At 45.9% G+C, this 67675-nt stretch overlaps 6 protein-coding genes and 1 pseudogene across 16 annotated transcripts; 5 read left to right on the plus strand and 2 right to left on the minus strand.

Moving 5' to 3' along the window:
* Positions 1–3821: 3821 nt before the first annotated feature.
* CA14 (carbonic anhydrase 14) lies at positions 3822–9392 on the plus strand. The gene is made up of 11 exons (XM_023525723.1): positions 3822–3876; positions 6161–6212; positions 6292–6878; positions 7263–7405; positions 7666–7761; positions 7948–8014; positions 8204–8361; positions 8467–8587; positions 8826–8846; positions 8961–9045; positions 9160–9392. The coding sequence occupies exons 1-11, from the start codon at positions 3822–3824 to the stop codon at positions 9221–9223; spliced, it is 1449 nt and encodes a 482-aa protein (XP_023381491.1). The 3' UTR covers positions 9224–9392.
* A 525-nt stretch (positions 9393–9917) lies between these two features.
* Positions 9918–13529, minus strand: APH1A (aph-1 homolog A, gamma-secretase subunit). The gene is made up of 7 exons (XM_011384687.2): positions 13145–13529; positions 12443–12613; positions 12198–12271; positions 11844–11966; positions 11560–11687; positions 11043–11166; positions 9918–10717 (listed from the first exon to the last, which is right to left on the minus strand). Exons 1-7 carry the CDS (start codon positions 13255–13257, stop codon positions 10653–10655), a joined length of 798 nt encoding a protein of 265 aa, XP_011382989.1. The 5' UTR covers positions 13258–13529; the 3' UTR covers positions 9918–10652.
* A 108-nt stretch (positions 13530–13637) lies between these two features.
* CUNH1orf54 (chromosome unknown C1orf54 homolog) lies at positions 13638–21775 on the plus strand. 2 transcript variants are annotated; one of them, XM_011384693.2, is made up of 7 exons: positions 13638–15158; positions 15832–15893; positions 17400–17483; positions 18383–18441; positions 18844–18954; positions 20906–21007; positions 21681–21775. In XM_011384693.2, the coding sequence occupies exons 1-6, from the start codon at positions 15031–15033 to the stop codon at positions 21002–21004; spliced, it is 543 nt and encodes a 180-aa protein (XP_011382995.2). In that variant the 5' UTR covers positions 13638–15030; the 3' UTR covers positions 21005–21007; positions 21681–21775. The 2 variants fall into 2 exon arrangements, with proteins under 2 accessions (XP_011382995.2, XP_023381504.1); XM_023525736.1 differs by having other exon boundaries at positions 20909–21007.
* A 1560-nt stretch (positions 21776–23335) lies between these two features.
* CIART (circadian associated repressor of transcription) lies at positions 23336–27060 on the plus strand. 5 transcript variants are annotated; one of them, XM_011384689.2, is made up of 6 exons: positions 23336–23439; positions 24005–24429; positions 24605–24680; positions 24942–25020; positions 25139–25250; positions 26361–27060. In XM_011384689.2, the coding sequence occupies exons 2-6, from the start codon at positions 24064–24066 to the stop codon at positions 26880–26882; spliced, it is 1155 nt and encodes a 384-aa protein (XP_011382991.1). In that variant the 5' UTR covers positions 23336–23439; positions 24005–24063; the 3' UTR covers positions 26883–27060. The 5 variants fall into 5 exon arrangements, with proteins under 5 accessions (XP_011382991.1, XP_011382994.1, XP_011382993.1 ...); XM_011384692.2 differs by having other exon boundaries at positions 23337–23439; positions 24134–24429; XM_011384691.2 differs by having other exon boundaries at positions 23337–23439; positions 24258–24429.
* A 3843-nt stretch (positions 27061–30903) lies between these two features.
* MRPS21 (mitochondrial ribosomal protein S21) lies at positions 30904–41562 on the plus strand. 2 transcript variants are annotated; one of them, XM_011384694.2, is made up of 3 exons: positions 30904–31010; positions 31426–31540; positions 40779–41562. In XM_011384694.2, the coding sequence occupies exons 2-3, from the start codon at positions 31458–31460 to the stop codon at positions 40957–40959; spliced, it is 264 nt and encodes an 87-aa protein (XP_011382996.1). In that variant the 5' UTR covers positions 30904–31010; positions 31426–31457; the 3' UTR covers positions 40960–41562. The 2 variants fall into 2 exon arrangements, with proteins under 2 accessions (XP_011382996.1, XP_011382998.1); XM_011384696.2 differs by having other exon boundaries at positions 30932–31014.
* Positions 41563–46771: 5209 nt separating this feature from the next.
* PRPF3 (pre-mRNA processing factor 3) lies at positions 46772–64121 on the plus strand. 5 transcript variants are annotated; one of them, XM_011384700.2, is made up of 17 exons: positions 46787–46910; positions 49038–49227; positions 49897–50027; positions 51283–51378; positions 51978–52124; positions 53482–53565; positions 53778–53998; positions 54600–54906; positions 55552–55718; positions 56666–56745; positions 57960–58103; positions 58797–58896; positions 59068–59181; positions 60310–60428; positions 60713–60796; positions 61843–61904; positions 63768–64121. In XM_011384700.2, the coding sequence occupies exons 5-17, from the start codon at positions 52107–52109 to the stop codon at positions 63912–63914; spliced, it is 1647 nt and encodes a 548-aa protein (XP_011383002.1). In that variant the 5' UTR covers positions 46787–46910; positions 49038–49227; positions 49897–50027; positions 51283–51378; positions 51978–52106; the 3' UTR covers positions 63915–64121. The 5 variants fall into 5 exon arrangements, with proteins under 5 accessions (XP_011382999.1, XP_011383001.1, XP_011383002.1 ...); XM_011384697.2 differs by lacking the exon at positions 51283–51378 and having other exon boundaries at positions 46772–46910; XM_011384699.2 differs by lacking the exon at positions 51283–51378 and having other exon boundaries at positions 46782–46910; positions 49082–49227.
* Positions 56032–56150, minus strand: LOC111733681 (annotated as a pseudogene).
* Positions 64122–67675: the final 3554 nt, after the last annotated feature.

Consider the following 67675-nt stretch of genomic DNA (forward strand, 5'->3'; position numbering starts at 1 on the left):
AGGGTGGGGTTTATGTCTTATTAATTTTGTATTTCTAGGACTCGGCCTGGTGTCTAGCACCTCAAAGTACTCAATATATGTTTGTAAACTAGCAAAAGTATGGTTGCTAACCTCTACAAAGAACAATCCCAGATGGCCGGCATCACTACAGAGAATGGCAACCACTTACTACCTCTGCTTCTCCAGCTGGTGCAGGGCACTGATTTCCTTCGTGGTCCCCCAGACCAGTAGCATCGGCATCCCCTAGCGAACTGTGAAAATGCAAACCTCTGGACGGACCCCAGACTTACGCAATCAGACACTGTGGTGGGGAGAGGCCCAGAAATCTGCATTTCACAAGCTTTCCAGGTGATTCTGATGAACGCTGACATTTGAGAAGCAGTGATGCAAGAGGAAGTTCAATGGTCCCTGAGTCCTTGCTCAGCTTCAGCTTAGCGGCTATATGACCACCGGAGAACCCCTACATCCCTCAAAACCCAGTCTGTACAGGATAAACAAGGCAGTTGGAATGGTGCCTGAGAACGCTTCTGGTCTAAAATTCTGCGAAATACCAAAGGTAGAAAGAAAGTAAATAAATGTCCCAATGACTAGGTTCATTCATTCAATCAGCAAATATTTATGTAGCAGGCAGTGTTCTGGGCACAGAATCAGTGCATGACACAAAATTACTCCTTTTTAATTAAATTTGTAACATTTCTGACCGCAGACCCTTACCTGTCCCCTGTCTACAAAGATGCTCACATTGCATGTGTCTGCAAATGTGAACCGGAAAACTGAAAAAAAAAAAAAAAACAACCCAAAGAGCTCTGGCTGCTCCCTCCCTGCAAAGGACTTTGACTTTAACTCTTGGGAGCTTTTGTGTTCGCTTAACAGCTTCGGTACCAACTGCTAGAAGACGATCTGATGATAGTAAATGTGATGATCTATCAAGTTAGAATATCTCTGGGTCTATAGGAAATTCGTGGCACAAAGTTGCTTGCACTCTTAGGCCATTGAATTCCATCTAATTCTCTCCTCGTTGGTTCTTTCCTCGTTGGCGGCATTTAGTTGCCGCCCGCGCTGTTTGAGTGAGCTCCTGTGTTGGCCATTCTCTCCTTTTGATCGGCCTCTCTCCTCCACTGAACTCTCGTATGCCCCCAACACGCACGAACTCAGAGCGCTTAGCGAACTCCTGTAAGGTGGTTTAGACTAATTGGGATATTTAGTGAGTTTAAATATCCTTTTTAAAAAGGACCTTTTAAGAAAAAACAAACCCAAATACCGCGCTTGGACACTTTTGCTTCTGACCTGTCCACATGTCCCTTTGAAAGGCCAGGAGATGGCGCCAGGAGACAGCAGAATGCCTTGGTTTCTGCCGGAGGGGGCGTCTCAGCCAATGGGGAGGGAGGGAGGGGAGGTGTAAGGAATAGACTGGAGAGAAGTAAAATTAAAACAAAGGTGCCAGATTTTGAGTAGCAACTAAGGAGCGGGTAAGAGGGAGTCTTTTGTTCATTTGTTTTTTGTAACATATAAGGGTCCTCTTGACGCCTACTCCGAATACGCCTGGTGACAATAGAAATGTCCACAGTAGAGCCAATGATCAAAATAAAGACAAGTCCCTGGAGGACGGTGCTTGCCGCTTGTCCCTCTCCTAGAAGCCGGGGCCTTTGTCCATCCAGGAAGCGCAAGGGCCTGGAGGGGCTGCTCACCCAGAAGTGGGAAGGTGCCAAGTGGGGCTAAGACATCTTTGTGAAACAATATTCTATTGTATAGACAAAAATCCCAAAGCCCGCCAGCAGCGAAACACTTTCCAGAAGGAATCACACAAAACATTTTCAATTAAAATTTTAAAACTTAAAAATGTCATAGACAACCGAGAGGTGGCGCCTGGCAAGACACCCCACCTGCCTTGGGAGGCTGAGTTTCTGTCCCCAGACGTTCCCCAGGAACTCTGAGGTCATTCTGTCTAGGCCTCTTCTTTCTACCATGAAAGAGATGTCTCTGCCTTTTTTTTTTTTTGGTTCCTCTGTGATAATCATCCTCATTCCTATAAAGTCTAATATACACTTTACCATTTATTCTTCTTAGAAGGAATAGGTGGGGGCTTTGGGAGAACCTCAAAACAGAAAACTTGCCTGTAGGGGAAAAATAATTCGGAGGGTGATGAGAGAATTAAAAAAGGAAATGACATCTGCAAAAAGGCTTTGCTTTGCTCATCAATCAGAGGGGACAGAAAGGCATGGCGGGCTCCCGCCTCTGCAGGCGCTGATGATCCAGCACATGCATTATTCCGTTCATTTGGCCGTTATCCCGCTCCCTTATTTAGCTTCTGCTCCCTTTATTTTGGCTATTTATTGCCACTTGGCGGGAGCAAGGAAGGCAGAGGACGCTCAAACGGGAGCATCCTCCTGGCTGGTGACTGGTGAGGGGTACGGAGAAGAGATTTCAACGTCTAGTTAGAAATCATCGGTGGGCTTCACAGTCTCTAACGAGGGATTTCGGATGTGCATTCCAACTGGGATTTCCAGTCCCGTGGGGGAGCGAGCAGCAGCCCACATTCCTGACACATGCAGCCTCTAGGCGCCACTCGTGGGCTCCCTGGTGGCAGGTTTCACTCAGCCCCACACATCCCGCTCAGCCCTTGGTCGGACAGGACGGACGACCCCGGGCCTCTCTCCCCACCGATCACATGGCCTCTCTCTGCTCCCTCCCCTCCTGCTCTGGAGTCGGCCTTTTTTTGATGGTTGTAGGGATTTTTCCTAAGGTCTCCCCGTCTCTCCCCCTGCCCTGGCCTCCCAGCCAGGGGTTAGTGTCCTCTTCAGTGACAAAAGCCGCCCTAGATCTGGCTCCCCGGGGAGGGAGGTGGCTGGGTCTGGCGGTTGCAGCCGCTGTCTCTCCTTGGTGCTGCTGCAGCCCCTCCCCCACTGGGCACACAAATGGGCTTTATCCAGCAAACAAAACCACCCCCCCACCCAGGCCACACAGGCACGTGGACCCAGGCCTCACCGTGGGAAGGGGGTGGTGACAGACGCTCCAGACAAGTTCTGTTCGCCTCGCTTCTCTTCTTTTTTCCCCACAATCCAGGTTTTGATCCTCGACCCCCTCCCCTTCCACTTGCACCCTGAGTCTCCCAACTCCTCCTCGTCACCTGGCTCCTTACTCTCGACTCTTCCCATTCCAGGGCGGCCCAGATTCTGCAGCAGGTCAGCCCTCGACCACCCAGGAAGTTGCTCCCCAGAGGGGAAGCCAGCTCGGGAATGAGAACCCAGTGTCCCCCTGAGGGGGCTGGGCTGGACCCCGCAGCCCTCCTCCCCTGCCCCCTCCCGCTCCAGGGGACACCCGTCTGAACAGTGTCCGCGTGAAAAGCCGAGGAAGGAAGAGCTCGGCCAGCAGGACTCCTGAGCCAAGGCCAGAGCGCCTGTGAAGCCTGCGGCGCCTCGGGCTGCGAGCGGGGCCATCCTGCGTGCCTAATCAGCTATTTAAGGAACTGCTGGCCAGCAACCTAGGCAGCCCCCCCTCCCCACGTACACCCGGCCAGAGCCACCTTAAAAGCGGGAGGCAACTGTGAAGTCGCTGGGCAGCAAGTGGAGTGAAGACTGCAGAGGGAGATAAAAGAGAGGGCGGCGAGAGATTTGTCCTGGGGACCCCGGACTCCACGGTCCCCTACCACAAACCAACTCCCCTCAAAGGCCGCAGAGACACAGAGACAGCAAGAGAGAAAGAGATACATACACCCAACTTCAGAAAATTCCCCTCTCTCTCTCCCCCCCGTCTCCACCCACTCCCCACCCAGACCTCCAGTCTCCCACCTCCCAGTACCTTGTGCTCCTTCTGAGGATACCATGATGTTCTTCATGCTGCTGCTTGAGGTGATTTGGATCCTGGCTGCAGACGGGGGTAGGTACACCCAGAAGTCTGTGTCCCCGCTGGTATCCACACGTCTCCGTGCATGCTAATTGGGGGAAGGAGGACTGTAAAAGGAAGCCTAGGGGTAGAAAGACGGGCTCCGGGATGGGGGTGGGGGAGAAGAGAGGGGTGGAGACCACTTTCCTTCTCTGCCCTTGGTCTTTCCGACCCTGGTTAGTGGGAATGGGGGCAAACTAGCAGCGGGGCGGGATGCGTGCCCATGCCCGGAATCTCTACGCAGGCTACAGGTTCCCTCCGGGGCCTTCCGCCACTGCCCCAGGTAGCCCTCCTGGCCTTCTTAATTTATGATCACCCCCGTTAGAGAGCCAAGGAAGCCTGGAGTGAGAGGACAGAGGACCAATGGCTGGAGGGGCCACCTCCGCCACCTGCCGACCTCAGACCCTGATCCCCGACTGGGAACCTCACGGCCCAGGTTTCCTCTTGAGCCTACGGGACGGCTCATTTCCCCGTTTTTCCCTGAAAGCAGTGGCAATGACGGTCAATCTTGTTGGGCCCTCCGCAGATTACAAAGGACTTTCAGGAGCTCCCAGGAGATGAGGAGGGGCTCTGGGAAACAGGCTGAGGTGCTCCGGGGCTGTCCCCGGGACCCCAACCCCTCATTTTTGTGGTCCCTGTGCCTAGCACAGAATCCAGCACACAGTAGGTGTGTAATTAATATCTGTTGGATGAACAGGATGAGGGGGTGTCTAGAGAGCAGAAGGGGAATGCAGAGAGGATGATGGGGGTGGGGGATCCAAATGGAGAGTTACAAATTGCATTTGAGGGGGGAAAAAATAGGGACAGAGTCTTGGGGAAGAGATGCAGAATCAGCATGCTGTGGATTGGGTGGGAGGGGCAGGGCAAGACTGTCCCCGCACAGAACCAGGGGATTCGAGGTGTCAGGGTGTCCCATTGAGCCGGGGAGTGAGAGGCTGCCTCCAGCCCTCCCTCGGGCTGCTTTTCAGAGTCGTCTGAACCAAGGGATGGGCCAGCAGAAGAGCCCAAGGTTGCAATCAAAGATATCTTAGAAGTCCGAGGAACTTAGGGAAATAAGAGAGGAAAGAATTTAGGACTTTTCTCCAAAGTTTCTAACAATTTGAATAATGCAGAGAAAACCTGCAAGAAGGCCACCTTTTCCCCTGGGTTTGGCCGTGGATAAGGGCTGGACCACTAGACCCCCTGCCTTTCGGCCCCAGACAGTACTGCACGAGAGCCTGGCATGTGACCCAGCTGGCAGCTCCCTTTTCTACACACAATGCTTCGTTTTCATCCTGTCCCTACCAGCCTGGCTGCCTGTGCCCACCCACCACCCTCAACGTAGAGTGGACCCTGCCCCGACTCCCGCCTTCCCTAGCCATCTGGAAATCTAGGAAGCAGAGACTCTGGTGATGGGGAAATGTCTCTTTAGAGTCACTGGGACCGGAAGGAGGAACTTAAATGTTCATTTCCAGCTCGGTGCCTTGATTTGCAAAATGCTTCAAAGCGAAGGGATAATCGCCCTGCTCCCCTCGGCAGCTCCGCGCCCCCCACCGCTCTGAATGGCTTCCCCCTCCCCGAGTTCTGTCACTTTCCTCCAAACCCTCTGCCCACACCCTCACCTCACCCCAGTCTCCTGAGTGTTAGGTTGGCTTGGCACAAGCTGGAGAAAAGTGAGGGCTGGACGCACTGCACATTTGGATCCAGGTTAATTTTAGTCCCTAGGCTTTAGCTCTTTTCATTTCTCCTCCCCCTTTTACTCAGCAAGCACAGGCCCAGCCTGGCCGGCGATTTTAAATAGGCCCCCCGACCTTTCCACCGAGGTGTCCAGTTTCAGGGCTTCCTTTGAGAAGCTGGGGCGGAGGGAGGAGAAAGCAGGAGAGGGAGGTGGGGCGTGCGCCGAGCCTGGGGGAGGCCTCTGACCCAGGCTGCCTGGCTGCAACTCCAATTACTCTGCCGTGCAGGTCAACACCACTGGACGTACGAGGGTGAGCGCTGAACCCAAGGCCCGCCCACACCCCTTCTACACTGGGGCCTCTTCACCTGACTGGAAGATTTTTCTGTGTGCTTTTCTCTGGCTTCTCGCCCAGCCCCTCCCACCCCATCTCCCCCAGCCCTAGATTTTGCATATGTGACTCCTAGACCCAGTTCTAATGGCCAGATCCCACACCTCCTGATTGAGTAGAAAAGCCAGTGGTGTCCTCAGTCAGTCTGTGCGATGAGGGAGCCGCAGTGGAAAGGGAACTGGGTGGGAAAGGAACCGTGAGCTTAGCTCCCAATCCACCTTCTGGCTCCCCAGCCTACTCGGTCCTGCCCCCCAGCCTGCGTCTGGAATTGGGACACAGCCTGAGGTCAGCTGGCAGGAATAGTTGGTGACCCTGGGGGAAGTGGAATTCATCTCTGAACTGCTGATTGATAACTGAATTCCAGAGTCAGCGAAAGGTCCAGGGCGAGAGCAAAAAGCAAACGAGGGAAGTCAGATCTGAATCCCAAGGCCACTTCGCAAGGGGCCCCACAGAGACCCCGCCCTCCAGGACTATTTTATTTTTCCTGCTCCTCTAATCCTCCCCTCTGGGTGTGCGGGTGTTCTCTCCGTCCCCTCTTCCTCTCACTCAGCTTTCTCCTGCTCCTCACACTACAGGTAAGTAAAAGTCACCACCCCGCATTTATCGGGGTAGGTGGCGGAGACGGCAGTGCCAGGTCCAGAAGGGACTCCTACCTCCCCCAGCCCCGCACACCTGGGTCTTCGCCTGGGTGGAGGGAAGTGCTTTTTTACCTCCACAGAGACGTCTGGGGCTGGAGGGCAGGACAAACGACCACGGCGCCCGCCCCTCCAGGCCCACATGGTCAGCACCACTGGCAAGCCTCTTACCCGGAGTGTGGAAGCCACGCCCAGTCCCCCATCAACATCCAGACAGACAGCGTGACTTTCGATCCAGAGTTGCCCGCTGTGCAGCCCCATGGCTATGACCAGCCTGGCATCAAGCCTTTGGACCTGCACAATAACGGCCACACAGGTAAAGAGCTCAGGCTCCAAGGAAGTGAAAGTTCCAGTCCCGATCTTATGAGTCAGGGCTAAAAAGAATCCTCCTAACTTCTAGATTCTGAGAAGCCTTCCTCTCTAATTTTGGAGATGTGAGAGGGGTTTGAGGCTACTATACGGCTAAAGGTGGGAACCGAATGTCCATGAGCAGGCTCTGTGGGCGGGGCGGGCGGCATCACAGCATCCACTGGATCTTCACCGAGGATGCTGTGCTAGGAAAGCAGCGGCCTATGGGAAGAACTGGGCGCCCCTGGGGAGGAAGATGGAAACGGCTGGCCAAGGCTCCCGCTCAGTGGTGGCACCCGGGGTGGGGATGCGTCCACACTCCTCCACCGGCCCTGGCTTCCTCTTCTCACAGTGCAACTCTCTCTGCCCCCTTCCCTGTACCTGGAGGGGCTTCCCCGGAAGTACGTAGCTGCCCAGCTCCACCTGCACTGGGGCCAGAAAGGATCCCCGGGCGGGTCAGAGCACCAGATCAACAGTGAAGCCACAGCGGCAGAGGTACCGGGGTGAAGCTCGGACGAGGGCAGTGACAGGCACGGTCGGTGCTAGGGAGAGAAAAGATCTGGACACTGGGAAAAGTCGTACTGAAGGGATTAATGCCAACCTGTGGGACAGCTTTAGGGCATGCTGGAGGTGGCGGTGGTGGTGGCCGGGGTCGAAGCCCTTGGGAGGAGGCGGTGGCGGTGGCGGTGGCCGGGGTCGAAGCCCTTGGGAGGAGGGCGTGGAGAAACTAAGTGATCGATTCCCTCTCCCCGCAGCTGCACATCGTACATTACGATTCCGAATCCTATCACGCCTTGAGTGAGGCTGCTCAGAGGCCACAGGGCCTGGCTGTCTTGGGCATCCTCATCGAGGTCAGTGTCCCCCACTCCCTCCCAGCTCCCTCTCCAGCCCCTCCGTCTCCCTCAGTCTTGTTCCGCCCATGTCTGTTGCTGGTCTCCCTCCCAAGGCAAATCAGCAACCACTCTGACCATTTATTCTCGACATGGGTGTCTTACTGCAAGCATGGACTCATGCCAAATTCTCCACTCCCCTGCCAGGTGGGCGAGACTAAGAATCCAGCTTATGAACACATTCTGAGTCACTTGCATAAAATTAGGTATAAAGGTGAGCCCTAAAAATCTATTTTAGAACCAAGTGAAATTCAACTTTGGGGAAGCGCCTACCTCTGCCCCCCCAAAAAGGCCTAAGGGGCCTGGGACGAGGGCGTTAGGGGCCAGGGAGTTTCGCTTCTGGGAGGCCAGGCCTGACAAGCTGGGGTGCAGGGAGGAAGGTGGAAGGTGTCTGTCCCCCCAGGTCAGAATACCTCAGTGCCTCCTTTCGACGTGGGAGGGCTGCTCCCCCCGCTACGGGCACAGTTCTTCCGCTACAATGGCTCCCTCACCACACCCCCCTGCTACCAGAGTGTGCTCTGGACAGTCTTCAGTCGCAGGGCCCAGATTTCAATGGAACAGGTGAGTGGCGGAGAGGCGAGGCAGCAGACACACAGTTGTACCCCCCAGACCTTCTCGCACTCCCGAGTGACATTTCTCCACTAACATCCCTCTTCCACTCCGCAGCTGGAAAAGCTTCAGGAGACCCTGTTCTCCTCGGAGACCGACCCCTCCGAGCTCCTGGTGCAGAACTACCGAGCCCCCCAGCCGCTCAATCAGCGACCGGTCTTTGCCTCTTTCATCCAAGGTGACCACACAGTGATCGGAAAAGGACATGGGAAGCTGAAGGACCCCACGACAGGAACTAGGGAGTCCCTGGGAAGGAAAAGGCTAGGAGGGGAAAGGTTTCCAGCACTTGCTTGAACTGGGAGGTAGTCCCCACCCCCAAGTGGCCGGGTGACTGTCCCAGATACAGAGGCAGTGTGCTGCCCCAGCTGGGGGTGGGGATCCGAAGTCCCACTGACCCAAGTTTTCTTTCCTTACAGCGGAATCCTTGTACACCACAGGTGAGCCAGTCCTACTCAGGAACGGGCAGGGCCGGGGGCTCCTCAGCGAGCGAGGGGAAGGCACCATGTCTATGTCAGCCCTAGGCCGACACCTTCTGTCTTTACCTCTCCCAGGTGAGATGCTGAGCCTAGGAGTGGGAATCTTGGTCGGCTGTCTCTGCCTTCTGCTTGGTGTTTATTTCATCGCTAGGAAGATTCGGTGAGGTCCCACTTTTCACTCTTCGGGTCCGTTTTCTAATGAAAAGCATTCTCCTATTCCACCTCCCACGGCTTGCCTCGGACACGAGTCATGTCCAGGAAACCCCTCCCCCAGGAAGAAGATGCTGGGAAACCAGAAGAGTGTGGTCTTCACCTCATCACAAGCCACCGAGGCATAGACCCCCTCTCAGACCTCATGGACGCCTTCCCCGCATGCCTATCAGGGAGCTTCTAGAGTGGGGTGCAGGAACTGGCCAGAAAACTCTGTAGGAGTAGCAGGCAGACACCCCTCCTTCCTCCACACGGCCCCTACAGAGAGGCATGGACAGACAGGCTCTTGTTCAAGTAACAGCCAAGCCTTCGTGCAGATCAGAGGATGTCCAGGCTGACAGTGCAGGGGGCAAACTGTGCATAGTTGTAGAGGAAGTTAGCACTGTGCCCCACCCCCTCTCCTTTATGTCCCTTTCCCTAGATATGGACAAGATATTCCCTTAGGAAAAAGGGTTGCTGTTTGGGGGAGAGGGGGTTTATTTTTGCTCAATGTATTTGAAGATTAAAGTTTCTGACCCCACCGCTGGCCTTACCTTTGGGGCTCTTAAGAGTGGGAGTGTTCCTTAATCCCTCAGGTGGCGGAGGTGGGCAAGAGATAGGGAAAATGAAGCATTTCCCATAACTCCTTTTATCCGAATCCTAGAAGGGGAAATCCAGTTCTGGAAAATGCTTAACCTAAAGTTTCTGACATGTCAAACCAGCAGCCCAGACTTACTGCCAGGCTTGGAGGGGATCAGGTTAGGAAGAAGAGGGGACCAGAGGCACGACAGGGCAGAAATTTCAACTAACATGTTATCCCTGTCCTTAAAAGCCAAGTTCCCCCACAATTATAAAGTCCTTTTTATTAGTCAAAATCACAATCACCTTGATTAAAAGGATGGGACACACCATCCTCAGCAGAAAATGATACAGTATATAGAAAACCTTCCCACCCCACCCCCAATTAAAAACTAGAAAAAAATCTGCCCTCCTTCCCTGCGATGTCACAGTAGGCTGACTCCTCCAGTGGCACTGCAGCTCTAGAGTGGGCTAGCTCACCGAAGCACCCTCCACTTCACCTTGGGGACAGGAGGGGTGCTGGTGGTCAATAAAACATTAGTTCCAGTAATACCAGTTCCCAAACATGCACTTCCTTCCTTTCTCCCCAAGGCCTGGGGCCATGGGGAAAGGTGGATAGATATGAGCCCAGCCATGAGGAGCTATCTGAGGAGGAAAAATATAGTCCAAGGAAGTTAGGAGAAGAAGTCCAACATACTTCCTCCCTCCCCTGACTCCAAAAAAAAAAAAAAAAAAAAAAGGCAGTTTGGGGTCTTTATCACACCAAAAATGGCTCCCCTCAGACCTGAGTAAAACAACAAGGTGTCCAGTCTGGGGAGGGGGTACTGGGAATCTCAGAGCTCGTCTACCCTTGAGCCGCCATTAATTTCATCTTCATGGCAACGGCTAAGCTAGGCCCCTTTTCTTGGCAACCTGCACTGTCCAGAACTGGAGATGGAGAAATACAGGGCGAGGAGATCAAGAGAGCACCCCAGGCACAGGGGTCCCCCCCAGGTTCCCTCAATCCTCGGGTGGGATGCGCAGGGCAGAATACACCATCACCTGACTGTCCTCCTGCCGGCGGCCTGCAGAGGGGAAGGGAGGTGAGTCGTGGGCAGGGTGAGAGCAGAGCACTGACACAGGAGAAGTCCTGGATAACAAGGGGGTCCCCAGAGGGTGGGGATAAGTGCAGATTCAAACCCGCCAGTCACTGACTGGCTCAACCCAGGCTGCTCCTGGTAAAGCCTAAAGGTCACCAGTGGACAAAGCAAAACCCTGGAGGTGACGGGATAGACCGACGAGGAGACAGAATGGTGAACAGTGGACCCGGGCTGGGGCTGGACTCAGTCATGGGCAGTGGGCAGACGGGTGGGATCTGTCAGGTGAGCAGTCCAGGTAGTCAGTCCTTACACGAGAGGCTGCGCTGGATACTCTGGAGGGACCCTCCGGCTGTGATGAAGGCCCAGAGCCCCATGGAGACAGTGACCGCACAGATAGGCAGCAGGCTGGCCTCGTACCACGGGTTCAGGAATGTCTGCGGATGGCGTTTAGAGTAGAAAAGGGGTTAGATTCTCCCTCTGCCTAATCCCCATAGCCTCTTTGTGCCTCTGACCCAAACGTCCCCCAGGTGTCTCTCTCAAACCCCCCAGTCCTTTCAGAGCCCCAACATCTTGTAGTCAAAGGGACCGGTGACTTTCCACTCCCTCAGAGGTTCTTGATACTCCTGCTCACCTCGGGCCACCTACATACAGTTTGACCAACCCATTCAAACTCCCCCCAGAGCAGGTGCTGAAGTGAGAGACCTCTCAAGACGCACCTTTTATCTCTTCCCAAGATAAGTTTTAAAATAAGTAGTAAGGGTATATTTCCCCTTCATCCCATTCACCGTTAAATTCTTTGCTAACTCAGGCCCCTGTCCCCAACTCACCAGTCCCGATGTCAAAAGGTGACTCCCAACCACCAGGCCCAAAGTCCAGTACCGTCTCCTCTCACAGGCATCAAAGAACACAACTCCCCAAAAGGTGTGAAGCAGGATGATGGCTGCCGTCAAAAAGGCTGCAGAGAGGGAGATGGGGAGGAGATGATGTATCCCTCACCTTCTCCCCGCCTCCTGAGATGCTGAGCCAGAACAGTCTCCCAGGGAGGGCCAATAAATCAGATCAGGGCCAAGGATGGATGGGGCACCAAGGCAAGATAGAAAGTGGATCTTACCTGAAGTCAAGAAGTAATAGGGTGAGTCTCCATGGATCCCAACCACACCTGGCCCAAGTGCATCAGCCAAAATATTGATAACAGAGAAGACACCACTGATGATACCGAAGGAAAGACCAGACACTGGGGGGAGGGAGGGTCTCATCAGTGTCAGAGATCACCACAGCCTGGTTACCAGTGATCTTCCCCGGCCCCATGCACAACTCCCCCACACCTGCTCTCCCTCCAGGCCGCCTCTCCTTGGGAGTCCGGCATGAAGGAAAACAGGTAGCCACTTAGAACATGTGGACCTTTAGAGACTTCCCCGGGAGAGGGGGTGCCAACACCCTCCTCCAGCCCTGTCCCTTAGCTCACCATAAGCCATCTGGCGGATGGAGATGGGCGATCTTCCGTCCTCACTCAGCGATGCTAACCCCTCATCTGCCTTCCTGGGGTGATGTGGGGTGGGGAAACATGAGGAAAGGCAGGAATGCTCCTTTCCCTCGAATGTCCCCCCTCACTGCCCCCTCTTCCAAACAACCCTCTGGAGGCTGCCCCACTTCTCATAGTGCAATCCTCGGCCCTTCTCCCCCACAACCCCAGACCATCCATCCTCTTACTTAAGCAGCTTGTAGTAGGCAAAGCGGAACACCTCCTGTAGAAGGACAGACACGGCAGCACCAAAAATCAGGAGGCCGTACTGGAGCCGGGAATCTGACGGGTCAGTCACATGGACCAAGATGAACCAGACCACAGAGGCCAAGAGCAGAGAGACCAGCCAGAAAAATGCTCTGTGGGAAGAAGAGGGCAATCAGAAAGGCAAGGGGAGAGGCAGCCGGAGAAATCAAGTAGGGGAACCAACCAAGGCTGCAGCATGAAAAGTGGAAGTTAGACTTCCGGAGGGAAGACAGGGAGACAGAGAGCAGGCAGATCGCTGTCTCCACCAATGGAGTCTAGACGCAGGGGGATGGGATAAAATCTGATTAAAGAGTCTTCAGGGCGCTGAGAGTCAGAGCACAGTAGCGCCAGGTATCCACTCCTGGATCCTCCCTTAGGGCCGCCCGAGGTCACCACAGCCCCCTCCCGAGTCTTGGCCTTGAGCCTCCTCTGACGTCGCCGGAAGAAGGATAGGAAGAATCTGTGCGATCCCTGGAAGGCGGAAACCAACTGCGGGAAAGGGCGAGTCACCCAAACCCCTGCCTCGACCCTTCCCAATCTTCGCCTGTCTCCCCCCACTCAGGCGGCCAGGCTCGCCCCAGTATCTCCAGCCCCTTCCGGATCTCTCTTCTGCGCCCGCCTGCGTCTCCCCGACCCTTACTCACCCTGCGACCAGAATGATGACACGAAGCGGGTCCCCGGCCACAGTGATCAAGAAAAGCGCAAAAGCCGGGCCGAAAGCGACAAAAGTGCATCCGAAAAACACTGCGGCCCCCATTGCTTGGCAGCTGGGGGCGGAGCGGAGGCCTGGCCCAGGGAGGCGAATGGGAGGAGCACGCCAGCTAGGGAGTCCGCGTGGGGTGGCGACGCGACCCCGTAAGGGGCGCGGTGCAATGTCACCCCCGAACCCCGGGGATGGGGAAGGGGGGGTCACCTAAAATCCCAAATACAGGTCCGCGCGACTTCCTCTACGGAAGCCGAGAAGGGGACAAACCCCGGCCGCAGCCGGGTGGCCACCTCCCATTTAATCCCCACCTCGAAAGCCAATGGAGAATGGGAGGGGGCGGGGCTGCGGGTGGGGCGGGGCTACAGGGCGGGGCGGGAGCCGCACGGCCTGCTGGGAGTTGTAGTCCTGTGCTTCAAAGCCCGGGACCTTGGCCCTGGGAGTGGCTCAAGCCGGTTAAAGGGAATTGAGCTGGGTTGGGCCGGTTCGGGGTTCGGGTTCCTGGGTTCGGTTGGGCCTTGGATGCGGATTCCCTTCGTTATTTTGTGGAGAAGGGAGGTAGCAATCCTGCCTCTACTCGAAGAGCTGCAGAGGGAGGAAGATCCTGTTGGAACCTAAGGGACAAATACGAAGAAAGCACAGGATAGAGGCTCCGGGGAGATAGGGACGGGTATTGTTCTTACTTGAATGAGAGGAAATGGGCTAGAGCTACTGCCTAAGAGATGAAGGTTAGATTTAAAAGTAGGAGCTCTTTGAACAGGCTAGTATAGGAAACGTGCAGTAGTAGGTATTATCGCTAATGAAACCTTCATCTGTAATGACAAGAGAATCAGCAAGAAGGAAGGGGAGCCTGGAGAGCAATACTGGGAAAGAGGTTAGAGGGGATTCGGAGTTAAAATAGTTTGTTAAAAGCAACAAGAGCGATGGAGTTGAAGGAACACGAGCCTACCCTCCTCCCAGGCCAAAGGACTCAATTCCCTTTATGTCGTATTTCCTCTATTTATTTTCTGAAAATGATCTTCGATGGTGTCTTTTTCTCAGACTAGGGGAGGCGGAGCAAAGCAAGCAAGTTCTGGTAGAAGAGGGTACCCTACCCTCATTTACATAGCAGTGAGGTTAGCCCTTAGGAAAGATGTTTCCGCAAAGATTGGTACCAGGATGGGAGAGTGAGGGAATCAGGAATATTGTTTTTGAGAGAGCAATCAAAGTATGGAAAAACTATAGAAGTTGTTCAAACAGAACCACGCTTCCTTTACTTCTTGGAAGTATTTTACGTCCTAACACATACGTGTATATCCACATAAATATTTTCCATTTTTTTTCCAGGAAATTCTGGAAAGAAGCTGAAGAAGTAGATTGTACAGATTTACACTGAAAGTCACCAAGCAAATCCTCTCCCAATAAGGTGGAGAGGAGCATCTTGGCCTATGCTCAAGACTCTGGGTCTTGCTTCTGAGCCTAAGCTGGCCGAGTTAGGGGATAAGACAACTCATCTCAATTCACCTTGGAGCTGTTACCACAGCATCTTCTGACAGATAAGAGCGGGCGCCAAACCTATCTTGTTCATGGGTGGTGGTTCCACAGGGACTTGCATTGTACCTGACTCACTGTAGATATCAAAAGATATTTATTAACTCCCTTAAAAAAGATAACAATTGTATTCTTTTCTCATTTCCTTGCCTGTGAACCCTGAATTGCCTAACAGACTAGGCCTAGCACACCGTGCCTAGCACGTATGTTACTAAATGTTTTTGAATTGAAGTCAATGAAAATGGGAAACATAAAAACAGAGAAAAGGATAAGACAAACTCTACCCCATAGGCTGGAATGAAAGGAACACGCCAAGTGACTGAAAGCGAGAGAAGAGATGTGGCATCTACAGGAGGGAAAGAGACCATCTGCTTTTTCCTTTCTTCCATCCGGTGCCTAGAAAGTGGAGAAAGAGGTGAGGTGAGGTCAGTACTTACTAGAGAGGAAATAACTGGCCTTAGCTGAGAGATTTTTATCAGAAGCAATGTAGCAGGTGCTTCGAGAGCCAGACAATGGTGTTGATATTGTTCCTATACTTCACAGTCCAGACAGGCAGAGAAGAGGGACTGTTTTCAGTCTAGAAAATGCTCGTCCCTTCTCAGAACATTTCAACTGTGAAGAAAGAGATTGTGATTAGGCCTCAGAGAGAAGGGCAACTCTGGATGGTGATAGTAAATTAGGGACAGTGAGAGGGAAGGTGAGCTTTTTGTGAGGACTGGAAGAGAAGGAAGGCGTGGAGGAGAGGAGGAGAGAGGCTTACTATAAGAACCTCCTTAGTAGTCCAGGGAGATTGGGGGTGTGTTTTTGTTTGTTGTTGTTTCCGTAGTGGCAGCAGGAATCCTGAATGGATCAAATCCAGGGTTCAACAAACACGTTCCCATCAAAACCCACTTTGCCTCCACTTTGCCTCTTAATCCGAGCAGCTCGGGCCAAAGGACCAGACCGGTAGTGACTGATGATCTAGTCAGTCAGCGAATGGGAGGGGAATTCCACTCCCTGAGAGAAAAGCAAAGCTCCCTCCTTGCTTTGGAGGAGGGCCAGAGGCGGGGTGCTTTCGGTGGGAAACGCTGCAGTTCCTTCTTCTTCTTCCTTGCACAGCAGTGCAGGGTCCGGAATGGAAGTCCTCTTCGCAGCCATCCTTGCTGTGCCACTCATCCTGGGTGAGTTCCCTTCTCTCCCTAAGCTTTCGGGCCACGTCTACTACCATAAATGGGATGGGAGAAGAGAAAACGAGGAGAGAGTGAGGGGTGCAGTTCAGTGGGGAGTGATAACACTCTCATCTGTGCCAGAGTCCAGTGTTGGGGGCGGAGAGGGATCTGGAAAGTAGAGCCAGAAAAGGGGGAGGAAAGCAGAGTCCTGTCAAAGAAGAGGCCCCTGACGGGGATGGAGCCCCGGCTGTGGGGAGTACCTAACGAGAGAGAACTCAGCTCTCCATCACCACGGAGCTGAACGAGATGAGAGGGACTCAAGTGGGAGTGAAAAAGAGAACAGACTCTTTGAAAGTGGGTCAATCTGAAACTAGTGAAGGAAGTCAGGGTACCTTCTTTCCCCGGGAGCTAGAGAGAAAGCCTTGTATTAGTAAAGATCTAGAAGGGTGGGGGTGGGGGGTGACCTCTAGGGAGGTGGAGAACTGGCTGCCTTCAGGGACCGGTCCAAAAAGTAGCTTGGCTCCTTCCCCCCTTTGTTCCTCGTCTGCCAGGTGCTCTCATTGTTTCCTTTTCCTCCAGATTCTTGTGTCATTGCTTGTAGTTAAGGGAGCGCATTCAAGGAGCTTGGGGAAGTGTTCGGCAGGAGGCTTAGCCTTCTTGATCCAATCATGTCAAAGTCCTGTATTTTTAGTCCTGGAGATGAAGAAAAACAAATGCAGATGGGTCATTTAGTCCAGCTGACTCTCATTTTAAGAAAACATATGTTAAATGGCTTGTGCAGAGTTATTCTGCTAGTTAGCAGTGAAATTGGAATGAAACCCAAGTCCAAAAGCCTGAGAGAGACAGAGACAGAGACAGAGACACTGTGTTTGTGTGTGTGTTCGTCTGTGTGTGTTAGAGAGACACGAATAAGAGAAGAGCTCTCATAAATACAGTATGGTGGAGAGCAGGGGTTCCCAACCCCGAGGCCGAGGACCGGTACCGGCCCGTGGCCTATTAGGAACTGGGCCACACAGCAGGAGGTGAGTGGCAAGCACGAAACTGAAGCTTCATCTGTATCTGCAGCCGCTCCCCAGCTCCAGCATCACTGCCTCAGCTCCACCTCGGATCATCAGGCATTAGATTCCCGTAGGAGCACTGGTCCCTGGTGCCAAAAAGGTTGGGGACCACTGGTCTAGAGCATACCGAATAGTAGATTTAGAGTTTATAATTTCTGGTCTCTCTCTGCTTCCTACCTTTTTAGGTTTAATTCTTGTTTTGAGTTTACAGTATGTGAAGGGACCTGTTTTCTGTCCTGGGAACTTCTGGATTGAAAGGGCACAGAGTAACAGGCCACATCACAGATGTGGAGCCCAGAAGACTGAGCAGGGTTTAGGGGTGCAGAGACAGGGAGATAGCCTGGCCCTTGGAGGAGAGGCAGAGAGAAAGGCAACTGATAGAGTTGAGGTCAGCCTCAGGTGTCATTCTGTTGCTAAGGAGTTCCAGATGCCCTTTGACCTCTAGTCCTTGTCCCCTTAGGACAAAATTATGAGGGTGAAGAAGGACTGGAAGAGGATGATTATTATCAGGTGGTCTATTATTACACAGTGACCCCCAATTATGGTGAGTATGCACAAGGCTCAGCCTTTTAGCAGGATGGTGAGAGGTTGGGGATATTTAGTTCTGCGACTTTTCCTTTCTCTTTGCGGTGGAGCAGCTGGGTCACGGATAAATTTAGTGATAAGCAAAGACTATCAAGGTTCGTGATGTTATTTCTCAAGCTAGCAATTTTCAGTTCTTTGGCAACTGGTTGAAACAATTTGCAAACTTTCAAATTTGTGAATTATTTTAGATATTAGATTGAAAATATAAATGCATACACATTCATGAACTTTTTGTGTGTGTGTGTGTGTGACTTCCGTGGGCTTTATTTTCACAGCGAAGAATGCAGCAAAGATGACCTGAGGGTAATCTTTAAAATGAGCTCCCAGTGGCAGGTGACTCTTGGCCAGAAGAGAGCTGAGGCAACCTCAGTTTTCAGAGGTCAAGTTCAGATCTAAGAAGGTGTACTTGGTGTAGTCATGATGCTGGAGATTCTTGTAGGTGGCGGTGGCAGCTCGTATGGGCTCCTTTGGCAGACTTTGCTTCTTGGAATTTGGTGGCAGTCCCTTGTCACTCTTTCCTGATTCCGTGGAGAGAAAAACTGTGGGAGCAAGTCCTTGAAACACTGGTCCTTCTAGAAGCATAGTCTTCACCGCTCGGTTTGTCCTTGCCTTGACAGAAGGAAGACCCCCGAGGGGCAGGCCCGGAGGTCATTGTACTCACCCTCCGAAGAACAATAGATAATGGAGGTGACCGCTGCCCACAAACATTTTCATATTGAAGTTCATTAGGAGTAGATTATACCTGTAAAGTTTACACCTTGAGCAAGCCGAAGTGTTCTGAGAGATTGCTTCCTCTCCTCGTGTCTAGATCTCGTACTACCTTTCTCGTTTGTAACTGCTGCTGCTTCTCCTCTCCAGATTACTTTGGTGCAAGTTTCACTGTTGATTACCAGATGTTTGAGTTAGAGGACAAGCTGGTGAGTGACATCAAAGAGGATCAGGATAGATAACGGTTAAAAATAAACTGGGCAATGTTATAATGCAAGTGATTAGCAAGAACAAAAATGAGTTAAGTGAAGTGAAACTAGGTGGTGGGGCCCCAAACAGACCATTTACCACAGCTGTGGAGGAGGAGGAACCCAGAATCCAGCAGGTTTGCTGAGACACTGAGAGGGCAGTGGGTAGTCCTCGATCAAGGGAATTGGTGGGTGGGATGGGTACATAATCCATGCAGACGTAAGGGGGAGGTCCCTGAGTCTGAGTATAGTGGGGGACTGTCGTGGGGGGTGGGGGGAGGTGAAGAAGAGAACTCTAGAGAATCTGTAAGGACGTTGGATGGAGGCGATAATAACTCTGTTTCCTAATCCTGATGAGGGCAGAAGAGGTTGGATAAGAAGGAAGTGGAAGCAAAAGAGACTACCATTAGTCCTGAAACAGAACATGCAGTCCATCAGACACCCGTAACAGTGAAAGCAGTAACAATGGAACCGGTGAGTTAATTGGGGGATAAGGCGGGGAGGGAGATGTGACATCTCTTACCCTGGATAGCTCCCAGGGCTGGTGACATGAAGCAGAGGGAAGATTGGAATACCAGGCTTCAGTGGATGGGGGAACCAAATAACTAGTATTGCAATGCAGGTGTTCATCTCAGCTTGGCCATCACTTCTTTCCCAGAGGTTTACTGCTAACTCCGTATGCAGAATAGTGGGAAGATTTGGTGCAGTTAAATTGCAGTTCAATAGTACTTAATGTGTACGTAACCCATGCCTAACGCTGCTAAGGATGCTGCTGCTGCTGCTGCTGAAAACGAAATCTATGGCGTCGTTACTGCAAAGTATTTATAAAACTCAAGTTTACATTTATGAAACATTTAGAACAAAATGAAAATCTTTGTAACGATGTTAAATTACATACAAATGTGAGAGCACATGTGACCTAGACAAGTGCTGCGGGCGGTGGAAGGAGACAGGTCCATACCGGAGTTGTCTGGAAAACTTAGAAGGTGATTGTGCTTAAGATCCACTTTGATGATTGGCAGTGTGTTACGAAAGGACGAAAGCAATTAGATGGAAGAATAATTAGTCCAAGAGTGAAAATCCTGCGTAGACGAGGGGATAGAGCACGTATGGCATGTTTTGTGGATGAGCTATGATTGGAGGAGAGTGTAGATGGAAAGAACAGTGGGAAATTAAAAAAATAATAACATTTAATATAAATTTAAAATATTAGGCTCTTAATATTTGCTTGGAAATTTCACATATGGGAAGCCAGGGCAAAATTACAGAGTCTGAAGGGTCAGGCTGAAGTTTGGATGTATAAGAAATAGGGAGCCTAGTAAGTTCTTCAGGGAGGTAAAGATACAATGAAAGTGGTGTTTTAGAAAACCTATTTGTCTGGTAGTATGCAGGATGCAATGGAATGGAGACAGATTCATGAGACTTGCATCATTCCCAAAACAAATTTTTAAAGACCTGTTCTAGGGCATTTTGAATCAAGAGGAGAAAATAGATATTTTGAAGAAAATAGTTTCAGTGATAATTTCATATGAGCGCTAAATGAAGAAAGACTTAAAATAAACTATAAGTTTAAATGTGGATGTCTAGGGAAGTGATTGACCAAAATGGGAAGTGTGGGAGATTAGAGTGGTTTAGGGGTGAAGTTATAAATTTCGTATTGCCCAAGCTGAATTTCTGGTGACAACCCTATGAAGCGATGCTGAAGGAAGGGGAGGTCGGACAGGACTGCTGTTCTAAGTGCAAAGTCAGAGTTACGAAAGTCGATGAGTGCAGTAGAGCCAGTACACATGGAAGACCAAAAGGCCAAATCCTGTGCCTGTAGTTAGTAGAAGGAGAAAGGGAAATCAACCAAGGAAATGGAGGAGAGTGGGTTGGAGACATGGGCCAAGTTTGTCTCATATAGAGTCTAGAAGAGAAAGCTTAATATAGTCAATCACAAAGCTACTAAGAGGCCAAGGAGAAGGTCATTAGTAACCTCCACTCTACAAAAAAAAAAAAAAAAAAATGTTTTAAATGAATAGTTGGAGCAAAAGCAGGATTTGGTGGCATTAGAGAGGGGGTACATTGTGAGGAAGAGTATGGGCCAACCATTTGTGGAATCTGACACTGGAAAAAGAAACAACAGTTAGCAAGGGCAGCAGGGCCAAAGCGCAGCCCAAATATACATGAACACAGATAGGATGTCATGAACACGGCGGATGAAATATACATGCCGAATTGAGTGGGGCTTCCCTAGTGTGGTCAGGGATGGCTGAAAGGCACAGCAGTAGGACTCCTTATAGTGCTGGGGAGGAGGGCTGGATCTTTCAAGTTTAGAGGAAAGGAAGACAAAAATTGGTGTAAAGAGATGGCTATCCTGCCATAGAGGAAGAGGGTGGTCAGAAGGGTGACACTGACCTTCTATGGGGGGATTTCTATATTTTAGCAGAGTCCAGATGTGAACGAGGCTATATCCTGTCTACAGAGTCCTGTTTCCCCCCTCTTGTCCTGGCTCCTTGTTCAGGGGTGGATGTATTTCATATAGAAGGTGAGTGTAGCCATTGGCCTTGGGGGAGTCTGTGAAGCAGTTTTTACCACTCTCTCTGGCTAGTGTTTTCAGCATGTTCAGCTCTCTCTCAGCTGCTTAAAAGAAGAGGGATCACATTTAGAAAAATCTTATCTGCCTGTAAGGAGGTTTAGGAGGTGTCGAGGCAGAGACTTATGTAATAAGAGTCGTTTACTTTTTCTGAACTGGGAGGGTTTCAGGACCTGAGCAGAAGCAGGTGGAATGGAGGAGAAACCCCTCGTTCTCCAGTCTGCCTTGAAGAATCAAAGCTAGTTCCAGCCTGGCAGTGGTTTAAGGCAGGGCAGGTGCCAGAGGGCAAAATGGGAAGGGCCCTACTACTGGGCAGAGTCAAGAGTCAAAGTTCAGAGGCAGAAGTGGGGGGGAGGTCGGTTTCCTAATGTAGGAGAGAGATGGGGGGGCGGGTGGGAGGAGGGGATAGAAACCTAAGGGAAGGATTTAAGTTGGGATTCTAAATAACTGTGGGGCATGAAGAGATTTAGCAGAAGGAAGGAGCGAAGAGGGGAGGGGACACATCTCCCAAGAAATCTAGCTCGGAATATGAAACCTGAGGAGTTTTCAGAGGTGGGGGCATGGAGGGGTTTCCCGAGTCTCTGACTCTGACTGGTCATTGTTTTTCCTCTCTTTGTCTTTTTAGGAGAGAAAAGGCTGCTATGACTCTTTGGGTGGGGATTTGGGGACAGGAAATTGGAAGAGAAATAAATGAAATAATCTGGTTACTCTCTACTCCTTCATGAGGGTCTGTTCTAAAGCCACAACTCGAAAGCGAGCACTAGGATATGGGAGTGGGAAGGTAGCTTAGAAAGGAAGTTAGGTGACAGTAGCATCAGAGGGAATTATTAGGACTGTGAATGAACCCGAAATTTTGGGAAGAATGGAGAAGAGCACCTACAAACAACAGGTTTATTATCGACAGTCCATAATTCTAATTCTATTGCTTAATTTTGTCATATACATTGTGGAAACTGGGGAGAGTCGAAGTTTATACTTAGAACACATTTTTTTTTTAATAAAATAAGCTCATTGTTAAGCATGTAAAATATAAAAAACTACTTAGAATAGATTTTTAAAATTCACACCCTCCTCCACTTACACCCCCCACCCTCCTTCCCAACAACGTGCCTTTTCCAGTTAGTAATTAGGGCAGGCAGGGACATACTTTAAAAAAATTTTTCCCCTATCCTCGGGACTCTAGTTAGAACTGGGCTGCCCCCTTGCGGTCTCTTCGATGTCACAGCTTCAGTCAGTCCACAGTCCCTGAGCACCTATCCCCTTCTCTCCACTGTGCCATTTCAATACTGCGAGGGGCAGCGAATGGTAAAACTCTGGACTTGCCACCTTCTCTCCTTCAAAGCCTTTCGAATCTTCTCCAGAGGACAAATGAAGAAACAGAAACTGGACAAAAGCCTAAACTAGGTGATTGGGGACCCCTCTCGACTTCATTCCCTGCGCTAGGAATCACAGATTCGGGGCCCAGAGCCCGAGGAGCCTGGGTAGAAAAGTCAAGAACAACCAAGTTTGGCTTTGACCTCTAGAGTGTGGCGGGCTGGCATCTGAGCTGGTAACGTGCGTGGCGGCGGGTTATGTAAGGAACGCGCTGGAGGAGCCGCCCCAGTGGGATCCCGGGAGAGGACGCGGTGTTCTCGGCGGCAGTCCCCACCCTCCTCACCCAGCAGGGCATCAGGCACTCAACTTGTAGGAGAAGGAGGAGGGGAGGGTGAAACAGAGACCGGGGAGTCACGAGGGCCGGGCCTCCGAGAGGGGGAGATGCTGCACCGAGGCACGCATCCGTTCTCGCACACACGTTGCAGACGCAAGTCGCTGATGGTCCCACGTGCTGCCCTCGTGAGCCGAGGCGCTCCAAGAGGGGGCAGAGGGGTCCGCTCGCAAGCAGGACCCAGGAGTCCCACATCTCGAAGCGCGCGCCTCCGGTCACGCGACCAGTCTGCGCAATCCAGACTCGGTCTCCCGCGCAGCACCATCCTTTTTAAGGCCATGGGTTCCGCCCTTTTCCTCCCCTCCCTTCTTTTCCACTTTTTTTTCCATCCTCCTCCTTTCTCATCACCGGGTCCGCCTCGCGAGCCGCATGTAGGGGCGGAGAGCGGAATGCTGCCCTTCCATCCAATCGTCACCTGACTGCCTCTCATTGGCCGAGCCCCTGCATGCCGTAGCCAATGGGACCTGAACTTCGGCAACGACAGTCACGTGCCACCGGCTAGCTGGCCAATGAGGGTGCGAGGCCTGTGTACGCAGGGGGAAGGCACGTGCGGAGCCGCACGTGTCTGGGAGGGGGAAGGGGCGGGACCCAGTGGGAGAGGCGGAGGCGGGGAGCCTAGACCCGGAGAGTCGGAGCAGAAGCTGGAGACAGACGGCCGGGGCTAAGCAGATCCACACAGGTGAGGAGACTTGGAGGCCGGGGAGCGGTCTGCGCGGGAGGATCAATCCCCCCTCCCAAAGAGGGGGCTTAGGGACCCCTTGGTGTTGGGAGGGATCGTGTCGCGTGGCAGGGCGAGCCCGGGTCCGGAGCAGGGATCCCGATCTGGAAGACTGGGAAGAGACGGGGGGCTCCGTGGGAGGCGGTCCGGCAGTCACCAGGTGGGTTCGGGGACCGGGGATGCAAGGCTCGCGGGCGTCGTGACCTCCGGTGGAGAGGCTCGCTGCGGGATCGGGCTGGGAACAAACCAGGCGAACTGGGGAAGGTGTCAAGTCACTTATTCTGAAGTGAGGGAGGAAAGAACGGCGTTTGCAGAGGCCAGAGAGGCGGCCCAGATTCCTAATGGAGGCGGAGAGGCGAGGAAGATGGCTTTTTCTCTCGTCTCTGAGACGGGTAATATCGGGGAGGGAGAGAAGAGATATGATTATCCCGTAGAGTACCGCCCCCCCCTCCCCCCGGCCCCAGTCTCCCAGTCCGTTTTCTAATTCTCGGATTCTGGTTTCAAACTCCTTCGCTTTGCTCTTCAGTTGCAGGTCCGATCTTTGGGTCCTCCAGGAGCTGCTCCCCAGCCCCTGCTTCTCAACCTATGGATTCTCCATCTAGCGTTTCATCCTATTCCTCCTACTCTCTCTCTTCCTCTTTTTCCACCTCCCCAGTGAACAGTGACTTTGGCTTCCCCTCCGATAGCGAGGGGGAGGACAAGGGGGCCCATGGCCCCAGGCCAGACACTGTTGGGCAGAGGGAAGATTCTCGGCCCAGCCCGGGTCCTATCCGCCGCAGGCAACGACCCAAGGTTTCCGGTAACCGACATACAGCATCTCACTCGGCACAGCGGGGCTTGGCTTCTCCTATGGCAGGATGTGGGGTCAAAAGATCAAGAGATGGTGAATTGGAGACCAGTCTAAACGTACAGGGTTGTACCACAGAAGGAGACCTGCTCTTTGCTCGGAAGGTAAGAGAAAGCTGGGGAAAGGAGACCCTACCGGAGTGCCTTAGCACCCAGCTGGTTGGTGAGGACCCTGCGAGGATAGTACTGGCTCCCAGGGCTGGGGGCGGGGGAAGAATTAACCAGTGCTGGTGTGGGCAGTGCTCGGTCTTCCCACAGCCTTTCTCCTGTTTTCCTCCAGTGTAAAGAGCTCCAGGGATTCATACGCCCTCTCACAGACCTGCTGAATGGCCTGAAGATGGGTCGCTTTGAGAGAGGTACTGTCTGATTAGTTGCATTTATCTGAGCTAGCTTCATAGCTCTTTCTCTCTCTCTCTCCTCCCCCCTTCTTCCCTTTTTTTCTCTCTTTCAAAATGTTTTAAATGTGTATTTCTCTTAAGTCTTTGGGGCCTGGATTATTCCTTTATGTCTTCTGTGACTTAATTTCTTTAGGTGAACCCATTTTAACCCGCTTCTATCCTTCCTTCACCTGACTAAATTCTTGAATCTCAATCTTTGATCTCTCTCTCTGACCCCAGGGTTGAGCAGTTTCCAGCAGAGTGTGGCAATGGATAGGATCCAGCGTATTGTAGGTGTTTTGCAGAAGCCACAGATGGGGTAAGCGCCACCCCCACCCCCCGCCCCGTTCTTTCCTTCATAAAAAAGGAGATATCGCCACTCCTGTCCTGTTGCTTTTTTCACACTTAATGGCTTTTTTAAAATGTCTTTTTCACAGGGAGCGTTATCTAGGAACCCTGTTACAGGTAGAAGGGATGTTAAAGACTTGGTTTCCTCACATAGCTGCCCAGAAGTCATCACTGGGTAGTAGCAGGCACCAGCTGACCAAGGTAAGAATTTACAAACCTGAGGAAGAGGTAGAGAAATAACCAAGGAAATGAAGTACGTGCATGCAGAAACGGGCTCCCTCTTCCATTTCCTTCTGGGTCTTTTCCCTTTTCAACAAGTTTCTTTTCAGCGAAGGGGATGCTGGAACTTCCTTTGTTGTCTTGATTCCTAGATGTTTTCTTTTTGTTGTTGTTGTCATATTTTATTTGGATAACTGCAAAGAACTCCATAAAGTTTAATCTTACCTTTCATGTGGCAGTTTATCTGCTTTCTGCATAGATACGGAAGGCTTTTTATCTGGCCAAATGATTTATGCAGGAAGATGCCTCAGCTTCTCTCTGCAGATCCTTTCTCCTCTGCTGCCCCTAAAACATTTTCCTCTTTTTACCCCTGTCCGAATGTACTTGTACCAAACCCTCTGGAAGTGTGGGTTTCAAGGATTGATCATAAGAAGTGCATCACTGGGAGAGGTGGGGACAGCCATGGCGCACCCACAGGGGGAGTATTGGATAGAGTCTTAGACCTAGTGTGGAAGTGATCTATTCTCTGGGCCTTCAAATAATTGGGTATTTAGGGGCCACTCAAATGATGGGGAAGGGAAAGTCTCCTGTGGATAATGGACAGTAACCTTGTTTTCAGTCAACCACAGTTAGTTTTTCTATGAGAATAATCAATTTAAAAATAAGCAGTAGGATCTCGTCTGTATATTAATTTATACTTCTTAAGGCACTCAGCATAGGAACTTAGGACTTAAAATATGGAAATTGAAAAGTGGTGATTCCAGTTACAAATAGACTTTTTAAAAAGAAATTCTAAAATGAATTATTTTATAAGCAGGGGACTGTTTTATTTTGTGTATGTCTGGATAGCCAGTGCCTAATATAGTGTGCGAGACATAGGGGGCCCTCGGGTATTTGTTGAATAAATGAAAGTATAATTCGGTTACTAGAACTTTTGCTTAATTCTGGCCTGGCAGGAAATTATCTGTTGTATAAAATAAGGTATGTTTGCATTGCAAACAGTTCTCAAGGAAAATAAAGGTTTGATCAACCAGGTAGAGTTAACCTGAAAGCTTTCTCATAATCTCTTTTCTCTTTGCTTCCCCTTCCTAGCATTTTCCAAGCCGCCACAGTTATCCAGCTGCTTCCCCTGCACCTCCCGTGGAAAAAATGGACCAGACACAGCTAGGACATCTGCTATTGAAACCAAAGCGGTCTTGGCACCTCACTGAATGGCCAGCCATGAACCCCACTTGGATCCACACCACTCCGATTTGCAACCCCTGTCTCAGCTCCCCCGGTTCCATCTCCTTTGGCAGTGGTCCTTTAGGCACTGGGACCAGCATTGGTGTCATCCTCTTCCTCCAGCACGGAGAGCAGCCCTTCACCCACTCTGCTCCGACCACTCCAGTCCCACCCACTACAGAATCTCCTGTCATCCCTGGTGACCCTAAGAAACTGTCTGGGGAGGGACCTCGTTGCCACAGTTTGCCAGTCACTCTGCCATCAGACTGGACCTGTACCCTATTCCCACCTAATCTAACTCCCACGGCCAGAGAGAGGACCATGGGACACCCAAAGCAGATGAGAAGCCATCCTCCGGGTGCTCTTGATGTCCATCCTCTCAGCCCCTAATCCAGGACTGGAGACTGTGTTTTCTAATTCATGTAAATGTGTGCGTGTGCACGCGCACGCGTGTGGGTATACACATACATGTGTGTGTGTGTATATATATATATTTTTAAATTTCAATGTGTGCATTTGTGTTGAAGGAAGAGAAGTCTTTTCTGATTAAAGAAATTTTAAACCTAAACAGCTTGCTTATTGGGGGAAATTGAAACCTTCTGCTTTGGACACCAATATTTATCCTCTGAGCTGCAGAAAACAAGAAAGGGGAAGAGAATGTTTGTGACCTTGAGCTCCACCAACTTAGAAGTCTACATGGGAAAATATAAGTCCTGTGGGAGAGGAGGAGGGACTCTCTACTGCTGTCTTTTAAGAGAACAGTTACAAGACTCAGAGTGGCTTTGTTTTTTCATTCAGGTTCAGAGACTAGCACCTTTCCCTTTGTGTGTCTCTTGTAATCATCCAGCAGGCCCAGAAGAGCAGGTTCTTCTGCTCCAGGATGGCTCTTTGCCTTGATGGGAGCTGTCCATGTTCATGAACAAATGCATATGTAATCTGCTGCAAGAGGAGGGACACGAGCCAGAACGGGCATGTAGTTGCCAGTTTTGAAGAGGAAGGGGCACCCTAGACTTGTTAGAATGAAGAGTCTCGTTAGACACTGGGCCTCATCCTTAATCAAAAAGTTGCAGCTGCTGAATGTATGCTAGACAAAGGCTACCCAGTGTTATCAGCTGGCAAAACTGAAGTCTGTGAATTTACCTATATCTACCCTTCTCCATACGGTATTCTTTCTGATTTGTCCCACTTTCCACCAAAATCATGTCCTCTCCCATCCTAAGCTTTGGCAGTGTATCAGTCTACTCATCATTTTAGTTATTGCTTATTGGCTACTGAGCACGTTCTCACAGCCGCTTATACATCTTTCCCCTATGCCTCAAGTCCTCTGTTCTTAGTGAATAACTGTCCCCTTTTACTTTAGAGAACATGACCTCTTCTCTAAGGCAAACCTCTTCATTTGTGCTTTCACTTCTGGAACTCTGGTCTATCACTTATCCCTTCTTTATCTATCTTGTAACTTCAATTTGTTATTGAACTATTTATTTACTTCTCATGTCTGATCAGGTGACCCCTTCTTGAAAACTTCTCTTGAGCCTGATTGTCCTCTCTCACCTTTTCTCCATAATTCTTGATAGCAGTCTAATTATATTCTTTCTGATTCCTTTTTAGCACTCAGCCCTTAACCTCTTGCAGGCTAGCTTCCACTGCTATCACTCTACTGCCCTTTCTCAAGTCACTAACGAGCTCACAGAATCAGAGTACCATAATGCAGCTTCTGCCCAGTCAATAGCCAGATCCAGAGGCCTTCACAAAGGCCGTGTGCTTCATGCTCTCCGTATCATTTACACTCTAGATGCTGCCTACTGAAACTCTCCTCCTGTGGATCCCATGACAGCACATTATCCTGATTCTCCTCTTACCCATCTGGCAATAACTTCCATACCTCTTGATGGCCTCTACTCCTGCCCACTCCAGAGTGTGGGTGTTCCCCTAGGCTCAGTCCTTGACTCTTTTCTCTGACTACATTCTTTCGCTCAAAGGTTCATCTCCTTTCATGGTTCTAATTATTGCCTCAACTTAGAAGACTGCAAAAGCTTTGTGTCCAGTCACAATCCTTCCCTTGAGGTGACATATTGAATGTCTAAATTTCTGCCGGGCAGTTTTATTTACATATTAATAACACTTAAAACTTACTGCAAATTTTAGCATTTTAGAGCCAAGATGTACCGTTTGTATCTGATTCAACCCCTTCATTTTATAGATGAGAAAACTTAGCTTGTGTAGGACAAACAACGTCTGGTACAGAACTCTTGGTTTCCAGTTTGGTGCTTTTTCCAGCGCTCACCAATCGAAACATTATCTTTCCTTTAAGATGTCCTGCCTTTTTACAATCTCTTTTTCTTCTATTAGTGTTACCTATGATCAGTTTTTCCAGATAACCTGTCTTAAAACTTAGTGTCAGTCACTGAATCCTATTTATTCGGTATTTGGAAGATCACTTAAAATCCATTTTAAAATCTATTCCATTTCCACCTCTCTGGACTAAACGTTGACTATCGCAATAGCCTTTTCTACCTTGAATCCCTTCTCACATATACTTAGATTAATTTTCCTAGAACAGTGCTTTGCATGTCATTCCCTATTCAAATCCTCCAATGGCTCCCCAATGCTTCGAGATGAAAATCCAAAACGTTTAGCCAAGATATCTGTTTATCTCTCTGCTCCCCTGTGTGATCCCTCTGAATCAGTTTCCTTATTTGCCCCTGAACACTGTAAACCTTTTTGCCTCCGAATTCATTTTCGTGCTGTTCACCTTATTCAGTCTTTCCTGCTTCTGATAACTAAACCCTACCCTTCCTTCACTGACTGACTCGAGTCCTTCTCTCAATTGTTTTCTCCATTAAACATGGTATATCGGCTCAGTCTTTGGCCCTTTACTCCATCAAAGGAGATCACGTACATAAAATGACTAGTATGGGGTTTGGTATATAGCGGGCCCTCAAAAATATTACTTTTACCTTCCGTTCTTTCAAAGTACTTTTACATTTAATCTCATTTGACTCCCAGGACAAATTTTGTGTGATTGAGGGTAGATACTAGTCCCATTTTACAGGTGAAAAAAAAAAAAAAGACAATTTAAGTCTGGGATAAGCAAGAGCTGGATAGTAAATATTTTAGGCATTGTGGGTCATACATCTCTGTTGCAACTACCTAACTCTGCCATTGTGGCCTAAATATGGAAATTTACAATATAAACAAATATATGAACATACTAATATATAAACTAATGAGCACAGCTGTGTTCCAATAAAATTTTATTTACAAAATCAAGGGTGGAGTTGGATTTGATCTGTAGGCAGCAGTTTGCAGACTACTGGTTTAAGTGACTTGTTCAAAGCCACATGCCTGATAAGTATCAGAATTTGGATAGAACCCAGATCTCCTGACTTCTAATCCAGTGCTCTTCCACCGTATTATGCTATTGCCTATATAATTTATTTTGGACTTAACATATGCTACCTTGTTTTATTATTTATCTTTTATGCCTACATATTGTTGGTTCTAGTGGTCCAAGAGGCACTCGGTGGTATCAAACAGTACCTGACACACAGTAGGCATTCAATAAAAGTGTGTTGATAAGCATAGAGATGTCCCAGTCTGGCTCTATTTTGGTACTGTAAACTTGGCCTACTCTGAAGCTGGCTTCAGTTTTTGTGTGTTTTATTAGCATAATTAATGAGAATGCGTCTCTGTATGTCCCTGTGTGTTTTAGGGGAAGTAGCCGAAGAACTTTATTATACAAGTACCTGGTTGGGACCTGCTTTCTTTTTTTGAGCTTTTCTCTACTATTTTCCAGTAGCCACTAGATCTGAATTTATGTGAATAACCATAAATGGATATGTAAAAGTAACATGAATAAAAGAAAAGCTGTTTCCACAGTGAGGAAGAAATAAAAAAGATATTTCTACCAGATCTCACTAGACGGTAAATGGCATAGAAACTGACGAGTCTTTCATTCTATATCCTGCAGCTGTTTCTCAACTATTTAGTTAAATGGCTGGGAAGATGATGTTATAGGAAACTCGTGGTATATTCGTCTCGCATTTTTTCCTTAGTTTTTAGACAGATGAAGGGTATGACGGTGTTTTGCATCCAGAGAGCAGATGCGAACAGAAAACAGGCAGCATGCTCAGGAAGCTTTCCCTATTTCTCTCACTTTCCTTCCAGAAAAAGAAACGGCTTGAATAGCCAGTAAAGATTTAATAGCATTAAGGGGTAGAGAATCGGGCTGATCTCGGGAGCCTGAGGACAGCGACTCCATGAGAAGATGAGAAGCTTGTCTGCGGGAAATTTAAACCAAGAGCATTTCGCTTTGGCGGGTGTAGTCCCAGCCGGCAGGCTGTGGACCAGCGCGAAGACCGTTACCATGGTTTCCGCGTAGCGTTTCTCCTTGCAGCCTGGGTCTCCCGGCGCTGCGCGGGCGAGTGCGTATTTCCGCTTCCGGTTGCGCGCGGGCTCGACGTCGGCTGGGCGCAGGGGGCGCGGGCGGACTGGCCGGTGCGGGGCCGGGCAACGAAGGCGGGTACCGCAGGAGGGCACGTTGGCGCGCGGTCACCCCCTTTCCTAAACACCCGGAAAGACTCGGTTCCCAGCGCCCACCCCAAGCACCCCTGGGGCCGGAGCGGTGATGGGGGCGGGGGTCGCGGCGCGTCCGGTCCTCTGGTGCAGGGCCGCGGAAGTCCCCGCGGTGACGCCCTGCTACCGCCCCTTTGTTCCCCTGTGGTAGGATTTGTGTTGGCAAAGAGAACGAGGGGCTCTTGATAACGATCCGCGTGTGATTTGTAGGCTATGAGGACTGTCACGTGCCCCTGTCTCGCTTATTTCTGAGCACGTTGCGAGTCCGGACGCCGAAGAAGCTACGCAGCAAAGTGTGTATTGTGTTGTGCTTCTTACCTGGTCCCCGTACTTTCCTCCCGCCTTCATCATTCTTTAGGTCCTGCAGAGCGAAGACTTAATTCCAAGGTCATGGCAAAACATCTGAAGTTCATTGCCAGGACTGTGATGGTGCAGGAAGGGAACATGGAAGGTGCATACAGGACCCTAAACAGGTAACCGTTAAGGGACCACAATCACGCCCAGACCAACTCTCTTGAGAAGTGCGGGGTTATTCTCTCTCTTCCTGTCATACATTGTTCTCAAACCAGCAGCCCAAGTGTTCACCAGCTTGAAACTTCTCAGCTTCTCAGTTTACTGTCTTCAAAATGAAGTTCTTCCCAAAGCCTAACTGATTGAAGTTTATACATCAGCACAGGGATCCCTGAACCTTCAGGCCGTGGATAGGTACTGGTACTGATCTGTGGCCTGTTAGGAACGTGCTTCACAGCAGAAGCTGAGCGTCCTGCGAGTGAGTGAAGCTTCATCTGTATTTGCAGCGGCTCCCCAGTGCCACCATCACCGCCTCAGCTCCACCTCAGATCATCAGGTGTTAGATTGTCATAGGAGAATCTAAAAGGTTGGGGACTGTTGGATCAGCAGTCATCCCTTTGATGACGAATCTATCCAAGACCTCAATTAGAACCCAAAGGGAAAATCAAATTATCGAGTTGCTAGGAAGTAGGAACATAATACATGATACGTAGAAAGCTGAAGGAGAGATTGGTGTGGAACAGCTAGTAGAAACGACGAATTCAGATTTGGGGTCTTGGGGAAGCAAGCAAGAGGTGGAAAGGCCTTATAAGTTTGGAGGAAGGTTACAGCATGAGCAAAAACGTAGAGCTGGACGTGAACTGGCTGGAGCGGAGGAGCTGTATTGAAAGGTTCTGAATGCCAGGCTAAGAGATTTGGGGTGTCCCTAATAAAGAATGCCTTCACTCTGGTTTCTCGAGCAAATAGTTCTTTAGCCATCCTTTGTCAGTAGTTTAAGGATTTTGACTTTCTGGTATGCTTCATTTATCATTTTCTCTGCCCAGCAAGAGGCAGAGTTTGGAGAAATAAAATGCCGTTTGAGTTGGATTCTCAATTGTGTGAAAGAGATCTTAAAGAGATTATATGAGGTGGCCCTCTGCCTCAAGGCCAGTAAGGTAATAGCTTTATTTCACAAGGGAAGCCTAGAGTCACACAATTGTTGAATGGCAGAGCCTAAAACACCTTTCTAGTGCAATGTTTTTTGCTCTAAGTTACTAAATTATTTACTAGTTCCCCTGGAAATGGAGATACCTATGGCAGTCATTTCCAGTTAAGAATTTTTATATGATTGAGTTTAAATATTGGTGAGGTTCCTGGGGACTGAGAGGGTAAATGAGAGAGTACCTAGTTTTTAGCAAAGCAAAGAGTTGTAGGTGTGGAGGGCTGGATGACAGCGGACTACAGTAAATGAGGGCGAAGATAACATGAAAAGCAGTTGCAGACTCACGATGATTTGCATGTCTTTTAAAAGGAGCTGGTCTCGGGCCAGCCTCATTTCCTCATTCTGTGTCAGTGCATGCCAGTCCTATCCTTGGGCAGAAGCTGTTCCCTCTGCATTTTCACTTACATTGAGAATAAAGATAGTTAAGAACTGGGTGGTAAGATACCCGATTTCATTTTTTTCTGCCACTGCACATTCCCACATCTTTTATTTCAGACCTTTTAGTGGCATGTCTGTGAGAGGGTTGCGATGTCTGATGACCTTTCTCTGCTCCTATATTGGAAGCACAAAATGAATGTCTTTACGGACTACAGTGAATTAGCTGGTGAGCTGAAATGCTGAATTTGGGGAAAGGAAGTCTTACAGATAACGTCACCCTTTTTTTGACCCATCCCTGTAAGTCTTTTTCTGTGTGATTGATTATGGTGGGTTTAGATGGGCCTTCTAGTCGGGGCGATTGGGATGTTGTGCTGTTATTGATGGATGTCAGAGGGCAGCTGTTACTTGATGGTAAGAAATTCCCAAAGGCTCTCTTTTAGCTCCGCTCACCTCCCCTGTTCTTAAAGTGCAAATGACACAATAGCAAGAAGTCGGCATTTAGGAGATTAGCTACTTTGTACTTTCAACAAAAACCCAAGACGATTTATGGTGTAGCATTACTTATCAAACCATTTCTTATAATTGTATCAAAAAGATAGCTACAACTTGAATGCTTTTGACTGAATCCACAACCTGAAAATAGTTTTCTCGCATAAATGAGGCAGCATAATTTAGTGGTTAAGAGCGCAAAGTCTGAAGCGGACTGCCTGGTTCAGATCCCAGCTCTGCCGCTTACTAGAATGATCTCTGGTAAGAACTTAATGTCTCTCTGCCTCAGTGTCTTCATCTGTAAAGTGGAACCGATAACGATACGAAACTCATAGGGTTGATAGGATTAAGTTAACATAATTAAAGTGCTTAGTGCAAAGCACGGAGTAAGCATTATGTGTTAGCTATTATCCTAATTTGGAAGTCATTATAAGCAAGTTTTTACCTTTTTGGTTTTTCTTTATTTGTTTACTAACTTTGAGAGATTGAGAGCTTGCTTTAGCTGTTTTTTTCCTCCTGTTTTCCTTTATTATCAGATTATGTTCAGGGCGACTTGGAGATGAAAAAAATGAGAAAATAATTAAACTTTATTTGGTCGTGAGGGTCCTACTAGTATTGGAATGACTCTTCTTATAGGCAGTGATACTTTTCAACCAAGGCTCCTCCTGTTTAGCCTGTTCCTCATCTCATTTATTCCCTATGTGTGCACTGCTCTCTCATCCCCCATTTCCACTTACAAAGATTTAAAACTTGAAAAACAGTATTTCTAATTTCCTGACTGAAGGACTTGATCACCTCTCCACTGATGCCAGGTCTGCAGAAAGCCTAAGGCCAACTCCTATCTCTTGAGAGAAAACTCTTCCTGTGTCTTTGAGATTGTTCTAATTCACTTAGAACCAAACCTCTATATAGCTGCCTCTTCCAAAATCTGTATTTAGCCAGTGTCTTTTTTTTGTTTAATCAGCATTAGAGTTTTGCCTTTTTTGCCCTTTCTTTTTGTTTCTCATTTTATCTAAAATCCTTTTTGATCCTAGGTGCCAGCAGGTGGTAGGTGAGAGAATGATAAATAAATGGCGGATGAAGCTCGTTTGGATACCTTTTGCCACCTGGCCTGTCAGTGTCTCAGACCTTGTTCTTAGGGATCTGTTTTCAAATATCTCTAAATTTCTTTCTTTTGTTCTTAATTTTTTCTGTTAAACAGCAGCCCCATACCCCTTTTAAGGGTTTCCTTTTACATACTTTTTTTCCTGGGTAGAAGTGCTAATTTTAGTCAGAACAGCAGGAGACTGGGCAGTGTGACACCGTGTGGTTTCAACCCTGGCTGCCAATGAGAATCATCCCAGAGACCTTTTTAAAAAACTCTTGATGGCAGAGCCCTCCTTGAGACTAAATCAGTCTTGTGGGGTGCGGTGTCTGACCAGCAGCCTTTTAAAAAATGTCCTAGGAGATTTTAATATTCAGCCAGGATCATAGTAGTCTTCTCAAGGGCAGAGACCTATGCTTTTTCATTGGCATGTGTCTTGCATCTACCAAAGTGTCTGGCACATAGAACGCTCTCAATAAATACCTACTTACTGAATGTGAGTGTTGTTTACCTTCTGTCAATCTCTTATTTTAGTGTTTATCAGACCTTTCCACTGAAGCATCCTTAACAGAAGATAGTGAAGGAACCACAGGCATATCTCGTCCTATGGCAGCCTAGCTTTGTTGTGCTCCACAGATGTTGCCATTTTTTTTTTTCTTTTTTCAACAATTCTTCAATTCTTTTTTATCTTGGAACGTTAGCTATATATCCCATAAATTGTATTTCAGCCTCAGGAAAGAAAGTGAACAAATATTTTGCTCTTAGAATAATTTTCTAGGCGGGACTTTTAAGCATGCAGATGTGAGCAAGCCGGTTCCGCAGTGTCCCAGTCTTCCTTTCTGTCAGGCACAGTATTTTCTGATGCATTTTTCTTTGCGTCTTTTTCTCTGCTTCTCCTTAATGTCTTCTCTCTGGCCACCTTTTCTGTATATCTCTCTTACATTCCAGGCTTATCTTGCTCAGCTTTCTGATAGTTGCTAGTTTAAAAATAAGTTGTGTGTTCTGTGGTCTAATTACAACAGTAGATAGAGAGCAAACGAGAGGGGGGTTAAAGCTTTAGGTATTTGGAGCACAGAGGTAGTCTTACAAAGGAATCAGCCTATGTGACTGCCCAGTGAGACTGCCACAGAATGTTTGTTATGTAACCGAGGGCCCTCACTGGTGCCCCGGGATGAGGAGATAGGGAGTGGGGGTTTGCTAGGAAGCCTCGCATGATTGGCTGGCCCCCATGCAAGGCAAGGCAGGCTCGCTGGAAGCGCTCCCGAGTGACCCCTTTTATTCTCTGTAAGTGAGCTTGTGGACCATTGAGTCCTGCATACACGTCGGTCTGACGTGACCGGCTGCACTGACATGTGAGTCTGCCACCTCCAACCTCCCCCAGTCCGGGCAGCCTGGTCCCTTTTACATAATCCGTTGAATTTAACTGAGACTGGCAGCTGATTTCTCCTTCAGTGTTAGTCGCCAGGAGCCTAAACTCAAGGCTGACTGTTTAAAGCTCTCGGTCTGCTAGTCCTTGAACTACTTTTGGAAGGAAGCAGAAGCATCATCAGTAACACCTTCTCTGTTTACTTCCAGAGTCCTACAAAGCTCTTCCTGCAGCCTTTTCATTAGAAATAAAAGGAGATGCCTCTGCTGTAGTGACAGGAACATTTCAGAATAATCTGTGCTTTTTTAGGATAACTAGAAAGTGCAGAGTAAGGAAGGGAATCCGCACCTGGCATCTTGGAATGTGTTTAAATGATCTGTGTTCTGGAAGTAGTTAGAATGATCCAGGGAGCACCATTTAGCAACCCCATCGTTATTGGGGGGGGGTGGGCATCAATCTTTCCCCTCCTCCATGCTTACGTTCTTCTGTTACTTTTTTCTGTCTTGCTTTTTTTTGCCTGACCACATAGGCATCTACCTGGTAAGATGATCGCTTCTATTTCAAAACCCTTTGAAACTCCAGAAAGATAACTGAGTGTATGTCTAGATTCCCTCGTCCTTTTGCATTTTCTTTCATCCTACTTTAAACTGGCTTTGTCATTCCAATCGGATCCTCTTCCTAGGTGAAGTCATATCCAGGGTCTCTGTTCTTTTTATAGTTTTTCCTCAAATCCAGTCTCCTTGTCCTTTTTATATTCCATATCCAGTCTTATCTTTTTCTTTCAGGGACTTTTTTCTGGTTTTTCTCTTAATATACTACTGTAGTCCAGAAAGTGGCCTTCATTTAACAGCAGTGAGCGAGGTCTGGACCGAAGTCAATGCTTAGAGGTTTGATCGCTCCTTTCCCTCAGTGCGCCACGGCTTCCTGCCTTCCACCCCTTTGCTCTAACTCAGTTGCCTAGCCCGGCTCTTTTTTCCCTCATTGCCTCCTTTGCCCATGGGCACTGCAGTAATTTGTCTTCTGAACCTCAGTGGATTTTGTTAGAGAAGAGAATTCTGTCGTGGAGCACTGCACTAAAGACCTGAATTTTACTTCTAGCTCCATTTTGTGATCTCGGGAAGGTCGGCATCTCTGAACTTCAGTTTCCTAATCTATAAAAAGATGACATTACCTACTTAATCAATTTAATATGATTGTAATTAGGATAATGGACGCGAAAATGCTATCTAAAATCTAATGTGCCATCTCAGTTAGGTAATATTGTTGAAGTTTTCTGAGCCAATATTCCCAAGAACTGTGTCTGTTATGAAGTCACTTAATCTTTTGAGCTCTGGACATTTGTCAGTCACTTAGAGGATTCATTTTTATCATATTTACTGATAATTTGCTCTTTGCCCAGCATTATGTTAAAAATAAGTTAAGACTTAATCTCAAACCTTAGGAAGCACACAACCTGATAAGAGACATTTAGAAAAGAAAACACAGTTAAATATAATACTGTCTAATTGATACTTTACAAGAGGCGTTAACAGTGTGCTATGGCAGTGGATCTCCCTCAGCCATCAGCAGCAGCAGCATCCGGGAACTGGTAAGAAATGCAAATTCTCGTCCCCCACCCTAGGCCTATGGAATCAGAAACTGGAGCTGGCACAACAGTCTGTGTTAAGGAGTTCTCCGGGTGACTGCTGCATGCTAACGTTTGAGAACCACTGCGCTTTGGAACAAAGGGAAGGAGTGATTAATTTCACCTGGACCAGTTTACAGACATGGTAACCATTGATTTGGACCTTTTGAAGAATAAATAGGATTTCATAAAACAAGAAGGAATGATATTCTAAGAGAATCTCATGAGCAAAGATAAAAAATAGGTAGTATGTTTGGAGAACTGCACCTAGTCCAGTGAGACTAGAGCATAGGCTTTACAGGGCGAGTTATTAAAGATAAAGCTGGAGAAATAGGGTGAAGCGCCATTGTTTACAGCTTCAAGCTTAGACTAGCGGTTCCCAAATTTATCTGTACCTCAGAATCACCATGTTCCTCTCCCCTTGCGATTTAATTGGTCTGGATGTGGCCTACGGGGTGGGATTTTTAAAAGCTCTCCAGGTGGTTCTAATGTGTGGACAAGTCTGGGAACTACTGGCTTAGCCTATTCTATGTATTGGGAAAGATTGTTTAGCATCAGTGACATGATCTGATTTATGTTTTAGGACAATAATTGGTGTAGGAGATTGGAAATAGGGCAACCTACTTACCCTTCACAATTCAAATAACTTTAGGAAGGCTTCGTAACGCCCTTCTCATCCTCAAGTCCAGGTGAGACGCCTCTCCTGTGTGCCTCTGTAGCAACGTTTCCCTTTTCTTTGTACTTCTCTCACACTGTAATTCTTAGATAATTGTCTTTTCTGCTGGGCCTTAAAGGTAGGGAACCATGTCTACGTTTTCTTTCTATCTTTAGCATTTAACAGACTCTGATATGGAGTTGGGATTCCATAAATACTTATTAATTAAATGACCAGTTATATGATTATTTCAGTACTCCCGGTACAGGATGATAAGGACCATCATTAGAGCTGTGGCCAAAAGAAAGGAGAGGAGGAAGATACCTAAGAACTGTTTCAGGGTTTGAAATTTAGAGGGTGTGTTAGCTGTGGATATAGGAAGTAAATGAGAAAACCTGGTGTGGGAATGAGCTCAGATTTTTAGCTTGCGTGGTGATGCCATTAACAGTACAGAGGAGGAAGAGTAGATTTTAGGAGGAGGTGATAAATTTGGTTTAATTTGGAGGCATTAGAAATATCAGCCTAGCTCTAAGGTAAGTTTGGGGCTAGAAATGAAGATTTAGGAGTCAGTGGTTTCTGGATCACTTCTCAACTTGGCTCTAGAATTATTCGGGGGTCTTTTAAAACATTCCCAGCGCATAACACCACTCTAGACCAATTAAATCAGAATTTCTGAGGAGTGGCGCCTAGGCATCAGTCCTTTTTAAAAGCCATTTAGGAGATGGTTCCATAGTGCATCAGGGTTGAGGCTCACTGGTCAAGGTTAAGGAAATCGTGTAGAACCAGAAAAAAGGAGGTTTACCATCGGAATCTGGAGGGATGCCAACATTTAAGGGCAGATCGAAGAAGAGAGCCAGCAAAGGAGACACTCTGTGGGCCGAGATGCTGAGTCTTGGTCTTTGGTGCCCTGCTCCTCCAGTGTAAGACTCCAGTGGTGGGTCCACATGACTTCTGGGCATGACCGTAGTTTCAGCAGAACCAGATGATCTGCTTCTGCTTCCGGGAGGTTGCAGCAGTTCCCACGCCTTCCATTTTCCTGCCCCTGCAACCTGGACAGACTGATCTACACCAGTACGATTCTCTAGAAGCCTACAGGTCGTGTGTATATAAAATTTGTAGGGTACTAGAGAATCATATTTGTATAGATCAGCAGGAGGCCAGGAGAGGATCCCATAGGTACAGTGGTTCCCCGTCTATTCACATTTGTAATTTACCCAAAGCTCAAATCTTTTCAAGTTCAGGTTCAGTCTGTTGTTATCTTGGGCTTTGTGATGTAGCAGCAATAAATAGGGTTTCCCACTGGGCAGAAGCAGCTGGTGGTTTCTCTTATTTTTATTTCCTTCTTGTGTCCCCCTTCTTCCCATTATAACAGCCACGTCTCAACCTCCTTATCTCCGATTGTGTTTGTGACTTTTACACGTAATGAAAGGACAGGGTGAGCAGGAATGGGGCTGGGTAAACAATGCCAGGAATGGAGGGCAGCAGGTGCCTCCAGAGAGAGAGACAGATTACAGGTTGGAGCCCAAGCTTGAGCTCTCAGGGGCCTGTGGACTAGGTAAATTAGGGAATGAGCCCTGGTGGTTTCTTGGCTCAGTGAAAACAAAGCTGTGAGTTTGAAAACAAAGGCATGTTATCAGTACCTTGCATTGCAAGGAATTGGGTGGGTAGGAAAAAAACAGATTGAGCTCAATTTTATGGACACTTAAAGATTAATAAAACATGGTTTCTGCCTTCAGGGATTTTCAGTATAATGAGGGAGATGTTTGTATAAATAACTAATGGAATGGCAGAATGATATAATCGCTAAATAGGCCTATAATAAAATAAATGATTTTCTCTAATTGAAGATGAGAAAGCTTTATGGAGAGGTGGCCTCTGAATTTGGCATGAAAAAGATGAGGAAAATTTTCGTTAGAAGGTTGGCATCTGGGTGTCAGGGGTGGCATTCTGGGCTGAGGACGCAGCATGAGTAAAGCCTTGGTGGCAGAGTGTGATTGGAGCACGTGGTACGTGGAAAATGGTGGGTGAGGCTTTTGTTGAATGTCCCCATTTGTGTCATGGGTGTGACGAGGGCCTCTTCTTTCCCTGTATTAAGTAGGCCCAGAGGTTTTTCAGACCTACAGACTTCAGCTGTATCAGTTTTAAACAAAATAAGGATGGATTTACATTCTCCACTGAGGACCAAGTAGGAATCACCCCTAGTGTGGTGTGTGTGTCTGTGTGTGTGTGTGTGTGTGTGTGTGTGTGTGTGTTTTTGCTACTGCAGAGACACCCCATGTGAAGATTCTGAAATGAATCTTGGTTGAGAATCAGTGCTGAGGGAGCCACTGTCCTTATGGGACTGTCAGATCCTTCGAGGGTGCTGTGGTGGAAGAAAGGTTGAGAACGTGGCCCCGGCTCTAAGCTCCCCGAGGACTAGGACTCGGTAATTAATTGCCTTTTCATTCCCTGCAAATTCCCATATGGGGCCTCTGTAAGTAGGCAGTTAATGCTCTATTGCCATCGTTCACGCCATAATTTTTACAGACACCAATTGTTTGGTCAATTCACTTCTGGCCATCTGGAATTGGAACAGAATAATGATGAGGCCAAGCTTCTGACTTCATCGCCTGCCTTTGTACAGGATCCTCACGATGGATGGGCTCATCGAGGACATCAAGCGCCGGCGGTACTACGAGAAGCCTTGTCGCCGGCGACAGAGGGAAAGCTATGAAAGCTGCCGGCGGATCTACAACATGGAAATGGCTCGCAAGGTCAACTTTCTGATGCGAAAGAATCGGGCGGATCCGTGGCAGGGCTGCTGAGGCCTGTGGATGGGGGGCCCAGCGAGGACCCCGTCCAGTAGGGTCGCCACCTCTTTTCTCTCTCCAACCCCATTTTCTCTTACCTTTCTTGCAATAAACTCAATCACGGATGTAGACGACGGCCCGCATATGTGAAGCAATCCCACTGGTCAGCAGTGGACCCTCGAGGGCTTTTATTAAGTGAAAGAGGAACTGAGTCAAAAAGTAGTCTAGACATAGAGTGGCGGCTGCCAGGGGCTGTTTGGGGGGCGAGAGTGAAGGATTATTGTTTGTTGCGTACAGAGTTTGAGTTTGGGAAGATGAAAAAGTTCCAGGGATGAATGTTGGTGTGAAATGTTCTTAATGCCACTGACTTGTACACTTAAGTGGTTAAAGTGGTAAGTTCTATATGTATTTTACTATAATTTTTTAAGTCTAGGAGAGGCGAGGAAATTTTCTAAAATGTCATAGAATATCTCCTACCCAATTTTTATGAAACCCAAAGCAAGATCTGATCATTGGAAAAGCATCTGTTACTCTTTACTGAGCTGTCCCTCAACTGTTAAGTAAAAGGAGAGGAAGCAGGTATGTATTTGGAATAAATTCTTCAGCAACTCCCATCAACCAGACTCCAGTGCTGGAACCCTTGCCCCAAGGAATCCTTAACACAGATCTAGCATTCACTGCTGTTTCCTGTTTTTCCTTTAGTTTTCCTAAAGGAGGCTACTGGAGGGATGGTGGAGAAGAAATAAAGCAGTGGATGGAAGGTAGAAAAGAGGGAATGGGGGCACATTAAGAGGTAGGAGGACACAGCCAGAAATACCTACAGCAGCGGTTCTCAGCGTGTGGTCTGCAACATGAAGATCACCTGTGGAATCGTTTGAAATGCAAATTCTGGGACCCTATTGTAGACCTGAATTGGAAATTGGGGTCGGAGCCCCGGAATCTAGTTTCACAAGCCCTGCAGGTGATCTGATGCCTGTCAAACAGTCATTGTCCTGTAGCACTCCAAAGAGGTTCCAGGCGGAGGTCCCCACCACCACCCCTCCCGCTCCTCAATGGGCACTCCTGGGTCTGTGATTCTTGACAGCTGGGGGCACCTGCCCGCTGCAGGAGACCAGCCACTCTGCTTCCTCTCCTGCTGTGTGTTTCCTGTTCTTTGGTTTCCTGACAGCCATGCTGCTGACATAAGGAGCATTGGTGCCAACCCCAGTAGGAGGAGAAGAGGGTAGACGGAAGCAGCTAGCCCACCTCTCCTCACCCAGGCTGCAGCCCTCAGCGTGGAGTTTCTAAAGGAAGTAAACCGCAGACTGCCGAGCCGCCTACCTCTACCCATTGCTGGTGTTCAAACATTGCCCCCTTGTGGTGTAGTAGCGTGGCTTCAGATTTTTTGGCCTTAATTTTGTCTTCAGTAGCTTTTCTCCCTTTCGCCATTACCATCCCTTTTGATTAAGCAGGCCTGCGAGAAGGTATTCTGGAACCACTGTTCCTTACTCTTAGGGCTGATCATCTTCCCTCCACTCAGCAGTAAGGCCCACACTGAATAAAGCATGAGGTGCTGCATAGAGATACCTTAGAGAAGATCTGGTCCTTGCCCTCTGGAAACTGACATTGTGGTTGGAGAAATTTTTACACAGTCTTCAACTTTGTTACGTTTGTACAACCTCATTTTAACAAGGTACCAAGCAAGACCTTGGTACTTCTGAATCACCTTTCAATCTCTGAGTTTCATCTTTAATACATCACTGTTGAATAATTTTGAGTCACAGTGCGGTGTCAGTTGCCAGTTGCTGTTGCTGAGTAAAGGCCTAGCCTCTGCCAGAATGGTAGGATATGTTTGAGATAGCAGAACTGGGCCTGTAACTTGGCAGTATTCCTCTGCGGTTTAAGTTGCTTCTGAGTTCCCTCCAGAATACTAAGATCTGGAATTTACTTGGTCTCTGAAATTATCCCCTGCTTATTCTAATCTCTAGTTCTGACCATTGCCATGTGCCCCAGAGCAGCTAGACAGTTGAGAGGCTTAATGTGTAAAATGGGTAACTGGCTGATTGGCCAAAGTTCCAATCAAGTTGCGCTGTCGCGGCAGGGAGAAAGACCTTCCACTCCGTGCACTGGGAAGCTGGAATGTACCTCATGGTCACATGAATAGGGATTGCATTGGGTTCAGGAGAGGGGTGGGTTGGTATTTACCCATTTACAGGGTGATTGATGCAATACCTCCTACCTTGAGTATGGCACCTATAAATCAATTTCTTTCAATGGTTGTACACACACACACACACACACACACACACACACACACACACACACACACTTTGTTTATTCGTTTATCTGTCAGTGGACACTTGGGTTGCTTCCACCTTTTAGCCATTGGGAATAATGCTGCTTGCTACAAACATGAATATATCTCTTTGAGACCATGCTTTCAGTTTCTTGGGGTGTATACCCAGAAGAATTGCTGGATCATGTGCTAATTTTGTTTTTAATTTTTGAGAAACCACTGTTCTGTTTCCCATAGCAGCTTCACCATTTTACATTCCCACTGACAGCTCACAAGAAGTCAATTTCTCCATATCCTCACCAACAGTTTTTTGTTTTTGTTTTTTGTTTTTTGATGGGTGAAACTAGTACCTCCTCGTAGTTTTAATTTGCATTTCCCTGATGACTAACGATGCGGAGCATCAGTTCACATATTTATCACCCATTTGTATATCTTCTTTGGAGATATGTGTATTCAAATCCTTTGTCCATTGAATTGGGTTTTTGTTGTTACAGGAGTTCTTTCTATATCCTGGACATTAACCTGCAAATATTTTCTTCTGTGGATTATCTCTTCACTCTCTTGATAGTGTCCTTTAATGCACAAAAGTTTTAATTTTGATGAAGTCCAGTTCATCTGTTTTTTCTTTCGTTGCTTGTGTTTTTGGTGTTATCCAAGAAATCATTGCCAAATTCAATGTCATGAAGATTTTCCTGTTTTCTTCTAAAGGTTTTACAGTTTTTGCTCTTAGGCTTAAGTGTTTGATCCATATTGCATTAATTTTTGTGTATGATATGAGGATAGGGTCCAAATTCATGCTTATGCATGTGGATAGCCAGTTTTCCCTGCACTATTTGTTGAACGGACTGTCCTTTCCTCATTGAATGGTCTTGGCTTCTTTATCAAAAATCAACTGACCATATATGTGACGTTTATTTCTGGGCTCTCTCTTCTACTCTGTCAATATGTCTGTCCTTATGTCAATGACACACTGAACATGTTTTATATCTTACATTTAATCCTCATAATACTCTTTTGAAGTAAAGATTCTTACTCTTACTTTATAATAGAGGAAACAATCTCAGAAAAATTATCTGAAGGTATCCCAGTAACTGGGAGACTAAGGATTTAAATCCACCCAGTTCCAAATATTAAAAAGAAAATCAGTGCCTAGAAAAACATTTCCCTCTGGGAAGGTGAACCCAGGTGGCTACAAGCACTGAAACAAAGCAAACTTAAAACTCTGCAGAGTTGGAACTTAGGGACCCATTCAACAGATTTTCTTGAGTGAATATTAAGTGAGAAAACCGAGGTATGAATAACCTGAACAACATGTTTAAGCTCCCTTAATTTGTTCCTCAGAGCCAGGCTTTATTCCATAATGTCATGCCGCATCAGAGAAGGTGGGTTTGTTGTATATTTTTCAAATTTCTTTAAAACTAGCCTTTAGATAACAATCATGTGCTGCCTGATTCTAATAACCTCCCTAGAAAATAACTGCATTTTCTAGTGAGCCTACCATCTCAGAAGATATCTTGGAATTTTAGTTTCTGTGGTTTGTAATCTGATACAATGGAATTTTCATTTCCTATATTTGAAATTGTATACTTTTTCCACACTATACTTTGCCCACACACATGGTTTTTCAGAATCACTGGTTTAAAGGGTCAGTAACATTTAGAGCCTCATTTTGAAGTAGGCAAATAATACAGGCTATTCATAGAATGAGGAAAACTACTGGCAGGTCCTACTCATTTATCATACATTGAGCCTTTACTATGCCTGCACTATCCTAGGTCCTGGAGATACAACGACAATATGACATGATTCCTGCCCTCAGGGAATTTCTAGTTTTTAGGTAATAAAAAAGCAGACTTCAGCAGGTTCTGAGGCCTGCAAGATCCTCTGCTAAAAAAGATTCATTCTTTAATTCAACAAATATTTATTTAATTGTGCCAAGTGCTATTTTAGGCCTGTAAGATACGTCAGTGACAATGATTTCTGCCTTTAAGGAATTTACATTCTAGCAGGAGTCAGATGATAAGAAATCAACTTAATAAGTTAGTGATCTAGTACTAGTACAGTAGGTGGTAATAAGTACTATGGGAAAAGAAAACAAAATCAGGGGAATCAAGAGTGCCAAACAGTCTTTGGAATTAAGTAGGGTGGTCGGGGAAGGCTTCGCTGCAGTTACATTTGAATAAAAACCTGAAGAGGAGGGAGCAAACCACGTGGATATCTAGATGAAGAGCAATCTGGGCCAAAAGCACCAAGTGCAGAGGCCTTGAGCTTTGTATTGTGCTTGGCACTTTAAGGAACAACAAGGGATCAGGATTCTTGCGTTGAATGAGTAAAGAAAAGAGTAGATGAGATCAGGGAGGTACTGGAGTGGGGCAGAACTTGGGGGGCATTTTAATCCGAGTGATAGGAAAAGCCAGGGCATGGTTTTGAGCAGGGGAGTAATGACCTTCCTGTTGTGTTAACATGAGCACTGTAGTACCTGCCATACTAGTACTAGATAAATTAAATTCATGTGACAAGGCTAGACTAACAGGAGGACAAAGTGGAAGCAAGAGAAAGCAGGAGACTCAAATAATCCAGGCTAACGGTGATAGTGGAGGTAGTGAGAAGCAGAAGGGTTTTGTATATATTTTGAAAGGAGGGCCAATGGAACAGAACAGTCCACAATCACTCCAAGATTAGTTCTGCATTGATATAAGACTAGAGTTGCCGTTTTCTGAGATGACGACTGTATTGAGAGTTGGGGGTTTTTGGGGGGGTAGATTAGAATCAGGAGCTTAGCTTTCGTTATGTGAGTTGTCTTACAGATTATATAGTAGCTATAAATAATATAAAATCTTTATAAAAATGTCAATTATGTATTATACATCATGTAGCTTTACTGGACTCTGAGAAGCACTGTTTGAAGTGCATTACTGTCAGTCACTTTTGTGGTCCTCACAGCAGCCCTATGAGGTGGACTTCTTTACAGGTGAGGAAAGAGGGCTTAAGCACTTTGCCTAATGTCACAACTAATCAGTGGGAGACCTGGAATACAAATCTAAGCAGTCCGGCTTTAAAGCCGGTGCTCTTAATCATTGAGCAATGATTCTCAGAGGATGCCTGGCACACACTGGGCAGTCAGTAACTGCGTTAGTGAAACAGTAAAAGGCACGGGGGCTTGGGGAGCTGCTATTTCAGAGTCCCCCTGTGCATGTCTTTCTTTCTGGGTGGCTGGCCTCTGGCCCAGTTAATCTAAGGGAGAAAGGTTAAGGAGACGTGGCTAACGCTAGCGATCTTGACTCTTTCGGAGGGTCGACGTCCTACCAGAAAGGCCACGTTTGGCCTGAACGCAGAAGCCCCGCACGTTAGCGCACTTACTCTCCACGCCAGGAATACTGCAGGCGGCCAATTTCTGCTCCAGGCGACATTAACTTTGCAGTAATTGACTTAATCGATTTAGCTGGGGAAACGAAGGCAGTCGGGAGACCGTGCGGAGCGCCCTTGGGGCTCCGCCGCGCATGCGCTCCGCCGCCGGGAAAGTGGCTACTGCGGCTGCGCGGGCCGCTGGCCCGGCCCTCCCCGGTCACGTGGGGGGGACCGCGGCGTGGCGGCGGCGGTGGCGGTAGCGACGGCAGGCCGTAGGGCGGTCGGAGGGTTTCCGGTTCCGGTGTAACGTTCGGGCTCCGTCTCAGGGGCTGAAGTTTGTGGGGTGAGTAGTGGCCCCGGGCCCAAAGAGGGTATCCTCGGGTCGGAGCGCCTAGGGCCAGGGCGCAGTCCAGGAGGGGGACAGAGGCCGGAAGGTTCGGCGGGAAGGCAGCTGAGAGAAGAACGAGGTTCTGTGGGAGAAGGGGTTGGAATGAGATTGTGGCGAGGAAAAGGGCGGGGGCGGGAAGGGGACGGGGTGCAGAGACTGGCTCTGAGATGAGGAGTTTGGGCAAAACAAGGTGGGAAAGGGGCGGGTCGGAGAGACGGAGGGAGCCAAAGGGGAGAATGGGGCCTGTGGCCGGGGGGGAGCTCGGGGGTAGCAGAGGAGAGCACGGAGCAAGCCTGCGGAAGATGGGCTTCTGCTACCTCTCATTCAGAGATCGCTCTGCCCTCCTCTCCGTCCGCACCGTAACGCGCACACACCTCCGCCCCGCGCAGTTACTGTTGACCCTTTGATTGGTGACAAAGCTGTTTACTGTTTGTGACTTTCAGGTTTGCCCACAGACATGTTTCATGTTTGGTTTGCACTTTGTCTTATGGAGTAATGGGTTGAATACATTTGTTCCTATAGTGCTTGGGCACACGACTCATCTGATAGAGTGAAGCCTCAGTCGCTGCTTTGGATCTTCACATTGCTTACGCTTTCTAGCCTGTGATTCAGTTCTAGTGGAATGTAAACCCCGTTAAGGCGAGGATTCCTGACTGTTCTGTTCGCTGTCGTGTGTGTCCTCAGCACCCAGTATGCTGTTTCACACTTAGTGGTTACGCAGTAAATATTGAATTAAATTAAGTGAGGGTATGGCAGTTGTCCTCATTTTGTAAGGCGAATAAACAGGCTCAGGAATTACTTGCCCAAAGGCTGGTAATGAGTTCAGAGCTCTGTGTTGCAACTCTTCAGTGTTAGCTTTTTATTCACTCTGTGATACCAACATGCTTCTTTTGAACAAATGCACATTTAATATGTAGAGATCGAGAGGTTATACTGCTGTCTCATGATGGGTAAATACAACCACCGTGGAATTATTCACGTAGCGTGTCCCTGAGGCATAAAATCTTTCACTCCTCGTTTCATGACTTTAATCTACTAGCTTCATATGGTTATACTGAAAATTAAATACACTGTTTAGCAACAGGTCTTAGAGAGGATAGACCTGCCAAGAATATAGAAGTTAATCAGACTATCTTTGGGGAGAAAAGATGCCTTAAAACATCTTGAAAGATTGACTCTCAGATCAGACTGATGTCAGTGCAGTTTATTGACTTTTGGCCACTATGGAGAAATTTAGAGAAATACAATTTTCTCTCTGATCATGAGTTTTGAGATTTAGGTAGATCAAAATGTAAACGTGAATGATGTTTAAGAATTATACTGATTGCATTAAATGATAAATTAAGGATTTGTTATAGAGTCCTTTATGACAGTGTTTTCTCTGCCAAGCTGAAAAGTAGAATAAAGGTGAAAAGACGGAGAAAACATCCAAAATGACAGTGTTCCTTCCTTAGCTGAGGGATTATTCTTATCAAGTCAACTGATGAAGACCCTTTAGAACATGAGTGAAAATTATCTAGGTACAGAATTCCCACCGGGATGAATACTACTACAAAGAAATGTAGCAGAACATTCTTAAGGATTATGAGCTTTAATACAGGATGACTGGCATGAATAAGCCCTCTTTTATTTGCATCTCTTAAAAGAAAGGAAACCTATAGGTCAGGGCTGAGTTAAGGAATGCCCGCCTAGAAGGAGGAGGAACAGAAAAGCTGGCCTCTGGGTGGGCTTTCTTCAGTCTCGCTTTAATGTTACATGTTTGCCAGTCCTTGTTGATGTGACAAGATCAAAAAAGAAACTAGAACTCATTTCTCAGATTGGGTTATTCCCAGGGTTTGTTTATTCCACAAATTTCATTGACCTACTGGTACTTACTGAGTTAGGGTTAAAAAATCAAACAATGTAGTTCTTTCTGCTTCAAAGTATAGGTTTTAGAGAAAGTATTTGGCTTGAAATGAAATGAAGAACTTGGCTGCAGATTGAGAATAGTGTGGGGAAGGCATTCCTGACATGCTGTCCATTGACTGGAGTCACTTTAGTCTTTTCCTGCCCTCTAACTGAACTCTCCTGGATTCTTTTTAGGTGCGGTATTGAATCCTGTTTGAGCTGTCCTCCTTTTCCTGCAGAATGGCACTGTCTAAGAGGGAGCTGGATGAGCTGAAACCATGGATCGAGAAGACAGTGAAGAGGGTGCTGGGTTTCTCAGAGCCCACGGTGGTCACAGCAGCACTGAACTGTGTGGGGAAGGGCATGGACAAGAAGAAGGCAGCTGGTGTGTACCTTTCTGAATCTTTTGACTTAACATATAGGATGACCCCAAACTGCTTCAGAATTCCCCAAAATTCTCTCTGTTGGGAGTGTCTACAAAGGGTCAGACCACATTTTATTTTCTCTTGCATTATAACAGAAATAGCCCAAATAACTATTTTTTTGCTTTTTCACTTATTTTTATACTGCTTATGACATATTTTGAATCTCCGACTTCCTTTGGCCACTGTACTGAGTTACCGAAATTAAATTTACTTAAGAAATATCCTAAAGTCATATGGATATTTTCAGATTCAGATTGACATCTAAACATAGAAGTCTTTATAAAATATGGAAAAATTCAAGGGAGGTAGATTTTTTAATGGTAGTCTCCTACAACTTGCTGTTTGGGAGGAGTTAGGGAGCTTATTCATCCTACACTTCATTGCTCAACCTGAGTATGTTGCACTGGCTGTACTACTTCCTACTCCAAAACACTGTAACTGTATTTTCACCTTTCATAGGGCAGGGTCACTCAGTGTAAGAGAATGTATGGGAATCCTACAAAGAAATTAAGGAAACATTTCTCTCCCTGCCAGGGATAAGATTCCAGTGTTGGTGTCTGTTATATGCCTAACAGACATTAGACTAAAGTACACACCGTTTCAACCTTACCACCTTTTTTTCCTGTCAGACCATCTGAAACCTTTTCTTGATGATTCTACTCTCCGATTTGTGGACAAACTGTTTGAGGCTGTGGAGGAAGGCCGAAGCTCTAGGCATTCCAAGTCTAGCAGCGACAGGAGCAGAAAACGAGAGCTAAAGGTAGGTTACAGTTAAATATCCGATGAGCTCAGGAATGTTTTGAATGGTAACAAAGTTGCTGAGCTTACCTGGCTCCCGTTTTGATAGCTGCTGTTAGAATACCTAATACTCAAGAGAGATTCTTAGACCTTAAAGTAGAGGGGGTGGACTTGTATTATCACCATCTGTGGTAACGAACTACCTGAGTTCATGGGTTGATATAGTCCAAAGAAACAATTGGTAGCTTTGTCCTTTTTTGTATACAGTTAGTTTTGGTTCTCCTGTTTCCCTATGTCTCCTTTTATTCCCCTTACTACTACCCGTAAGCTGATTGCTGTAAGATTTAATGCTTTGATTTACTCAAGGCCTAATAGATTGCTTCAGCAGTGATTCCACTGCTATCTGGGCTGTAGACATCACTCTTGCTTCTTTATGGGCGTTTCTCTGCAATGGCTTATAGATGGGATGCTTAACAACAGTTACGGATTACTGTATGGGTGGAGACCCTGCCATATGCTATATAGCATATTGCTAGTCATCTGTCCCCACGAGTGGAATACTTCAAGGGAACATCGTTACTCCCTTACCTACTTCACTTTTTATTCTGTGGTTACTGATTGGTCCTGGCCTCTTTGAGTATTAGCAGTGGCAGGAGCCAAGTAACTAACCGATCTCTCTATCTTTTCTCTCCATCTCTCAAAAAAAAAAACCTTTTCTGTGACTCCCATCTAACAACCATCCAAAGTGCTCCTGATACCTTGGCTTTCCTATTGCTTTTCCTGAGGCTCAGAGGGTGAATAAACGATGTCTGCTTGGTCCCTGGCCAGGCTATGGAACCAACAGAAATAGAGATTTGTGTGTTTTGTGTTTAGGGCGTTATAGGGTGATCAGAGGAGTGCGAGACAGTCCTTGCCTTGACGGAACATGCAATTTAAGGGTTGGGACATGGGAGAGAAGAGCACAACAAAATATAGTCACAAAATAGAAAATCTTCAGTAGCGATTTCTTGTAAATTTTAGGATTGACTAGACTTTTGTTGAATTTTGTTATGTTTAAGGGGGAATGCTTGGTCCACCCTATACACAGATCTGCAGAGTGAAGATGATGTTACGATAGGGCATGCTGTGAATGAAGTGACTGCATTGGGTGGGATTAATAAAAACGGTTTCTTGAAGGAGGTATCTAGATAGCCTTGGGACATGGGTCCCGTTTTGGTCCATTCAGGTCCCCACCCCACACAATATATTATGGGAGAGTCCTTTTTCTTGAACTGTAGGAGTTCCAGGAAGCGCTCGCCCCTGGCCGAGGATATGTCCTTGCAAAACACGAGCCCTCCTAGTGAAGAGGGGATGTCACCCAAAGCCTACCACCGGTGTGTACATTTGCTTTTTCCCATTGTCCCTTCAGTTGGCCACTCTTGGTCCTATTAAATTCACCTTGCAAATTAGTCAACATATTTGAGTTCCCATCGTTTGATGAGAACAGTGTTATTGGGGGATACTGAAGCAGGAAGAGGAAGCCCCCGTCCTGGAAGAGCTTAGACTAGTTGGGAGAAAGTACTAACATTGAAAGACCTAACACTTGGCAAGCAGAATGTAATTTTACATAGTGTGAACCAGGCTCTTAAGTGCTAAGAGGAGACGATACAACAGTTTGAACAGAGTGGGATGAGATTATTAATGAGGAAAACTTCCTGGAGGAGGTGAGTTTTAGGCAGGATTTGGAACGGGTTGTGGAAAAATCGAGAGAGATCGTTACAAATGTGGGCAGTAGCATTTGCAAAGATCTTGAGAGGGGAACATTTATAAGGACGTGGAGTAGGAAAATGATGAAGTTGGGTGAGACGGTCTATTTGGTGGAGGGTCTAGAAGACTCTGGGAAAAGCCACAGTGTGCTGATAGGAACTAGGATGATTCTTCTCTTCTCCCACGGGCAGGAATACAACTCTTCTTTCATCTTGGGTTCCCTTAGGAAGTGTTTGGTGATGACTCTGAGATCTCGAAGGAATCATCAGGAGTAAAGAAGCGACGGATACCCCGTTTTGAGGAGGTGGAAGAGGAGCCAGAAGTGATCCCAGGGCCTCCCTCAGAGAGCCCTGGCATGCTGACTAAACTCCAGGTTAGTAATTGGGAACTGGAGTGACTTTGTGAGTTCAAGAAACAGATGCATGGGTCCAGACTTATTGTGACCTCGATATGAATTAGTGTTAAGCATTGGGGAACTCTTGTTTCCTGCTTTATGTTTCATCATTCTCTGGTAGCCAGGAGTATTCCAGTTAAAGGCTATTGAAATAGCATTTATGGAGCACCTATTATGGGACTGGCAAGGTGTGTTACATACATCATTTGCCCAATTATCTACCTCATTGGGTCATTGAGAAAATAATTGAAATAATCAGAACTGAGCTTGATGGCAGAGGAGAATTTCCAAATACATTGCACATAAGGTGTAATCTACTTAAATAATTTGAAGTTGACTTTGTATTTTTAAATAGGACTTACCTGTGTGTTTTTTTTTTAAACGGGCGCTGTTAAACAATTTTGATATACATAAGCAGTAAATGTTTCTTGTACTATTTAAAATTTCTTGGAAATAGAATATATGTATAAACATGTATGGTTTGATAGATGTATTTGCTTATTTAAATATGATATTTCTGAAAGGAAAGAAACTGATGATAATATGTTTTATAGAGAAAGGGGTGGAAGAATTCACAATATATCTTTTTGTACTTTTTGCATTTTGAATTATATAAATACATCACCTCAAAAAATGCTTGGAAAAAAATACTCGAAATAAATTTTTAAAAAATATCTTGAAGCTCCTTGATAGCAGTTCTCTTTTGGAAAATTTGAGAAGAAAATTTAAGAAGAATTTAAGAATTTGATCATATCCTCAAAGCTTATCATCCTGAACTTCTTTAGGACAGAAGTGGCGTTCACAGAGACCAGGAAGCAGGTCTTTATATTGTTTCTGGTTACCCCAACTAAGGAATTCAGGGGTTAATAACATGATTTTTTTTAAGTATAATTTGTGTGGGTTCTGTTAGGAGTTTTGCATGTGTTATTTAAATGCTCACAACAGCCCTGGTAAGGTTGGTATTACTATTTTTAACCCTTTTAGACACCTGGAGGTTTAGAGATTAAGTACAAAACCCAAGGTCACACAGGCATTAAGTGAGAGTTAAGATTCAAACTCGAGTTTCTCTGACTCCAGAGTCTTAATCATCAAGCTGCGTAACTACCTAACATGTCAATCCTGCCTTAGGAAGATGGGCTGAAATTTTCATTGTTCAGCTGTCTACGCTTATCTTACTAAATTTTTTAGCCTGTGATACAGGTGGAATATGATGGGATAATTCAAAAAAATTTTAGGTCTCTAGACCTGAAAGCCCTTTGGGTTTAGGAACCTGAATGAGAGAAACAAAAAAGAGACATTAACAGTTTTTCAACCCCTCTCCCCCCACCGAGAACAGATCAAACAGATGATGGAGGCAGCAACACGACAAATAGAGGAGAGAAAAAAACAACTGAGCTTCATTAGCCCCCCTACACCTCAGGTACCGTACCCAGATTACTCTGAAAAGAAGACTCTTTAGCACAGAATGTCTTGCCATTCACTCAAATGAGAGTCCAGAAGGTGACTGCATGGTCTACCCCATAGTCTATCACTGTCTGCCAGTGTGTGTATGTGTTTGTGTGCGCGCGCGTGCGCCTGCCTGCGCGCCTGCCTAATCCATCTGATTCTGATTTCTTTTTCTCTATCTCACAGCCAAAGACTACTTCTTCCTCCCAACCAGAGCGACTTCCAATTGGCAACACTATTCAGCCTTCCCAGGCAGCCACTTTCATGAATGATGCCATTGAGAAGGCAAGGAAAGCAGCTGAACTACAAGCCCGCATCCAGGCCCAGCTGGCACTGAAGCCAGGGCTCATTGGCAATGCCAACATGGTGGGCCTGGCCAATCTTCATGCCATGGGCATTGCTCCCCCGTGAGTATCTGTTTCGTGGAACCCCTGGCTGTTTCTGAAGCTTGAGAAGCAATAAATACCTTTAAATGTTATTGACCCTCTTCTTCCAAGGAACCTAAATCATTTCTTAAACAGTTACATATTTCTTACATATTCAATAAATATCAATTGGATTTATTCTTTTGGCTTCCTTGTTGCAGAGTTTATTACCTTCCTTTTATAATAGGTAGAACTGAAGTTAAGATTATTCATCTAGTATTGGAGCTAGGAATAGAACTAGGTCCGAGAGGTCTCTACAACAGTGTAAAGATGATTGACTTCATTTTTAGCACACGTGTTGGATTTGGCATCCCTTGTCTGACTCAAGAATTCGGGAGTAGAAGATAGGATTTGCAACTTTATATCAGTAATTTATCAATTTGTTTCATCTGATTGTACTCTATATTCAGCTATTCATTTTGATGTTTTCAATCAAGATGTTATTCTCTGATGAGTTTATGTCCCCTAGAATTGTGGAACCTAGTTGTCTTTGTTGGGTTTTGGTTTGTTTTATTTTCTGTTTGTTTTTTTGTTTGCCTTATTGTTCCATATGGGATTTATTTCTTTGTGGGCTATTTTTCAGAAAGGTGGAGTTAAAAGATCAAACTAAACCTACACCACTGATTCTCGACGAGCAAGGTCGCACTGTAGATGCAACAGGCAAAGAGATTGAGCTGACACACCGCATGCCCACTCTGAAGGCCAATATTCGTGCTGTGAAGCGGGAACAATTCAAGCAACAGCTGAAAGAAAAGCCATCAGAAGACATGGAGTCCAATACCTTTTTTGACCCCCGAGTCTCAATTGCCCCTTCCCAGCGCCAGAGACGCACTTTTAAATTCCATGACAAGGGCAAATTTGAGAAGATTGCCCAACGATTACGGACAAAGGTATCAGGTTTAGACTATAACCTAGAACTTCGAAGAAGTTAGGAAGGAGACAAAGGAAATTGAATACAGTCCTAAAATATTGTCAACTCGGTTCTCTGTGTTTTGAGCAATTAGATAAATAAGTGACAAAGCAGTGAATAATTTCTTAAATACTGTATTCCTGGAATACTTGATTTTTAGCTGATTTGTCTTTTTAATTACATTCTACTTAGTGGAAATAAAATTGAGTTTGAAAATTCTCCACATCCAATTGACAGTGGAGGGAAGTAATTCAGAACCCTCTGGATGACTAAAGAAAGCTACCCTGGTGTTAAAATTGACTGCAGATAATCCACACACTTGCAGAGTTGAATTGACTGGGTATTGAGTGACTCTCAGAATGAGATTTTCATAACAATTCCATTTCTGCAAATTTGCACGTACAAGCATTATGGGATAGAAGTAGTGATGAGGGTAAAATGTATATAAATAACTAAGGATAAAATAAAGCAGAAAGGCTCTTTTTTTCCTAAGCTTTCAGAAATTATGGACATTCGTTGCATTAGGTATAAAGAGTTCAACAAGAGAGTGTTTTAAAGTTTGAGATTATACTACTTTTTCTGTGACTCCAATTTATCTTCCTGTCTTGGTTTATCTTGTCTTTAGGCTCAACTGGAAAAGCTGCAGGCAGAGATCTCACAGGCAGCTCGAAAAACAGGCATCCATACTTCAACTAGGCTAGCCCTCATTGCTCCTAAGAAGGAATTAAAGGAAGGAGAAATCCCTGAAATCGAGTGGTGGGACTCTTATATCATCCCCAATGGCTTTGACCTGTGAGTTTGTTAGTTAATTCTTTTTAACAAGGCTAGAATTTTGTTGGGAGAGATGGTACTAGTGCACTAAGTAAAATTTTAAAATCCGCACACAAGCTCATATACTTATAAAGAGTATGTTGTATGGGTTAGTTTTGTAGTTAATGTAGGTAAAATGGGCACAAATCTAAAAGCAGATCTATAAATTATTTGCTTTTGTTTTACATTATTTGTGTTTAGCATTTTTTTTTTAGGCGAGGCAACCCTTGGTTGACCTCACAGATTGGAAGGACCTTGTCAGCTTACAATCCCTTATTTTTTATTTTTTTTTTTATACCTACAGCACCTGGTCTTCCTAGGTGGTCTCCCATCCAAGTACTAACCAGGCCTGACCCTGCTTAGCTTCCGAGATCAGACGGGATCAGGCTTGTTCAGGGTGGCATGGCCATGGACTTAACATATTTTCTTAATTACATTCTTTTGCTACTTCTTATAGATGTTTGTGTTTCTTAAAGACCCAGTACTAGAACAGAGCAAGGATTCTTAGTTGATGAGGGAGAAAATGGCAAATAAAGCATATAAGAAACATCTGGAGAGCTTTAGTTATATCTGCTTCATCATTCTGCTACATGGCTTTGGGAGACCATGTCTGAGCCTTTCTTTACCTTCCCTGGTCAGCTGCTGTCTGAGGGAGTTACTGTTACTAATGAGAGACTGTGGAATCCATCAGAGACATTTGAGTAGAAAAGGTGAAGAGTAACTGGTGTGGAGAGTGCAGCCAAACTTTGTCGGACCCAGTTTTCTCAACTTGAGAATTACGTGTAACATAATTACGTATTATAGATATGCAAATACTAAAAAGGGCTAGAAGCATTGTGGAGAGCAGATTCTTTCATTGTTTCTGAGACTCCCTTGCTTGGAATCATCTCTATCCACATACTTGTTTTCCCTTCTTCGTCCGATTTTAGTACAGAGCAAAATCCCAAGAGAGAAGATTACTTTGGAATCACAAATCTTGTTGAACATCCGGCCCAGCTCAACCCTCCAGGTGATGTATAAATTAGTCAAGGCTCTAGGAAAGTATTATTCAACAGAGCTTTCTGTGATAGTGGACGTGTTCTCTAGCTGTGCTGTCCATACAGTAGCTACTATCCACATGTGACTTTTGAGCACTTGTAAACTGAGTTGCACTAATACAGCTGAGGGACTGAAATTTTAATTTATTCAATTTTAATTAATTTAAATTTAAGTGGCACATGTACCTAGTGGCAGTGCAGCTCTGCAGCACTGAGGCTGAATCTGAAGAGGGCCTCACTAATGTATATGTCAGGTTGGGCTTTTGCCATAGTGCTGACTTCCAACTCCAGTCTTATGCCACCTCTAAACTGCTCTTCGATCTTCTTTGTCTTCAGCCTTTCTGCCTCTCATTTTTGTAGCAACTCTGTTGGCTCAGTCAAAAGTGATAGGTTTTGTCGTAGCTGTGTTTTTAACTAGCTGGATCCCTTGGGCAAATCAGAACACGGAATTTCAAGTAGAGATAACATTAACTGATTTGCCTCCTTCAAGAGTTATGTGGATCATAAAAGGCTGTTATCGCTTTAATCAAATTTGGGATCAACAGAGGAAATAATACCTTAATTACTAAATTTACTTACCAGTATCTCCAATAAGTTCAGGAAAATAGATTGAGACCTTGAGCTAATTCAAGGTATAATAGTTATTGAATTTTACTTATTCAGAATCTACTTAGCTGTCATCTGTGTGACTCATTAGAATGTGGTTGCGGGGAGGGGGGGTGTTTGCTTGCTTGTTCATTTGTTTTAAAATTTTCACAAACCTGTTTTGGGAGTCCAGATAATTTTTCCCAATTCCTATAACGCTAGTATTATAAATTTCATCATCTTGGCCAGTGGTTTTCAAATTGTATTCCATAGAAACACTGAAGGTCAGGAGGTGAGATCCAAATGAGATTCTAGATACCACCACCTACTCCAGATCCTCAATCAGAGCAACCAGAGCAGCTCTAATTTCCATATTTGCCACATTTCAGTCAGTAAAGGGTTCAGCTGCTTAAAGAATAACAAATTAGAGTACTACTCATGAAAGATAAGAATGCATTTTAAAAATATAACCTTACTGCCACTATCATAACCGAAAAATAACCAAAAGAATTAAACTAAAGAATTTTTAATGTGATTGATATTTATTTGCATCCCTCTAATATGCTGATTGCTTTGGTACATCCATTTCTCTGATTGACAGTTGACAATGACACACCAGTTACCCTGGGAGTATATCTTACCAAGAAAGAACAGAAGAAGCTTCGAAGGCAGACAAGGAGAGAAGCACAGAAGGAACTCCAAGAGAAAGTCAGGCTGGGCCTGATGCCTCCTCCAGAACCCAAAGGTGCGTATCTTAGAGCCAGGGATGACAGGTGGCGAATTTACCTCTGTAATTCTAGAGGAACTTTAGCATCTCTCTGTATTTGGTTCTCAGAATCATTCATGGTTCTTTTCTTCCTTTCCTACATCTTCTGCTATCTTTTCCTTTTTAAGACAGGTCAACATATTCATTGTTAAGGTCATTAAAGCTTATTTTTTAAATATTATTGACCATATAACACTCTGATCTTCCCGGAAGAATAATGGTCTTGAAATTCATGAAGATAGTAGTTGCAGTTTTTACATAGAGTTGTTTCATTCATAATTCTTAATATTTGAGAAGTGAAAATACAGTTTAAAAAACCTTACTCTTATAGTATCCATTATTTTCAATAATATTTTGAGTGAGCATCATTATGTATAGGATTTTTCACTAAATGCTAGTAGAGTGAAAATACCAAATAAATTAAGTTCCTTGTCTTTCATAAAATTTTAAGCAATGTAAATAAATGCATACAAACCATTTAGATTAATTTTGTGAATTTCCCCAAATGCTGAGTTAATCGTATGGGCTTTTCAAGGTAGGAGTTTTGGGAAGAAGTGAATTTTGAGCAAAGATATGAAATAGGAAAACTATGAATTCATAAGAAGAGGTGACCAGTTATCCCAGCTGGAGAAGCAATTTAGGAGATTGATTCCTGTCCTCTCTCCACTGCAGTGAGAATTTCTAATTTGATGCGAGTGTTAGGAACAGAAGCTGTTCAAGACCCCACGAAGGTAGAAGCCCATGTCAGAGCTCAGATGGCAAAAAGACAGAAGTAAGTGCCATGGGTTGGGTGGACACCCAGGGCAAGTATCTTTCCCGAAGTCTTCTGGGGGATCCATATTTGGAGGGAGGGGAGAGTCCTCCGTTGCTCTCTCTTTCCCTCAGCCCTGCCTCTGATCTTCAATGCCTTTCTCACTTGTGGATGTCCTTCCTGTCACGACAGAGCGCATGAAGAGGCCAACGCTGCCCGAAAACTTACAGCAGAACAGAGAAAGGTCAAGAAAATTAAAAAGCTTAAAGAAGACATTTCACAGGGGGTACACATATCTGTATATAGGTAGGTGTCCAGACTGGGCCAGCCTTCCCCTTAGAAATACCAAAGCATTTTCCAAGTGCCCTAGGCAGAATCACTGGGGTCTGAAAGCACACCTGACGCCAGCCCCTACTCTCTGGAAATGACCCGAGTGCAGATCAGGACTTAGTAAACCGTTTACAGTGGTGAGGGTTAAAGACTTACTCTTCTCTCTCTGGGTCTTAGTGAACCAGTACTAGTTCCGAAGAATGAATGAATGAATATACATACTTGTTCGGGCCAATAAACGAACTAAAGGTCATTCATCTTTTTTGAAGCATAAAATATTCTTTTTCTCCAGGAAGCATTAAAAGTTTCTTTTCTCAGTAACTATTTCCTTATCCTGATGTATTACAGTAATCCTTTTATTACCACTCCAAAATGCACTTTACACATTATAAATATTTTCTACCTTTGTGTTGATTTAATGTTTTTTATTTTATTCTTTAATGTTGAGTACATGTGTAACTTCCGTTTTTTAAATGTGCTCATGTTTAATAACTAGTTATTATGAAAATGGCTCATTTATTACAAAAATAGTGAGTGCTTATTAAGATGAAAAAAAAGTACAGAAGGGTACTTGCTGAAAAAGTCCCCTTCCTGTTCTCTGAGATCTTTTAGCTGTTACCCATAGGACCACTCATGGTGGTCCTATGGGTAACAGCTAAAGAAAATGTTAGTAGCAATTACTCACTATGGGTAATTGCTACTAACATTTTCTCATGTATCCTAGAATTTTTTTATGCATAGCATTGTGGTTACATTATAAACATCTAGAGGACAAAGAATTTGTTGATCTTTATACTATCAAGAACAATTAGCTTTTAAATTTTTTTGGATAATAGTAAACGCCTCTCCTTCAGTCTTGAGTCAATTTTGATTACCTGCTATTTGCTGTAAGGTGTACAGTGCTAGACTTTAAAGACATATAAGACAGTGGAAATAGTTGTAGACTCATCAGTTCTACCTTCTAAACATTAGTATATTTGCTTTCTCTAAAAGGTCTTTGTTTTTAGAGGGAAAGCCATTTGGATCCATCAATTTATTTGCCATTCCATTCAGGCAGCTACCGATGCTAAAACGAAAGCCATAACTAAACTTTCCCTTCTCCAGAGTTCGAAATTTGAGCAACCCAGCCAAGAAGTTCAAGATTGAGGCCAATGCTGGGCAGCTGTACCTGACAGGGGTGGTGGTACTGCACAAGGATGTCAACGTGGTAGTAGTGGAAGGGGGTGAGTTTGAAAACATTGAGGGAGACTGTCCCCAGGCAACCCCAGGCCGTGACGTGATTAGCGTGGTGGGGAGAAAGGACAAGAAGATGGTGTTTTAGAACAGTACTTGGGTATAACATCCCGGGCCTCAGTTTCCATGTTTATTGAAGTAGAAAGACCTAAAGTGTGGTTCCTGGGATTGCTTCAGCTACCACATTAATGTCTGAGCATTGAACGAACTCAGAGGTTCTTTCTACCCCATCATCTTCCACAGCTCTGGCAAAATTCTTCTTTTCTGTTTCTAGGCCCCAAGTCCCAGAAGAAATTTAAGCGTCTTATGCTGCATCGGATAAAGTGGGATGAACAGACATCTAACACAAAGGGAGATGGTGAATGGGGGTTAGAAGGGATTAAATGGGAGGTGGGGGTGGCTCTATCCGTTTATCTGTTCCCTCCCTCTGACGCTCTTGCTCACACTAGGTAATGTTCAGGAATTTTAGAGAGACCCATTTGCATGCACTATGAGCGTGCTAGGCATTCATACAGTGTTTATGACATGATCATATGCAGGAGTGTTAGTTGTTCTTATGCCTGTCCTTTCAGGCCTCCCTACCAGCTAGTTTCCTTGTCTGCCCGGATCTGGATACTGATTACATGAGTGTGTTTAGTTTGTGAAAATTCAGCACACTATTCATTCATATATGCATTATCTGTATTATCTTTTGACTAAAAATTTTTTTAAAGAGTTGAAGGCCAAAAAAAAAGAATTTTAGATCAAAAACTCTCTGCTTTGTTCAGGAAATATTTTTTTCATTCTTTTGCCCAACTTTATCTTATCTATAAATTTTACATCTTCCTGGCTATCATTCTTCCATCAGTATTCCTCCCTTCTTTGAAGATCTGGCTTAGCATTTAACATATGCAGAGAGTCTTATTATTTTTTTTAATTCTACCTGACTTTGGCCCTTTTATACTTTTTGTCCTTAAAGTATATTTTTTACTGTAATTGATCTTTATTTTGTTTTGCAAGTGTTCCTAAGATATTTTCGTTTGGTATATCAGCACTCCTTCTCCGATAGACTGAAAGCCCTAGCAAATGAACTCTTTAACGTGTTGGCATCTGAAGCTTGGCTCTCAGAGTGTTTAGGACAAGTTTTCATTGTTGATTGCTCGTCTCTTATTTATCTACTTATTCCCAGTACTTGGCACAGCTTTGACACATAATAGGTGTTCAGTAAATGTTTGTTGAAATAATGTTTCTGCCTGTTCGAAGCTTCCAGGCTAAATAAGAGTAACAGAAGACACTTGATCCCAATACGTGGTAATGGGTAATAATATTTAAAAGAATTTAGGTGGACTTGAATACTGTTTAGAACCTAAATCTTGGTCTCTAGTCCAAGTCAAGTGTAAGATTTAGCTATGTTGTCTTTTCCAGATGATGAGGAATCCGATGAGGAAGCTGTGAAGAAAACCAACAAATGTGTACTAGTCTGGGAGGTAGGCGATCCTTTGTTAGCAGAACTTTGGCTAATTCCTGATTGTTTATACTATTCAAATGGAATGATAAAACTTAACAATGACTGCTCCTTAAGTAATTTGTGTTTCTTTTCAGCATTCACTGTTAAATGTTTGGCAGCAAATTCTCCCTCATTATATTTCAGTTAAATTGACGAGTATATAGTATATGTCATCTAGAGAAGGATATGGAAAACTGATGGCAAGAAAACAAGTGCTCAACTTGGTTGTTTATTTTATAGTCACGGATATGAGACTTGGAAAGAGGGAAATGAATCCTGGGATTTTTCTTTGAGTATAATGAAAGAAGAACTAGACTTAGAACATAAAGTTAAGAGTCTGGGCGTCACCGCCTTCTAGATGTGCAACTGGGCAAGGCACTTCACATTAACTACTGTTGCTTTGTCTGTAAAATGGATATATTTTCCTCCCTATTGTCAGGTTTTGTTTTTTGAGAACCTCATGAGATTATGTAATAGTGTTTTATAGAATGTGACTAAATCACTCTTTAAATGGTACTTTGTTACTGTTATACAGTTCTTTCATCCCTGAAATCGTCTTCGTGAACCAGTTTTATTTCTGAAGAAAGAAAAAATGAATGAATAAAGGAATGGACGAATGAATGAATGAATGAATGAATGAATATGCTTATTCAGGCAAATATGTGACCTAAGGATCGTTTATCCTTTTCGGGGCATAAAATATCCCATTTCTCTAGGAAGAACTAAAAGTTTCCTCTATAACTATATCCTTATCCCGATGTGTTACAGTAATCCTTTTATTCACACTCCAAAATGCACTTTATATTTTCTACATTTGTGGGGGGTTTTTTTTGTTTTATTCTCCATTGAATTCACGTGTATCTCCTATTTTTTAAATGTGCTCATGTTTAGTAACTAGTTCCTTATTATAAAAGTAGTGAGTCATTACAAAAGCAGTGAGCGCTTATTAAAATGAGTTCTAACAAAGAAGAGCACTACTGAAATGGTCCCCTTCTGATTCCCTGATCCTTTAAGACCACTCGTTATGGGTAATTGCTGCTAATTGTTTTTCATGTATCCTTCTGTCTTATCCCAGACACCTCTAATTTATGCATATGAATTAGGTCATAATAAGCATAATACCTGTTTTTCTGTCTTATAAGTCCCCACCTGCCCATTTAATGTCCCAGTCTCTTTATCTCTTCCAAATTCTCTTCGATTTGTCTCTGAGAGTCCTCAGGAATTATATCTCAGGTTCAGAAACAAGCCAAGCTCGCTCTAGCCTCCTCATTAGAATCTGATCCCTGAAAGCCTCTTGAGATGGCTCTTAGACTCATCGCTGCTGGCGCCTGTGGTGAGAATGCAGTCTCACCCAGTACTGTATCTTTTTCTGTTGTCCTTCTCTGCAGGTAGCCCCCTCCTCTCCCATTGCCCTTTCGCCCTCGTCCCTGTATTGTTCTTTGTCCCTGGGCCCAGAAGCCTCCTTGTACACGGTCTCACTGAGACTGTGAAAAGAGTCCTTTAACTCCTTTCTCCTGACAGGCCTGAACCTAGTCTTCAAGGCCCAGTGGGAGCCGAGGGCGTCCCATCTCACCCTCCTTCATCCTCCTGACTAGCTCTGCCACCCATGCACCAGAGCGCGGAATTCCTCGTCCTCCGTTCAGTAAAACACTGAAATCTTCAGTCATAAGTTCATGAAAACTCACAAACATCTAGGGAGCTGGAGGTCAGAATTGCTTTCACCATAAAGTAAGGTCTGGCCAGGCGCATTGCTACACAAGTGTTAGGTTTTGTGAAAGAGTAGTATACCTGATTTAAACTAGAAATTGCTGCATTCTGATTACAGACTTTGTCTCCTTCCCAGGGTACAGCCAAAGACCGGAGCTTTGGGGATATGAAGTTCAAACAGTGCCCTACAGAGAACATGGCTCGGGAGCATTTCAAAAAGCACGGGGCCGAACACTACTGGGACCTTGCGCTGAGTGAATCCGTGTTGGAGTCCACCGACTGAGGCCGCCGCGGGCCCTGGCCTCTGCCCGCTGGCCTGCGTCTCTTCAGTCCTCCCCCTCGTTCTCCTTCCCAGCCCAGCCCCCCGTGTGTGTGATCTGAGAACTGTGCCACGCCGACATCGGGACAGAAGGAGAGCACTGGCTCCCCTCCCGTCAGCCTGGTGCTGCCCTTTCCTCTATGTGCATACGATTAAAGAGTTATTTTTAAAGGTGGTATGATATTTTTCACACACTCATAGGATTGGAGTTTGGGTCTTCAGGTGATCCTTTCTCCAGACTTGTAGCAATTGCTGTGGGAAAAAAAATTTGTCATTGGTATTTATGTATATATGAGTGGGTGGAAGGAAGGATGGATTTGTGTTTTTGAGGGCTAATGGACATTTCTGACCTCATCTTCGAGCAAGAGTGATAAATACTGTTTCTTGGAGCAGAGTGAAGCAGGAAGAGGTGTTAAGTGGGTGAGGGACAGGGGACAGATGATGTCCAGCCCCAGCCTTCTATAGAGTCATGAGGTAGACAGATCACCTCTGGTCTCGGCTAAGACTCTAACAGGAAGTCACTTCCTCAGGCAGGGTACACATGAGAATGTGTGTTGTGGACGAGGTGGACACGGGACGTCCAAGGAGGGTGCTGCGGATCAGTTTGTACAGTAGAATTAAGATTTGAGAATTTAGCCTATTTCCTTTCTTTACTAATTAAAGAAAAAACAATCTTTTTCTAAAAGACGATGTGTATTTTTTTTGTTTGCCTCTCAGCCAAGAATCTGACTAGATGTAGTTCTGTTTAAGCATTTAATGGTTCTAGTTTAGTTTTAAGAGTATTTGGGTCAGAATAAGTATCATTGAAATCTAGAATTCTTACCATATCCTTCCATTTCACGTTGCCCGCCAAGGACACAGTGGGAATATGGCTCTAACAGGAGCCATTAGAGCTTCCATAACTTTCTGCTAGTTGGCACTTAGTAGGAAGTAGTGTTGGAGAATGGATACTTGTCCAGAACTTAGAACATCGTTATAAAATTAACCCTTTTTTAAAAGTTACGTGGTCTTAGCCATGCCACCGTGAACACGCCCGATCTTGTCTGATTTCGGAAGCTAAGCAGGTTCGGGCCTGGTTAGTACTTGGATGGGAGACCACCCAGGAAGACCAGGTCAGTAGGTGTAAAAAAACGAATGAATGAATGAATGAATAAATAAAAGTTATGTGTTTCAGGTCCTGGTTAAGAGTTCCAGTGTTAACGCAGTAGTAGGGTGCACTAGGATAAAAGATGGAAAGAGCAAGGACTTTAAAGGCCTCGAGGAAAGCTAGCACAACCGCTCTCTGTAGATGAGCGAGCCGTAACCCGGATGGGTGAGGTCGCCAAATCCTGGAGCAGGGTCAGAGCTGATCAGCGCCAGCCTTGCCAGGACTCGGCCACGAAGACTGGGTGCTTGCTTGCTAGTAGTCATCTCTATCCGTGGGACTCGGGAACTAGAGAATTGAACTTGGTTTTGACATTTCTTGATTTAACCAAATTTGAGGTAGGGGGGATTGTTATAGAAATAGCTGCTTTTGCTTTTATTAAAGGACATGTCACAAATATAATGCACAATTTCAAAAATGTATCGATTCCATAAGGCATTAAGTGGTGTATTCGTACTACAATATACAGTTATGCATCGCTTAACAATGGGGACATGTTCTGAGAAATGTGTCGTTAGGCGATTTCATCATTGTGCAAACATCACGGTGCATGTACACAAACCTAGATGGTCCAGACCACTCCACACGAGGCTAGACGGAACCGCCCAATGCTCCTGGGCTCGCAGCCTGCACAGCATGTCACTGCACTGAGTACTACAAGCAACTGTAACAACGGTGAGTATTTGTGTATCTAGATATAGAAAAGGTCCAGTAAAAATGGGCATAAAAGATATAAAATGGAACACCTGCATAGGGCGCTTACCATGCAGGGAGCTGCAGGACTGAAGTTGTTCTGGGTGAATGAGTAGTCAGTGGGCCCAAAGGCTGGGACGTCACTGTTCACTCATACAGTTAGTGTTACACTGCACACTTAAGCTACGCTAGACTCGTTTAAAATTTTTTTCTTCGGTAAATTAACCTTAGCTTACTATATAACTTTTTTACTTCTTAAACCTTTAAGTTTTTTAAAAATTTTCAGCTCGTAATAAAACAGTTTAATATGAACACATTGTACAGCCGTACAAAAATATATCTTTATTCTGTAAGCCTTCTATTTCAAAGCTTTTTATTTTTTGAAACTTTCATGTTAAAAAGTAGGATACAAACACAGCCCGGGCCTGCACGGGGTCAGGATCATCAACGTCACTGGCCTCCACCTCCACATCTCATCTCACTGGACGGTGTCCGGGGCAGTAACACGCATGGAGAGTCATCAACAAGCTCCTTAAATGGTCTGCAAAAGCTTCTGCTAAACCCCTCACTGAATTTTCTTAGGGGTTCTTCTCTTGCAGTCTCCTTTCCTCTTGCCTCTTCTTCAGCTACGCATTCACGTTCCAGTTTCCACAGCTCCTTAGTTCCTCAGGAACCATCTCAAGGAGCTGCTCAATGTCTAACTCATCCACACCTAGGTTAAAGTTGCTGGCTGTCTCACCACGGCCTTGTTAATTTTTGTAACCTTTTTATCCTTGGCAAACTCTTTGAAGTCTATAGATGAACCTCTGTAGTGTCATCACCCAGATGCCATTCAAACGCTCCTTGGTGACACCACCCAAGCCCATGCAAGGTTCTTGATGTGATCAAGATGTGATCCTTCCAGAATTTCATCCGTGTCTTCTCAGTGTCTCTCAGTTGCAGCAATAGCCTGGGCAAAGTTCCTTCTCACGTAGTAGGCCTTAAAAACTGCTGTAACGCCTTAATCTGTTGGTTGGATAAAAGAGATGGTGTTTGGAGGGAGACACAGCACTTTCCTATTGGGATGAAGATCACCAGTAACAGTTGGATATCCGGCAGCATTATCAACAATAAACTATTTCTCCATTTCGCTGGCATAGCAATTCAGGAGGGCCTTTCAGAAGAGGAGATGGGTCATCCATGACTTCTTATTGCCCCTGTAGTCCACTGGCAGCAAGTGCTCATTGATATGCTTGAAGGCCCTGGAGTTCTCACTGCGCCAGATCATAAGGGCTTTAATTTCTAGCCCACAGCATGCCCCCCAAGCAAGTCTGTCAGACTGTCCTTAAAAGCCTTAAAACCTGCCATCGACTTGGCCTCCTTACGGATGAAAATCCTTTCCAGAATAGGGAGTTTTCATCCATATCGAATATTTCCTCTGGCAAGTAATTTTCCTTTAGAATTAGCTTATCTAGAGTTTCCCAAAATTCTTTAGCTGCTTTCACATCAGCACACACAGACTCACCACTTGCTTTCACATTATGTAACGAATAACAATTCTTGAATCTTCTCTCAACAGCACACAGAGCTAACAGTAAACTCAACATGATAATCGGGTCCAGCCTTTTCTTTAAACATTGCGGACAAAATTTTTGCTTTGGCTGTGATCGTCATGCTGTCGAAAGGGATGCACTCCTGTGTCTGGTCTTCAATTTGGGTCATTGGAAGTGTCTGCATGTCTGATACAGGCCCTTCTCCAATTTCTGTCTTGTTGCCTTCAATGAAGTAGACCCTTCAACAGCTTCCATTGCTCTGCTCTAGTTAAAGGTCATAGCGCTGGTGGGATCAGACGTGCCTGACTGGCAACCAGTGACCACTGATTTCCTACCTTGATAGTCCTTAATTTGTT

Source organism: Pteropus vampyrus, unplaced genomic scaffold (assembly GCF_000151845.1).
Source record: "Pteropus vampyrus isolate Shadow unplaced genomic scaffold, Pvam_2.0 Scaffold617, whole genome shotgun sequence".
NCBI classification, from domain to species: Eukaryota; Metazoa; Chordata; class Mammalia; order Chiroptera; family Pteropodidae; genus Pteropus; species Pteropus vampyrus.

Bases quoted from the DNA above. Each gene is read 5' to 3' on its own strand.
- CA14 (XM_023525723.1), top strand. From the start codon at position 3,822: ATGATGTTCTTCATGCTGCTGCTTGAGGTGATTTGGATCCTGGCTGCA. The intron at 8,588-8,825 runs GTGACCACACAG...CTTTCCTTACAG, and splicing joins CTTTGCCTCTTTCATCCAAG to CGGAATCCTTGTACACCACA. The intron at 8,847-8,960 runs GTGAGCCAGTCC...TACCTCTCCCAG, and splicing joins GGAATCCTTGTACACCACAG to GTGAGATGCTGAGCCTAGGA.
- APH1A (XM_011384687.2), bottom strand. From the start codon at position 13,257: ATGGGGGCCGCAGTGTTTTTCGGATGCACTTTTGTCGCTTTCGGCCCG. The intron at 12,614-13,144 runs GTGAGTAAGGGT...TTCTTCCCACAG, and splicing joins GTCATCATTCTGGTCGCAGG to AGCATTTTTCTGGCTGGTCT. The intron at 11,688-11,843 runs GTAAGATCCACT...CCCTCTCTGCAG, and splicing joins CTATTACTTCTTGACTTCAG to CCTTTTTGACGGCAGCCATC.
- CUNH1orf54 (XM_011384693.2), top strand. From the start codon at position 15,031: ATGAAAGGAACACGCCAAGTGACTGAAAGCGAGAGAAGAGATGTGGCA. The intron at 15,894-17,399 runs GTGAGTTCCCTT...TTGTCCCCTTAG, and splicing joins TGCTGTGCCACTCATCCTGG to GACAAAATTATGAGGGTGAA. The intron at 18,442-18,843 runs GTGAGTGACATC...TGATGAGGGCAG, and splicing joins TTGAGTTAGAGGACAAGCTG to AAGAGGTTGGATAAGAAGGA.
- CIART (XM_011384689.2), top strand. From the start codon at position 24,064: ATGGATTCTCCATCTAGCGTTTCATCCTATTCCTCCTACTCTCTCTCT. The intron at 25,021-25,138 runs GTAAGCGCCACC...TCTTTTTCACAG, and splicing joins TTGCAGAAGCCACAGATGGG to GGAGCGTTATCTAGGAACCC. The intron at 25,251-26,360 runs GTAAGAATTTAC...TCCCCTTCCTAG, and splicing joins GCAGGCACCAGCTGACCAAG to CATTTTCCAAGCCGCCACAG.
- MRPS21 (XM_011384694.2), top strand. From the start codon at position 31,458: ATGGCAAAACATCTGAAGTTCATTGCCAGGACTGTGATGGTGCAGGAA. The intron at 31,541-40,778 runs GTAACCGTTAAG...GCCTTTGTACAG, and splicing joins GCATACAGGACCCTAAACAG to GATCCTCACGATGGATGGGC.
- PRPF3 (XM_011384697.2), top strand. From the start codon at position 49,083: ATGGCACTGTCTAAGAGGGAGCTGGATGAGCTGAAACCATGGATCGAG. The intron at 60,429-60,712 runs GTGAGTTTGAAA...TTCTGTTTCTAG, and splicing joins CGTGGTAGTAGTGGAAGGGG to GCCCCAAGTCCCAGAAGAAA. The intron at 60,797-61,842 runs GTGAATGGGGGT...TGTCTTTTCCAG, and splicing joins ATCTAACACAAAGGGAGATG to ATGATGAGGAATCCGATGAG.